At 37.0% G+C, this 51,070-nt stretch overlaps 2 protein-coding genes and 2 pseudogenes across 4 annotated transcripts; 1 reads left to right on the top strand and 3 right to left on the bottom strand.

Annotated features, from left to right (window-relative positions):
- Positions 1-4,688: 4,688 nt before the first annotated feature.
- On the bottom strand, positions 4,689-5,942 carry LOC143605876 (uncharacterized; the record flags this gene model as incomplete). The annotated part of the gene is made up of 4 exons (XM_077081838.1): positions 5,843-5,942; positions 5,493-5,786; positions 4,864-4,979; positions 4,689-4,754 (listed from the first exon to the last, which is right to left on the bottom strand). Coding segments are annotated over exons 1-4 (576 nt in total), but the record flags the coding sequence as incomplete, so codon positions are not given.
- A 28,913-nt stretch (positions 5,943-34,855) lies between these two features.
- On the bottom strand, positions 34,856-38,643 carry LOC143605877 (pentatricopeptide repeat-containing protein At1g80270, mitochondrial-like; annotated as a pseudogene). The gene is made up of 4 exons (XR_013148635.1): positions 38,543-38,643; positions 37,961-38,492; positions 36,728-37,192; positions 34,856-35,744 (listed from the first exon to the last, which is right to left on the bottom strand). The product of XR_013148635.1 is annotated as a pentatricopeptide repeat-containing protein At1g80270, mitochondrial-like (transcript).
- A 2,588-nt stretch (positions 38,644-41,231) lies between these two features.
- On the top strand, positions 41,232-44,440 carry LOC143605875 (chloroplast stem-loop binding protein of 41 kDa b, chloroplastic-like). The gene is made up of 10 exons (XM_077081837.1): positions 41,232-41,482; positions 42,210-42,344; positions 42,437-42,523; positions 42,670-42,760; positions 42,862-42,916; positions 43,005-43,065; positions 43,279-43,500; positions 43,595-43,711; positions 43,784-43,873; positions 44,175-44,440. The coding sequence occupies exons 1-10, from the start codon at positions 41,363-41,365 to the stop codon at positions 44,349-44,351; spliced, it is 1,155 nt and encodes a 384-aa protein (XP_076937952.1). The 5' UTR covers positions 41,232-41,362; the 3' UTR covers positions 44,352-44,440.
- A 514-nt stretch (positions 44,441-44,954) lies between these two features.
- Positions 44,955-49,267, bottom strand: LOC143605874 (uncharacterized; annotated as a pseudogene). The gene is made up of 7 exons (XR_013148634.1): positions 49,212-49,267; positions 48,107-48,553; positions 47,059-47,111; positions 46,874-46,934; positions 46,716-46,798; positions 46,112-46,419; positions 44,955-45,253 (listed from the first exon to the last, which is right to left on the bottom strand). The product of XR_013148634.1 is annotated as an uncharacterized LOC143605874 (transcript).
- Positions 49,268-51,070: the final 1,803 nt, after the last annotated feature.

Genomic DNA, 51,070 nt, shown 5'->3' with positions numbered 1-51,070 from the left:
AAACCTGAACTGGACCCTGAAAACCAACCTGACCCTACCCATAATGTAGGGGTCGCATACATTACGATCTTAACACCCATACCCAAAAACTGAACCCAATTAATCCATATCCCGAAAAAAACCTGTGGACATAGGGTATATTGTGTTGACATGCAAACTTGTTTAAGGGTGATTAATGACTATTGTAAGTTTGTGTAATAAGTTATCGAATGTTGGGTGATTTGAACTTAAAACGATATTATCAGAAAACAAAAACAATATTATAAAAAAAAAAACAAAATCCAGACCGATACAAAAATCAAAGTAAGTTCAACCAAAACTTCACTAATCACAGCAATTCACAAATGCAATAGAATCATTATATATAATCGTATTATTATTATATTTCTATCAAAGTTATCACTTATTTTCAAAACCGAAAAGTATTATATAAATATAAACACAGTAACTAAAGACCATTCGGTTTAGCCGGGTGATAGTCAGATAAAATATTTGGTGTTTCTATCTTGGTGTAACTGCCTGAAAGACTTTCTACAATTGCCATGTCCTTTGACGGTTCAAAAGCATCAACACTTGTAAATTGTTGTATAGACGGACGTAGAGGTTTCTCCTAAAGATCTTTAAAGCCTTCCAAAGTAACGTTTGTGTAACAGGTAGCACGAACAAGTTTATCTAGAGTTTCCAGTGCCAAGAAAGATTTTTATTCAGAGCTCTCTTTGCCTCAACCACATTTTAGTGTTGGTGGCATCAAAGGAAGTAGAGTTTTTATCTCTGAAGCTTCTAAACCTTCCAAAATAAGAGTTGCGTTATCTTAGCTTGCTTATCACTAAATCTCTTTGTTACAACTCGTCATCTGGATCCACAACTACCATAGTTGCACATGACCTAGTCGCAAAAATGTAACAATTCGGGTTTCCTCGTATTTCATTGTAACCGTTACCCGACCCATTTACGGGCCCGGGCTTTCTCATCAATAAAATTTCCCGCATTTATCGAGTTTAAAGTGATTATTATTATTATTATTAGTATTATTTATTCATAATTATAACTTTCATGAATTGGCAAGATTCACCCTAAAACTAAACTTTTAAATTATGTTGTAACTATCCTTAAACTATAAGGGCTAAAAGTGAAATTTAGATTAAATAATATTATTATCAATTATATTATAACAGGCTGGTCCAACCAACCCTTTAACTCGACCCATATACCCATTTTACAACCCGGTTCCTATTTGGTGATCAAAACGCGATTTAGTTCAAAACTTGTTTGGTAATTGGAACATTCGAGTAATATGCGACCTCACCGTCATTATCAAGTAGAAAATTCGGCCAATTCGTTAATATCTTCTAAGTATAATTCCAAACAAACCCTAAAAATCGATTTCCTATATAAACGATTGTTTTGCTTCAATTAAAATCACACACATAACTCTACACCATTGCCTTTAATACCCCTTTAATTAATTTGTATTAGTTTTGCTGTTTACTTGCTCATTCGTAACCTTATTTGGCTGGCAACTGTTGTACTCAATACATCCATATCCAGGTAATTGATTAATGCAATATGATCGCAGTAATGATATAAACGAAAGCCCTATCATCTATTATCACAACATCTATTGCAACCTCCGTCCCCCATACACGCTAGAACTGAAGCGCCGCAAAAGGTCTAATCCTTCTTTCTTCATATCCAAGTATTCTTCTTATCATTTGTATTCACATCTACTACCAAAGCAATATTAACAACCGGAGATTGGTTTAATCCACCGCCGGACCAAAACTCTCCATGAATTCTTTGGTAACCTTTTCTCCAAGCCTGGAGACGGTCATCGTATCACAGTCTTTGCAAGAATACGCCTCTTCTTTACCAGTATTTTGATATTTCTGTTCCCTTAAAATCATGTATTACCAGCGACGACGGTGGCGGAGGCGGAACATTCATTTTCGGTGATTAAAGAGTGGGATCACCGGACGGCACCAGAACACCATAGGAACGCCGCTTGATTAGTGGAAGTAAACCGACAATTAAATCGATCCCGCCAACTTTTACATTGTTTTGAAGCCATTTGAGATGATGGATGAATGTAGAGTAGGTAATCGAATAAATTATTGATTGATTGGTAATCAAGAAGTGATTGAAAACAGTTATGTTGAAGCCACCTTGGCGTCTCCACCACCGCTTCTTCACCCAATTCGTTGGTACGACCGCGGTCATCGGCTACAATCTTAACAAGCTCTCGGCGCATCATTCAGAGTTGTGCCTAAACAAGACTGGTTCGACTGGTCTTATCCTCCTCGTTGGTTGAGTATCGAAAACACAGTAGGTTTATCTGAAAGTTCTCAATCTTAACAAAAATAGAAATACGAGAGAATTTTCTGTCTTATCCGATAATCATTTGCGTGTAACCTGCGATATAGGTTTATCTGAAAGTTCTCAAACGATTCAGAGATTAATCCAGGCTGCTTATTAATCAAGAAGATTGAAACCAAGATCACAACTTGAATAATTGATTGAATTCATTATCCATGTACACAAATTAAACAACACATTTTTCTCAACACCCCAAACAGGATAGTGCTCCCAACGTCCTATAACATTAGAACCAAAGTGGCGAGTAAGTCAGACACTTATTTCTTCAAATCATAACATTAGAATCAAAATTCCCCACATGGCCGACGTTGAAACATATGAAAAGGGCATTATACTCGCCATTAAATAATAACAATAACAACAAATACAGCTTCCTACAGCCGATCAAAGTCGCCCAAAATTCCACCAACAACTAGAGGAGACCTCTAGTCGAGCCACTCGTGAGCTCGGATCGATATAAATCTCGAACGAATTAAGCCGGGCGTTGTCAAGCCCGGGCCATTTATCTGAAAAGCTCGTCGAGCCTTGTGTATTTTTTTTTAAGTTTAACCCCTTCGAGCTTCCATGCAGTAATTCCAGACTACACAATTGAACTCGAGTTGTGTTTTTAGGTCCGTTTAAAAATAACCAACAAACCAAGCTCGAATATTTGTACATTTAAACAAGCCCGAGTCGCTTAAACCACAACTATTAATCGTTTCCGGCCAAACAAGATTTCGAGTGAGGTTGTTTTTATTCGAATCAACAATACCCACCCCACACATATAAAGAAACAAATTTTATTCGAATTAAGAACAAAATAATATTCTCCCTTCCCCTAACCACAAAAAGAAACAAACTTCAAATTCAAAATCAAGAGGTATTAGTTAATCACCTAGAATGTCGCATGGTTGACAGATCAATCTGAGCAATCCAACGAACAATTGATTCCCTCACCTTTGGGGTGTTTGGGATTGCTTATTTTGGTCTACTTATAACTATAGCTTTTTGAAAAGTTAAAAAGGTGGTTGGGAATTTTATTGTGTGAGGAGAAAAGTTGATAAGACACAATGTTGTGACTTAGAGCAGTCACAATAGCTACTCTATAATATGTGTGAGAGTTCTCTAAATATTTTAGAGGGTTGTGAGTGGAGTATAGAGAAGATTTTAAAGAGATAAATTTTGAGTAAATTTGGATGAACATTGTTCATCCTCTATTATTTTTAAATGTATTTGAAAGTGGTTGTGAGTGAAGCATAGAAAATGATCATTATAAAGATGTAACAAAATATTATGTAATTGTATACGAGAGAGAAAATGTAGTGTTTTTAGTGTAAGTTATAGCGATAGAAATAGAGAATTGTCGAGAATACTCTTTAATTGTTCTCAAAAGTTAGGAGGTAAAATAAGGAATCTCAAACATCACCTTCAAGAGAGAGAATACTATTTAAAAGAAAATTAAACGGGCCTAGCCCTCTTCAACGTGGCCAATTTAAACGATACAGAATTTTATTGTTTTATTATAGCAGGTTGATCACGAAATCAATATGGTTAAGCCTTCAAACATCACATGCTTTCTTGTAATCAACCATTTATGCTACATCATAATCAGGACCATAGCTAGGTTGAGTTGAGCTAATCGGATTGGGTTCAGGCTCAAAGTTAAACAACCTAACGAGCTAAGAGGTTGAACTCAAACCTGATCGTAAAGCTATTGAGTTCAAGGCCCGTTGTAGGCAATTCGTGTATATTTATTTGGTGTGAGTTTTCCGTTCAAAGAACGAATAATATTACGCAACTAATATTTAATTCATCATACCTTTGCATGTTAACCCTTTGGTATGTAATCATTATCCTATGTGTGTGTGTATATACATACATATATAAGACTTTTAGCGTACACATGATACATAATTTTTATGTTTTCATCCAAACACTGAAAAAGTTTTCATCTGCTTAATTTAAAAATCACCATAACCAGATAAATTGTTTATGTACACAATCCCAAACACCATCTTTAAAATGGTAATAAAATGTACACTTGCGAATAAATCAATTTCTAAATTAATTATAACACCTTGTATTCACTAAGGTTTCTTAGAACTGTATCTCCAACAATAGATCCATTTTTAACAAAAACTGCAGGATAGCCAACTGGAGCTTCAATATAAGCTTCTGAACCTGTTGATCATAGAACTCTCCACTCCATATATGCTTCCATACACATTTTTCACCAAGCGGAAAATACGCTTTTACGCTCTTTTTATGTTGATCAAGCGTGGGGACCACCAAGATCTCATCACCAACTAAAACTGCTCATATGTTAACTTATGTACATGATCATCATTAGGGTAATGCAGAAATAGATGTCTAAAAAATGGAAGACCTCTATGACTTGCTTCCTGTGTTATAAACATAAAGGTTAGATTATTATTATTATTATTATTATTATTATATGTCAACTGTTATATATTTGTATAGAATATGATTTTAGCTTCTTTTTTTTATTACCTTAACGAGCTGGACGCGATAAAATTTCCATGCTTTGTATACTTTTGCAAAGCGTGCGAAATGTGAGAATGTTCTTTCGGTTGAATAGAATTGACCGTTAACCGATGGCTTGTTTCCTGGTCAAAATTATATAAACGAAATTTAGTTAATATGCTATGATTAGAACATATAAATATAAATTTGAGGATGTTAACCATTTAGAGGTGGCAAAAATAGGCGGGTCAGACGTGTTAGTAACAGATCAAAACAGGTAAAGTTTTAATCTTTTGTCTAAAAGTGAGTCGGTTGGGTTGACCCGAATCACCTTCTTTCTAAAAGTTTTAATCTTTATATAAATAGTGTGTCAAATATGATAAACAAAAATTATGGAGTATATTACCCTAATATGCAGTTTTAATCATTGTCTAAAAGTTTTAATCTATAAGTAAACAATTATGTAATTTCATCCTTCTGTCACTATTTATAAAAAAAACATGTTTTGATTTAACCCTTTTGAGCGTTAAGAGATAAAATATAACTTACTTCATGTGTTCTGAATATTGTAGTGAAGGCATTTAACTCCATCCATCTTAATAATAACTCTTCATCTCTTGTATACTTGAAAAAAGGTATACTTACTGCACAATAACCTCCAATATCGCTATGATTAAAAGCATAACCACAAAAACCACTACTTAACAAACCAACAACCGCGCGTTTTATCCCGTCATTAGCCTGCCAGCTCACCATTTGATCACCTTCCCAAAATAACATTGCCCATTTTGGGCTGTTTCTAAAACCAGCTCTCATAAAGAAAACCAATGATTCTGAGTCTTCTTCTTTTTCTTTAACATTAAGTGTTTTCTTCCATTCTTCTGTAAATTCTCTGTTTATTTGGGCCCATATCTCTGGATATCTATTATGGGCTGAAATAGGATCTTCACCTAAAAAGATTAAACCGTTAGTTTTCCGTTAAGTGCATGTGAAATGACTAAAATACCGTTAATGATAGAAACACAACAAACCTGAATAGATGCAAGCATCACAGGAAGACCTTCACCAAAATCAGCCATCCATCCTCTAACACCATCATCCACCATGTCTTTTATATTTTCTTAAACCAAGTTGCAGTATTTGGGTGCGTTAAATCCAACATTCCCACATCAAAAGCCGTGTTAGGAACCATATATGTTTCTCCATTCTTGTCTTTCACTAAAATATCCAACTTTTTCGCCTCTAAAAACAGGTTTTTCTTGCGCGTTTGGTTTACTATCCATCTGAAATATCAAGTTAATCTATTTTAAAAAATCGCCAATAATGTCATCATTTGATGTTTTGATTAATGTACTTTTTTTACTTACTGGAGCTAAACAAGGGTTGCAGTATGTCATTGTTTTAATGTTTTGATCATTAAGATCCTTAATTAGTTGTTTCCATCCGTGATACCGCGTGTCATCAACGTTCCCAATTCCACCAAAGTTGTGATCCGATTACTGTTTTCCTCTCGCCTACCCAATCCTACATAAACACCAAATATAAGCTAAACAATTTCAAAAATATTAACTATCATTCTTTTTAAATGTTTTCAGGATATGTGAATACTACCTGCAGCCAGAATGCTGATATTGGTACATCATGAGCCACCAATTTGTCCTAAACTAACCCGAACCATCGAAAACATCTGAACCGTGAAAATGAGCCGAACCATCGAAATAACCGAACCGCCGAACTGACTCGAAAAGTGAACCTACTGAAAAAAATTCCTGGATCCGCCACTGGGAACCTGTCCGACCGGGATTTGGTCCACTGACCGGTCTGGTTTTATATAGTTCGCTCGGCTCTCAGGGAATCGGCCGGTTGAACCGGTTTTCTTTGGAAAAAATAATTTTCCCAGCCAAACCCGTCATTTTTTGACCAAAGTTGTTCGGCTGATCCGACCGGTTGAACCGGTAGGCCGTCCGGTTCATTTATGAAAACATTGGTTCTAACCATAATGGGCTGCTAACCTGCTATATTGTTGGGCTTACGTGTCATGTTAACTTACGGTGATGAGTCAATTGAAAAAGGTTGATCAGTATGATCCCGATGAATGACAATGAAGATGATGGTAACAACTTAGCAGTGGTTGTAAATAAATGAGATGTTATAACCCAGTTTAAAAGCTATATAGGTTTGATGAGACTGAAGACCCGTTTATTTTTTACTAAAAAGTTGGTTTTTAACTATAAATAATATATATGTTTTAGATAAATCAGATATTAATTTTTAGTATATCCCCTACTTTATAGGATTTTATATAAAATTTATGGTGAGATTAGTTTTTAATTTAATGAGATGTTATAACCCGTTTAAGAAAAATATGGGTTTGACGAGACCCATACCTGTGAATTCGGGTCAAATGCATGAGAAGCTTCCATTTAAAAATCAAGCAAATCTTGTTACTTAAAAAAGGGGGGAGCGACCACATCGCGACACGTAGGATTTTTATGTTTTCGTTTATATATATATAAAAGGGTTCAAATAAAAATAAGAAGTTTCATAGGAATGGTATGAATCAATAGATTTTTAACATGTGGTATGACAATCTATGTTGAAAGAACATTTCTAGGAAACTATGTCGGTTATAATGGTGAAAGAGTAATTCTAGAAAACTATGTCGTTTTTGGTAATTTTAAATCTCAACCATAGATTAACATGATCCAATGGCTATGATTAATTCTTACTCTTCTTAGAAAACTACTTGTTTTTAGGATAACCATCCCCTATATATATATATATATATATATATATATATATATATATATATATATATATAGTAAGGATCCTAAGAGAACCCTTTGCAAATTGAGAACTTTGAGAACCATTTTGGACCACTAAAAACACATTTGAAAAAAATATTTAAAAAAATCATAAAACAAAAAATAACAAAAATTTTAAAAAAGTAAAAAAACCAAAATTCTTATATTTCATTCTGGTTTCATTAAAAAAAAACGTCGTATTATACACATATGTATAATTTTATTTAATCTTTAGTTACGTAATATACACATATGTACAGTGTCATTTATCTTAAATTATACACATGTGTATAAAAAAATCATGTAAATGTACATATATGTATATATTATACATATGTGTATATAATTTGGCTAAACCGAGTTTTTTTTATAAAACCGGGATGTTAAAATAAGAATTTTGGTTTTTTTACTTTTTTCATTTTTGTGTTTTTTTTTATTTTATGATTTTTTTATTTTTGGGTTTTTTGTGGTCCAAAATGGTTCTCAATTTTAAAAAAGTTCTCTCATGATCCTGATCCTATATATATATATATATATATAGGATAAGGATCCTAAGAGAACCCATTGCAAATTGAGAACTTTGAGAACCATTTTGGACCACTAAAAACACCTTTAAAAAATATTTAAAAAAATCATAAAACAAAAAATAACAAAAATTTTTAAAAAGTAAAAAAACTAAAATTCTTATATTTCTGTCCGGTTTCATTAAAAAGATAAAAAAACAAAAAAAACAAAAAAAAACGTTGTATTATACACATATGTATAATTTTATTTAATATTTAGTTACGTAATATACACATATGTACAGTATCATTTATCTTAAATTATACACATGTGTATAAAAAATCATGTAAATATACATATATGTATATATTATACATATGTGTATATAATTTGCTAAACCGAGTTTTATTTTTTTTAATGAAACCGGGATGTTAAAATAAGAATTTTGGTTTTTTTACTTTTTTCATTTTTGTATTTTTTTTTATTTTATGATTTTTTTATTTTTGGGTTTTTTTTTTGTCTAAAATGGTTCTCAAAGTTCTCAATTTCAAAAAAGTTCTCTCATTATCCTGATCCTATATATATATATACACTATATATAATATAAGAGGGGCAAATTAAGACACTACTTTTTAAGGGATTTACAAGTAATGTTGCATATGGTACAACCTTGTAGTGGGGCAAAATAGTCATTCTCACCTCACATTAAAACAGAACTCACGTTTATTTAATATAGTTACAATATTCACCCCTCAATTATAATTAAATTTAAATAATAATTACAACAATAACCCTTGATCTTTTACCTAAATCTTATTTTAATTTTCACTTTTAACTCAAATACCCCATGATTTTTAAACGTTAATAACTTTTTCATACGTGAATATTTTTTTAAAGAAATTATACCATAAAAACGAGCATACTTTTATCTTTAATTTGAGTATGATATTGTCATAGATTTATTTAGTTAAAAAAAATACACTTTTTGTATGTGTGTTTCGGTCTGGTTTTAATAGTTTTAAATTAAATTGTGAGCCAAACCTTTTGTAACATTTTTTTTGCCGTCGAAAACTAAGACAGAACCTTTGAAATTTGAAAACAACTGGCCAAAAGTTAAAGAAAAAAAACCCCGTCAAATCAAAAGATGAACGGTTTTACGGTTTCAAACCGAACAATAAACACCCATAAACTTATTACGTAGTCTGTGGTTCCCGCTGCATGGCGCGGGCACCCGTCTAGTGTGTATATATATATATATATATGCTTATTTTGAAATCACAATTAAAGCCATTTGTTGAAGCTTCATGGGCTTGGAAAATAAACATGACCCAGTTAAAACTTTGAAAATATTTTTCCTTTTATAACATTAATGAGCTTCTGCTTGGTGTGGGCCTACCCTCTTCAACACCAAAGAAATCATCAGCCAGTGCTTGCTTGTTATTTAACGTATCACTACAATTGAGTACAACCATATCATGAAAGTCCATTGAGAAGCTATGACACGTTGGAAAATCCTTGTGATTCAGTTGAATTGTCCTAAAATCATCCATCTCAAGAGTTAATACGAGAACCTAGCTAATAATGCATTTACTTTTAAAACTAATTGTATATTGGGGTTTAGATGTACTCTGCTCACAAGGTTTTTGCTTTCCGTCATTGGCCGAACGTACTCCTCGTGAACTTGCTATACCCACTATCGTCGTGACTTAATTTGATATGTATATTGTATTAGAGTATACATTCTAGTAAAATTATGTGAAGATTGTATATATTGGTGTAACAGACCGGGTGGGGGGTATTGATGATATATAGATTTGTGATTTTCTTTTGTGTTGATGATTCATGATGATAATATGAAGAAAAACAAAATAAAAACTAGTGCACCATTAATCAAACAATTTCCTGAATTTCATTCTGATTTAAGTTTCAAATACTCTTACCATACATGCAAAAATGCACTTACTCTTCTTCCATAACGTAATTTTGGCTTGTTTATTAAAAACAGACAATGGTAATGTGATACAACTTAATTGTTTATGAAATGACCTCCGCCAAGCCATAGCGCTGATATGGTACGTTGGCAATGCTACATTTGAATCAGCAGAGTTTCGAAAAAGGTGGCCAATGCCAACAAAAGAAGCTTCAACATAGCCAAGCAACCACACATACATTTCAGAGGCCGTGATGTACAATGATGACCATGGAATAAATAAAGTAAAATAAAACTAAGAAACTTTATACAGGTTTGAACATCTAAAAAGGAATGTTCATTAATCAATTGTTTCATAAAATTAAAGTGTAAAGATAGCAAAATAGACAAGTAAAGTGGGTTGAGTAACGGTTCAAAATAGGTAACTTTGTCCGGTTTTAAATAGATTATGTTGACCCATGACAAGTGCTTATCCAATTTTTAACTTTTGTGCCAACTGTATTTCAAATACTTAAGCTTGGCAACATTTTTTTTTTGAAAAATTGGTTTTTATTAGTCTCAACTATTTCAAAATGAGATAGGTTAAAATGGTAATTTCAATGCCTAAGTCAAATTTTTTGATTATCAATGTTGTGAGTTTTTTTCACCAAAATGGGGGAGGGGGAAAATTTATTTACCAAAATATGTGATTTTAAAAGTATTTACTAAAATGATTTTTTTCTACTTCTTTCATTCAAATAATATTATTTATCTTCATTTATTATTTAAATAAACTATCCTTTCACTATCTTTTACATTTTCATCTCATGAACTAGTTTACAAACGTGTTAAGTATTAACTCTTGTCTTTAATAGTTAATATTTATTAATTAGTTTTAATTAAACCAATATTTCACGAAAGTTCGGTCTCAAATCCAAAATGATAACAATAATTTTATTCTTTTTTTACGAAATCCATAGCTAAAAATATGAATAAACAATTTTTTTAAATTTCTTATTCATAATTTGTTCAAATACTTTATGTTGTAGCCGCCAATACTAAAGAAGTATCTGGAGTTTAAGCTTCCAAAAGTATTATAAAACGATTATTTACTTCTTTGAAACTAAAAAAATCGTTCATAATGAATCAAATAAACCATGGCTACAACTATTCATAAAAAATTCTTTCTTTCACAAAGATACATTCAAATATGTTGAGCTTCATGTAATTCTTTTTGACATAACCGAAACTTATTATTAAATCCGACTTAACGATTTCGAAGCCACGATTAAACTTGAATAGTGATTGAACGTGAATAAATGATTGAAACCTGCGATTGGAATATTTTGAATAACTAATGAAACAACGATATGGAGAAGAAAGCCAAAAAAACAATTGGTTTCTTGTAATTTTATTCTGACAAATATGTGAAAGAGATTGTTTATTCATATTTTTAGCTATGGTTTTCGTCAAAAAAATAATTAGAATTATTGTTATCATTTTGAAATTGAGACTCAACTGTCATGAAGTATTGGTTTAATTAAAATATATTAACTATTCAAGAACAAATATCTGCGTTAATAATTAACAGGTTTGTAAATTATTTAAAGAGGTGAAAATGTAAAAGATAGTGAAGGATAGTTTATTTAAATAATAAATGAAGATAAATGAGTTATAAAATATTATTTGAATGAAAGAAGTAGAAAAAACTCATTTTGATAAATACTTTAAAATCACCTATTTCGATAAATAAATTTCCCCTTCACCATTTTGATAGAAAACTCTTGTAGTTGTGAATCAAACATAAAAGCTAAATAATATATGATTTATATCTATTTTGTTGGGAATAATATTTTTTATCTATTTTGTTTATTGAATAAAGCATTGCTTCAAGTATTTATGTAATTTGTTTGAAGTATTTTTATTTTTTTAGTTTTTTAATGTAAGATTTTTAATTTGCTGTAATTAGTTTATTAATGAAATATTACTTGTTTTATTTTTATAAAAAAATTAGAAAAGAAAATACAAAACAATGATTGACTAATGATAACAAACAAGTTTTATCACTACATCACTTTTTACAAAACTAGTCATAACTTATCGCGACGCCACGTGTCACACAACCTCCCACAAAACTAGTGCTTGTTGATTATTGGACTGGCTACATGTTTAATTCTTTAATAATCGGCCGTTTTATTTATAAATTCAGGATGAATATTTTTATATTATAAACATGCATTTTCTATACGTATATTTAACAATAATAAACAAAAGACAGAATTAGAGATTTTGTCCTTTATATTTGTACCAAATTTCACTCGTTATCATTTATCTTCAAAATTGATATGTTTTGTCATTTATGTTTTATCCTTTACGTTTACAGCTGACGAAACGGTTGACCCGGGCGGCATGCCAAGCCCATACGGCTTATAATTATGGTTTATCGGATATACGATTCAACACTTAATAGAGAAAATAAGACAATCAATAACATACTCAAAGAAACCAAGCATATCATCATAAAATCAACTAAAAGACATAGCTGAGAAATTAAATATATCATAAATTCAACTAAAAGACAAAACTAGGGGAGATTGTTGGCATAATTTGGTAAACATGTCTTTTCATTTGGAGAAAACTATGATTTTCCTCCTTGTGTAATTTCGTCGGGTGTAACATCGTGAAAATTCCGAGTTCAAATTGTCAACTTTTCAAAGCCTAAGGACCAAAAATGCCAAAATTCCAAACCATAAGGTTTAAAATGAAAAATTCTGTTTTCTTATCCTCTCGCGCTTTGAAGGGCTTGGTCAAAAAGGTTCTAGAAGAAGTCAACAGCGATACGCGATCGCTGTTAACCAACGTCATCGCGATACACCTCTGGCACCAGTGTTGCCACGTGTCCCGACACGTGGCACGTCGCCCGCCACGTGTCAACACGTGGCACACCGTCTGCCACGTGTCAACACATGGCAGATCTATATGGTGACTGTCCAAGGCTACTTCGCGATACGCAAAGGGTACCCAGGAGGCCATCGCGTATCGCGAAAAAACACCAGATGTTGTCTATAAATAGCAAGTCCGGGATTCTAATTTCACATCCCAAACACAACTATTCACTTATCTCTCTAACATCTCACTAGCCTTTATATCATACCTCGAAGTTCGTGCCATAATTCCTCGATAAATGTGTCGCGATTCTCGGTTTCCTTGCCGACGTTTCCTCGAAGTCCGTGCCACCCTCCACCCGCATATCAACCAAGAAGGCGTTTTGTTACTTTCCAATATCATGGCGATGAGTATCGATGTGACACTCGTCAATTTCAGGTTAACTCCGTTAACTCAAACTCCGTCAATTCAAACTTAAGATCACTGGATCTATAACACACATCTCATTACATTTAAACTAAGGTTTTAAATGACGCTTGACAATCACTACATGTGTAGTCTTTCGGGAATTGCACCGAAACGCAAACGAGTTGACGCAAATCATTTGTGAATAAACGAAAAACGTCAAAACAATAATTATGTGTTAGACTTATGTGTTATGTGATAACATGGTATAAAACGCTAACTCAAGAGGCAAACGAGTTAATTTAAGCTAGAAAAGTGATAATTAGAAGTTGAGGGGCCTAGATGTAACATGTTATTATTTAATAATAACAAAACCCTAATCTCTTTCGTCCTCCCTCACAACGATCGGCCTCTCTCTTCTCCCTCCCTTGGCTGCCGTCAACAATACACACACATACATACAAGAATTGTTCAAGTTTGTTGAAGATTAATGTGCTAGAAAGGTATAAACAACTATTCTATGCATCCTTTATGTTTAATTTTGATTTTGAATGGGTTAATCTAAAACCCTAAGTCACGAAATTGATGAATAAGATGAACTAGGGTTGATTTATGCTAGATGATGATTGATTATGTGTTAGTTATTGATATTGATGATCGTATGTGATTTTGAATGGTGAAAGATTATTGAATCATTGATTGTTTGTAAACCCTAGAGGGTTATTACTGATTTTTGTGATTAATCATGCTCGTCACATGTTTTGAGATATGTCGTATGCTTAGGATGCATGTTAGACGATTGTTTGTGCTTGCTGAGTTTTGGCAGCAGTGATTGTTAAACTTGAACGATGTGTAACTTGTTGAATATAAAAGCAAACTGAGCTAATTATGAGTCTACAAGGTAGTACTCTAAGTCTAGTTTTCAGAAAGTCCAACCACGCCTATTTTGGAGGTGTTTTGGTTGGTCAAATGATTTAAATATGATTAAAGGTCAAAACTGGTACTGGACAGATTGTAAGTTATGTTTAGACAACTGTAACTAATTGTTAATATGGAAATTGGTTGAGGTTGTTAACACTACAGGGTGCTATGTTGAGTCTAGTTTCTATAAAGTCTAAGTTTGTAATTTTTGGACGAGTAAAAGTTAATCTTTATGATTTTACAAAACTGAAGTGCAAATCTGAATTGTGAGACCTGCTGTTAAGTTGTTTTATAAATATCATATCTCATGAACTACGAGACCAAATGGGTTGGTTCCACTTCTGGAAGTTAACTTGTTGAGTTAAGAACCTAACCCAATTGGTCTTGCATTAATTAGATTTTTCATTTAACGGGAATAACAAATAACATTCTGTTGCGCATGATTTTGATTGCTGTGAGTTTGCTGTAATGTTTTGATCATTGTGAGAAGTATATGTAGAATAAAAATACAATAAAATATGTTTTGGAAACCTAACACATGTATGTTTTTGTGACAATTTTTGGTGAATTAATTGAGATGCTATGATCTGTTGAATAGAGTAATCTTTCAAGTAGAATTCTGTCTTGATGAAACTAGCTGCTGAACTTTGTGAAAGTACATGAAACGTGCTAATTGCTAGATAATTGTTATGTTTTGACCAATTTGCCCTTGCGGGGAGTAATTGCTAGTAATGTACACTATTAATACTTGAAACGTAAATAATTGTTCACAACATGTAACGTATCACAAATGTGCTTGTTAAGTCACACACGAGTCACAAACGAAACACGAAACGTATTTTGTGCATAGGAATTATGTGCCGGGTCTAGAGACTCGATAATAGTTCCGACTCTTAGAAAATCTCCTTGTTGTTATAGAATGCTAGTGAGAGTTTTCTGTGACGCGCATCACTTGGGTGACTTGTTTTTGGGAATTCTTCGCAAACAATGAGTTTCACTTTCCCCTTTTAAACTTTTTAAACGCTTTTCACTTGGGGGAGATAACATACTCCGAAAACGCTTTTAGATTTTGTTAGTAGATTATATATCACTTGTAAAGGCTAAGTGGCAAATGAAATAATTGAAGTCCTTCACACATCGAACCGTTTAGTATTGTAAAATAGCGAGTCATTGTTGAGTAGTACTACTGGGTTTGACAAACCCCACCCAACGCTAAGCTCGACTGGAGGTCGAGTGGGTGTAATCTTGGCTAAACACATTACCATGGTCGGGATAGACCAGGTGGCAAGGCACATGATAAACAGTCAGCTTCGGTGTCGAACACTTAGTAATACTTGTTGTATAGGCTAGCTATCTATCGATATATAATTGATTTAACACTATCTGGTAACGCAAAACGCTAAACGCAAAACGTTAAACGCAAAACGTTAAACGCAAAACGCTGAACGCAAAACGCTAAACGCTTTATTTTATATAAACTTGTGAACTCACCAACCTCGTGTTGACACTTTTAGTATGTTATTCTCAGGTAGCCGAGGCGGGCGCGCGGTATAGGATCATGCATTGTTTTGAACGTTATTGATCATGCAAACTTGTCTTAAACTGTTATCAACTGAGTTTTAAGTCGTCCCGCGTGACGCAACTTTTGTCTAATGGTTTTTACGCTTCCGCATTTATTTACACTTAAACGTTTTCGTGGCTTCAAAAACTTTATTTATGGTTTGATTATAACTAATGATTCCGATCCTGTTAGTTCACACCCTCTGACGGTAAAACTCCGTTAGTGGATTTTTAGGGTGTGACAATCGAAAGGCGTGCCGACGAGTGTTGAAGTTTGGTGTTTATCGTTTGGAGTACAAAAAGGAAGGTGGCGAGAAGGGAAGTGTTGATCGAGAATGCAAAAGAGATCAAGCGGCGTTGGAGTGCTGCTCGAATTGTTAGGGTTTATAAACGCCAACAAGGTAGGCGTAACGCCAATAAATATAATAATAAAATATTATAAAGGCTTAAACCTTAAGTCGAGGTTATATTCGATACCTCGATAAAAATAAAAGAAAAGTAAACATAACAAAGAAAAGAATAAAATATAAGATTATAAAGATTGATATATATGTGTGTAAGTATATATTCTTTGTTATGAAATATTATTTAAGTAATAAAAAAAACTATTCTTAAATAATAAAGAAAAAGAATATGTTTCTTAAAGAAGAAGAAATGTCGGTTTTTTATAAATAAACTAAAGGTTTATAAAATTACTTTTAAACTAAAGATTTTCAAGTAAAATAGATTTATGAACTAAAGGTTCATCGAGGTAAAGTTTATAAAATAAGACTAAAGGTCTTAAGCCGGATTGTATATCCGACTAACAAATGGTTATACTCGTACTATAGGTGCGAGATAGCAAGGGAAAGACCCTCGGACGGTGTTGAAGCCGATCCCAAAGTGAAAAGGTGAATACGCCCCCAAAACTTTTACAAACTTATTTTCAAACGAGTCAACATGTTATATGAAAATTATTTACAAGGGACTACGTGTTCCTAAAAACCATTATAAATAAGAGTATAAGCCTAGCCCTCAGGCTGTAGTATACGTTTGTCTGGATCCTTACATATGTGGTGGTACGCGGTGGGCACATCGCACCACACCTGGTCGTAGGACGCTTTCCCATGGGAAGTACGACCATGTGTATACATACTGGTACTTTACTAAGTCGAACGCTGCGGTGTTTGCTGAGGTGACCTAGTGTAGAGACTCGAGTTTATAAATGTGTTGTTTAACTTTACTATTCCTAAGCCACGATGACCGAGGCATGCGTAGTCTCGAGGGGTAATAAAGTAAAAGAAAATATTTTTAGCTTCAGCGTGTTCACCAGCATTCATTGCTGACGTATTTTCTTACATTTTGCAGGTGAACAAGGATAGCGCTTGGAGTGTCGAAGTGCTATGAATATCCGATGCCTCGGATTTGTTTTGTATAAACTCAAAATATTAAAAGTGGTGGTTTGTAATTAAAAACAATTAATACTTTTTGTTATAACTTAAACGGGTATTTTATAACCCCGTCTTTTGTAATATTGCATTTTAAACCCACAAGTTTATAAAGTCTTCCGCTATTAAACATAACTCTGATTTAATTACACTTGTGGTACCAACATAGTTGTCATACGCCTAGGCTGTGGTTTGGGGTGTGACATCGGGGCACCATTAATCCTTGAAAACTAAATTGCGCATGTTGTACCCTATCTTTCTCCGGCGGGCTCAGTTTGACCATTTTCGTCAGTTGACTGTCGTTTACTTGTCAAAAAAGGTTGAATGACAATGTTACCCATAAACCTATAATTAATTATATAAAATTATATTGCAGAATCATGTAGATGATGGGGTTCGAACCCCCGACCTTCAGTTTAACAACACACAAAACCTACCATGTGAGCTAATGAGATGTTTGGTATAGGTGTATAATTTGAAATATATATTACCACTTCATCACTTCATTAAAGGTTTATCATCGTCATCATCTCCAAATTTATTAACACCTCATCATCATAATCATCATCATCACCATCATCATCATCTCAAGTTCATCACCATGTACAGATTTATTAACACCTATAAAAGAGTTTGAGCCTCATTTTTCGTCTTCGATTACGATCAAGAACAACATCATATCTTCATAACAATACCATTATGTAATTACAAAACAGTTATAACAATATTCATCAAAAAAATCCAATAATAGATCAATATTCATCCAGATCTAAATCAACATCTGATGACCGTCGTTTGAGTCAATCAAAAACCTAATTATTCTAAATAGTTAGAGCAAGTAGGGTATCGTATCACAAGGAGTATGTGGTCAATGTATTCGTGTAACAGATTTCTAATTATGAAGTGAATGATTTTTAGTGCTGATCACACAAGCAATAGTTTGAATTTAGAGAACTATGCAACGACAAGTAAATGGGTATTAAGCAGTTAACAAACAAATCACACCCGGGAATTCAAGTAAGCAACCAACAGTTATCTCATGCAACCTAACAGATTAATTATTAACAATTAACTGAAAACTGGTCAATCAGACAAAACCTTAGACATCAACAATCACTTTACACACCGCACTGGTTATTAAACAGTCCTTGCCAGTGTGACTCAGTTAAGGACAATCGTATGTTTTATCGTATTTAATCTAACCAAACAATTATATGACTAATTATCTAGCAACTGGTAACAGATCGTTCTGACCAACGTAAACCTAAACCGACCGAACACTCAGAAATACCAAACATCAATAATCATATATCAATCATCAATAATAATACACAAGTGTTCTTAATCACATGAGAAAAACTGTAAAGATTACAAACTATACATCCCCGGTGTGATTCTAGGAGATTAGCCGAGCCGTGACATCATCAAATCTTCGATACGGATGATATGGATCATGCGGGAGGTCTTGGCACAAGCTATGGTGATGGAAATCGCCTCTTGGAGCTGCTGGAATCGCCTTTGGTTCGTTAAAACGGAGCTAGGGTTGTTTATGATGAAGAATATGATTATAACCTAATTTTCTCGTTTTTTATGTCCATCGCGACACGCGATGGCCATATGACCATCCCATCACGTATCGTGACCTAAGAAAACCTCATTTTCAGATTCCTCTCGTCGAGAAACCCAAAATTCATATATTATGGCTCCCGTAACTCATTTTTTAGCTCAGGATATGCTCGTTTTACTTCAACGTCGCAATTTGTCAACCCATCTTGTTCAGTTTTAGCATTAGCTTATGATTTCTCATCCATACTCTTCCCGAATCCTTGTAACACTTCCCAAGACATCAAATCATGTTTCCGTCTTCCCGATATATCATTCCATGCTCGTACAGGTCTCGCATTTAGCATCTTTAACAATCAATTACCTGAAATACAAAAGCACGTATGAAGTACCAAATATCTAACAATATACTCAATAAAACTACATAATTAATACACTAATATATATACAAAATACCCGACCATCAACATCACTAGATCAATATTCATCCAAAAATCCAATAACAACAAATATGACACAAGAATCAGATCTGAGATTATATATATATATATATATATTAAATCTGATATATATATATATATATATATATATAACAAGATTTTTTAAATAAATTATAACGATAAGTTGGGTTTTTATTATATTTCTTGAGCTTACCTAATAAGAAGAGATCCTAAACAATGTTGAGCTCTGACATATCCAGAATCCAACTTAATAGCTTTATCATAATAACTCAATGCCTCTACAAAATGGCCTCTTTTATACTCACCATTCCCTAATTTCTTCAAGTCTTTCGGATCCGGTGACACCCTTTTCGGATTCAAATTCAAACCCGTCGAAGTTAGGGTTTCACTTTTCCCGCCATCGCCACCGTTGCCGCCGGAGCTAGCTGTCGTAAGCTCAACACATTGGGTTTGGAGCTCCGATTCGCCATCATACTCGTCTTGATAACCCTATCGGGCGGGCAAACATTACCTATTATTAATTTATTATTATTATTATTGTTATTATTGTTATGAAGATGATGATGAAGATAAAGATGATGAGATTCAGAGGAATGATGTTCTAGGGTTTATGATGATGAAGCATCAAATATCTTATTATTACGTATTACTCCCTCTGTCCCATTAAAAGTGTCCACATTTCCTTTTTTTTGTCCCGTTATAAATGTCCACTATCAAAATTTGTTAGCCAATTTCCAAGTTTACCTTTAAACATACACAACTAACATTAATAAACATTATCTATGGACCCAATTTTTAAGGGCATTATTGTCATTTGGTAAACAAAAAAAAACAATAACTTAATCTAACTTAAATTTGTGTTTTTCAAACTAAGGCATTTTGACCGGGACTGTAGGAGTATTAATTTATTATTATTATTAAAGAGGATTACCAAAATGCCCTTGTTATCCGTTAGTCAACGACGGTCAACTGATGGAAAGGGTCAATTTGAGCCCATCGGAGAAATATAAGGGTACAACATGCACAATATAGTTTTCACTGATTAATGGTGCCTCCGATGAAATTACACAAGGAGGCAAATCATAGTTTTCTCTTTCATTTAACATAAAATCACTCTACAAAAATGAAATCACTTTTAGATCATTTCGGTTTTATTGTAGTTTAATAAAGGTATAACTAAATTATTATGTGGAATGCTACAATATTATCGTTGCAAAATATAATCGTGTGTATTTTGAACTAAATTATATAGGTGTGTGTGTGCATCAGTGTATGGTGTTGCATATATATAATTGACCATAACATACATGCCACGCCTACTAATGCATCTTGTAAGGTAAGATTATATTCGTTTACTTGGATTTGCAACATTTTACACTCGAATGAAATTGATATCGAAACCTAGCTAATTAAATTTTATAAACCCACCGTCAAATTTTGTGTTTCATCCATCGATTATATAATTATATATTATTATCAACTACATTGTTGGGGATGTATAATTAGATTGTAAAAGATTGATTGTCTTGTGCTAGTTGCTTTATGAAGAAACACTAAGCGACTCCGACATATTAAGGATAATCTTAGGGTTAAGTAGATGTTTCCCACGAGGGTTAGGTCCGGCAAAGATGGTTATTCTTCTCAACCTGCAAAACAGACACCGTAAGCTCGTCACTGAGAAGTGGGGATTCCTCCTTGTGACCACCCTCCGGCGTGAGAATCAGACTAGGTTGCTCTGAATATAAGTGTATATAGAGAGAAATAGCTAGAGAGAAAATGATGATACCGTTCCAAGGTGTTGAAGTATTTATAGCCGAAGGTAGGTTTCCAAGCAGGTATGGCCAGCTGTATATAATATTCCTTTTCCACCAACTATGGGCTACGTTCGTGCCACGATGGGAGTTGGTGGGTAGGCAGCGGCTGATAGTGACATTTTGTACTGGCGCGTGCTTCTCCTCGTACTATTGTCCGTGAGCTGTCACCCTGTGATTGGTTCATGGGTTGCTTTTGTCAGATCTTGTCTATTTGTCCATACCTTGGTAGGTATAGTACAAAAGATCTTCTAGAAGCGTACGGACTGGCTCTTTTGGGCGGGAATATTCCCGCCCTGCTCATTCCTACTTCAGGTGACATTGCTGAAGTATAAGAGTTAGTGCCTTATGCGTGTAGCCTTACTGTTAGTGCGGGTAGCCTTCCTTCTTGGCTTGTACCCACAGCTGCGGGGACAGGCAGGGTACTGTACCAAGGGAGGCTTTCCTGCGGGAACAGCTCGCTTACTGCATGTAAGGTCTTCATCTCTCTGAGCATGGTGGGTCCTGCGGATCCAGTTGGTCTTTTGCGCAGATGTACCTCTTCAAGGTGAGTCTTGCGGGTCCAACTGGGCTTTGCGGGGACCTACCTCTTCAAGTCCCCCCAGTCCATTGTTCTTCTCATGAATTGTTAATAAGTGAGGGGAACTTTCGGACTTTAAGTAAGGGGCTTTAAAGAGGGGTTTTCGTTTTTTAAGGTTCTCCGTGGGGATTCTTCCCGCGGTTTTCCTAATGTCACTTGCAGAAAATTCCCGACTTTTCTGCCTGATCTTTGGGTATGATGCGGGTAGATGTGTAACCTCTTCGCAAGTCGAGAGCGTTGAGTTTCACTTGTGTAGATTCTCCACGAGGTTTTGGTAGTTTTAGACATAGTGATCAGTTATGTTAAACAACCAATTCCACCTTGAAGCTTCAAACAATCTAGTTCTCAACGTTCCCGCCATGCGGGGGTGTTATTTCTCTTTCCGTAAGCATGGCCCATAAGATCGATCTTCTTGGTTTCAATTCCCTGCAAGTGCCAAGTATGTGAAGGGTTTCGCATTGACACTGTACCCGCTCTTGTCTTATGGTTTCTTGCTTTCCAAGGTAAGGGGGTATATTCCCTCTTATTTTTGAATCTTTTTGAATCTTTTTGAAATTCGGAGAGTTGGTGAAAGGATAAGGACAGTCCAAACGGTTGAAGGGACGTTGGCGTCATCTGACGGTTTCAGGATATGCAGGAAGTTATGACGACGTGACAGCATGTGGTCAATCAAGACGCTTTTTCAGGCGCGTGGGCGCGAGTTTCATGACACGCGCCATTCCGACACCTGTTGCCAGCTTGCTTTATCCACACGTGTCGCCGTGTCATTGCGCCTGCGCTTTCTCTCTCATCCGCATTAAATTCATCGCATTCATTGCGATGAGTATATAAGGGGGAGAGGGTGTATTTCGTCCATTATCTTCACTTCACTCTCCTTTTCCTTTTAAGCGATTTCCGGCGAATACTCATCTTTTCCGGCGAGCATTCTCCTGAAACCGCTTTCTTTCCTCAAAATTAAAAAATGTCTTCTTCTCATGACCCAGAGGTTAACGTCGAGGAGTCCGGCGTTTACCCTGAGAACCCGACGTCCACGTTCGATAAGGACGATAAGAGTACTGCTGGCGAGTGTCAGTGTACTCTTTCTGTCGATGTATACCATTACATCGTCAAGAAATTCATGTTGGAGCCCTATGAGCCGGAGTTTCCGGAGGCCAACCAGACGGTGTACGATGCCCCTAAGGGCAAGATAGAGGTTTACGCTTCGTTCTTCATATATGGGAATCTAAGATTCCCATTAACGAAGTTCGTATACCGTGTTTTGGAGAAACACGGTGTTCATTTGACGGAGGTGCACCCGATGGCAATTGCTAAAGTTCGCCATTTCGAATGGGTGTGCCGTATTTTGGATATCGAGCCTCGAGTCGACCGCCTGATGACCTTCTATACCTGGAGGTGCGTCCAGGGTTGGTATACCCTTGTCACTTGGATTAAGGGTTTGAAGATCTGTGCTACTGAGCGTAGTCTTCGTTCTTGGAAGCGCGAGTTTTTCTTCATTTTCGCTTGTGTCGTTCCCATCGCGATGACGTTCAAGAATGGGAGGGCACTCCCTAACCTTCCGGCTTCCAATTACCAGGAGACGGAATGGTTCACCAAGATTTCCCAGATTCAGACTCCTGTATATCGCTTCGCGGAGTCTGGGATGGTCATGCTTGGGATGAGTCGCGTGTGGAAGGACGCCGGGTCTGGGATGCCGCAAATACCCATCGTTCTTGAATACGGTTTGAACTATCTTCCTTTTGGTACGCCCCGTCTTTTGTGTTGGTTTAGGGTTTTCTTTCTAACTTTTTTATCGTTTTTATTTCAGAAGGGAACAACTTACAGTCGCTCTTGCACCCGCGGGAGACTGGTGGTCCAGCGCGGTTGGGTACTCGTGATCTGGATGAGAACGAGTTGCCCATTTTGGAGAGGACTGCGGATAGGTTCGTAGAGGTCTACCCGCCAGGCCATGACATGTTAAGCGCCACTCGGCCAGGTAAGGAGTTCTTTAATCCTCGTCCTCTTCATGCTCAAACTTCTGCTGGAATTCCTCTGATCTTGTCATCTTCTGATGAGGGATCCGCATATGGGCCTTTTATTGTGAGGAAAAAGAAGGCGGCTGGCGTGAAGGGCAAAACGAAGGTTGCTACCTTCGTTGACCTGGGGAATCAGTCTGATTTCGAGTCTGAAAGTGAGGAGGCGGCGGGGAACCTTGGTGGTGGTGACGAGACCATTGTCTCAGAGGTTGTGACGACTGTCACTTCCGAGCCGCCAAGCGTTGCGAAGGTAACTGGCGTGAAGAGGCCAGTTTCATCGGGTCCATCTCCGCCTGTCAGGGCTTTCAAGATCAAAAAAACCCGTAAGTATATTTTTTGGGTACCTTTTCCGCATTTCCTTCCGCCTTTGTTTTTTATATCTTTGGTTTCTTTATGCAGGAGTGGACTTATCTGTTTTTGAGGAGAGCGGTGCGGGAGGAAGTTTTTCGGGACCCACGACGATAGGTTTGGTCAACCTATCCGAGGCGATGACCCAGGCGGCTGCGCCTGTTTCTGGTACTGGTTCAGTTGCTTGTACTGTTGAAGCAACTGTTCCGGTTATGACGTCGTCTGTCATGGCTGCGGTGCCGACGATGGCGTCCACTTTCGTTTCTACGTTGAGCAGTTCAACTTCTTCGCCGGCCGTCAGTGCCATATTTACTACATCATTCACCGGACCGGCGGTGACTTTTTCTGTGAGCTCATCTGCAGCGGCTACCACGGTTATGAGTTCATCTCAAATGAGTTCATCTCCGATGGTCTCTACCTCAGTGGCTTCTACAGTGTCACATTCGGCGTCAACGACTACTTCGTCCTTGGCCGGTTCTTCAGGCATGTTTAGAGTTGGGACCTCTAGACTTACCTCTGTTGATGAAGGGGTCCAATCTTTGCCTCCTTCCCATCTCCTTGACCTCTTGGATGGAAATCCTTTAGGTTCGGGTGATGGGTTTAGCGGCTATCGGCCTGTTATCGACCCTGCAGGTGCGTGGGGTTACTTTGGCCTGTTATCCATCCTTAGTCATTTTTTCTTAACTGCTTTTTGTTGTTGCAGTTTCAGATTCTAATGAGGTCTATGCTCCAAGGTGGAATATCCGCCGAGGAACGACTCTTAGGACGGCTGCAGACTGCGTCGACTGGGCGCGCCATGCCGCTCCAAGTGGTGCATTGGGGGAGGCGATGGTTAGTTACCAGGAAGGCCGGTTGTCCACCGAGCTCCGAATTCTACTCGCCCGGATGCAGCCGCGTGTCGAATTACTTTGTCGTGAAAACGACAAGTTAAGGACTGCGCGTAGCTTGGAGGGGGCTCAGGTGCGATCACTGAGGGAAGAAAATAAGAAGCTTGCCGCCGCCGTCACTGAGAGAGAAAAGGCCTTCAAGGACCTTGAGGCCGAAATGCAAGCTAGGCATGAGGCCCGCTCCAAGGCTACTCTAGCTGTTAACGAACAGCTTATGTTGGCCAAGGAAACTGCGCGCAATGCTACTGAAAGGGCCTCAAAAGCTGAAGCTGTTGCTGAGCCTCTACGCGCTGAAAATGAAGAACTGAAAGCTAAACTGGAGAAGCTTCAGCAGGCTCATGAGGCTTTGGCTCTGGAGGACGCCAAGAAGCTACAGGAGCTCTTGGATCAGAAGGGTGTTCTTGATCGCACTGAGCGTAAGCTTAAAGGCGTTGAGGAGGCTGCTGCAAAGGAGGTGTTGCTAGCCAACCTTAGCAAGAATGAGGCCGAACGCGCCCGCGATCAATCTCAAGCTACCCTTCAGGAGGCTCTGTCCAATAAGGATTGGCTTCTACGAGAAGCGTTGCCGCAGGTATGCATAGCTCCATTATTCTTTGCTTTTTGCTCATTTTGCCTTTTATACTTAGAAAAGTTTTTTTTTTTTTTTAGGTTGTGCATCGGATTTTCGCGAACACATCCTATGATGATGCCATGAGCGCAGCCCTCAACGCTTCTCATGAGGATGGAGAGAAAGCTGGTTTCTTACTTGGTCTAGGATTTGCAGAGAAAGGCATCTCGCCTTCCAAATTTCCTCTACACGATATTGATATTGAGGCTGCCTATGACCAAGCTGTGAACCAGTATGCTGCTTTCTCTCATCCGGTCATGAAAAAGGTTAATGAAGTTGCTGCTGCTGATGACGAGCTAGCTGTTCTCAAAGCTTTCCTCGAACCGCCGCAGCCGACTGATGGTGCGGGTTCAAGTGGGTTTGGAGGAACTGGTCCCGAAGCCTGAATCTTCAGAATCCTCCAAGTTGTTAGGATAGATTTGCACTCTTTGTAGGCGGGTAGATACTTAGCCATTTTGTAATGTTTGAACAGCTTTTATCATGAATATAAATGTTTTGTTAATGCCTTGCCTTGTAAACATTATATGATTTGCTCATGCATATTTTAGTTTAACTTAGCAATTTTCTAAATGTTTTGAATAAGTTAACCTTTCGACGCGTGTCAGATAATAGGTTAATGTTCTGTTTCCTCTATCATGATTGTGCGGGTAGGACCGTCACTTTCACTTAGTAGGATGACCAAACTTCATCTATATCTGACCTGCGTGAAGGTTTTCCTCATCTTCCCCTTAGAAATTTTTACTGTTTTTGTGTTTATGCGGGTTGTGCCGCTTTCCACACGCAACGACTTACTTCCTCCCTCACTTATTTATGCGGTGAATACCGGCATATCAGTGTGGTCAGTTCATAAGTATAAAGGTAAGGCTATCAACATCAATGTGATAAGGAGAATCATTTCCATTAGAAGTGGCTCTAGGCCTGTTCGTTACAAGTTTGGAATTGATCTACGTGTAGCATCTGCGTAATTGAGCTCCATTCCATGTTCTTGGGATGGGGGTGCCATCGAGCCTTTCGAGCCGGTATGCGCCCTTTCCCAGAACTTCTTTAATAATGTATGGCCCTTCCCAGACCGGGGCCAACTTTCCTGGGCGCTTCTGGTTTGAAGCCTCGTTGTTACGCAGTATGTAGTCTCCGACATTGAAGTTGCAGATTTTCACCCGCGTGTTGTAGTACTTTTGCATTTGTCGCTTGTAGTTCTCTTCACGCGCTGCGGCTAAGTCTCTGCGCTCTTCGGTTAGCATAAGGTCTAACCGTCTTTCCGCATCATTGTCTTCTGGTTGAGTTATGACTCTTGGTGAGGGTAGACCAATCTCGATTGGAACCATGGCTTCAGTGCCATAGGTGAGGCTGAACGGGGTTTCGCCCGTGCTTGCTTTTTCAGCGTTCTGTTTGCCCAAAGGACATGTGGAACTTCGTCCACCCAGCCGGATCTATGCTTCAAGAATCTTTTCTTAATGCCGTCGACGATGCTCTTGTTTGCTCTTTCCACCTCACCATTACCCTGCGGGTGTGCCACTGAGGTAAAGGTGTGGGTGATTTGAAGCTCTTTCAGCCACTTTCGTAGCTTCTGATCAGCAAAGTTGGTGCCGTTATCGCTCACCAAATTCTGTTGAAGTCCAAAACGACAAATAATAAATTCCCAAATAAATTTTTTGATATGTTTTGCGGTTGTTTGGGCTAGGGGTTTTGCTTCTATCCACTTGGTGAAGTAGTCGATGGCTACCACTAGGAACTGAACGTTCCCTGCTGCTGTGGGAAATGGGCATGTAACATCGATGGCCCACTTCTGGAATGGCCATGAAGAAGTGACTGGAACAAGTTCGTTATTCGGGCGATGCGTGTTGGGTGCGTAGAGCTGGCAGGACCTACATTTTCTGATGTAGGCCAGCGCATCCGTGTGCATCCCCGGCCAAAAGTATCCCGCGTTGTTTAGCTTAGCTACAACTGCGCGTGGACCTGCGTGTACTCCACAGATGCCTTCGTGTACTTCCCTTAGGAGGTAGTCGGCATCTTGGTCGTCAACACATCTGAGGAGTGGGCCAAGAAAATTACGCCTGTAAAGTATGTCATCAACAAGTTGATAGTTCAGTGATTTACAGCGTATCTTTCTTGCATGTGTCTTTGACTCTGGTAATACACCCGTCGCAAGGTAATTTATGATTGGCGTCATCCATGTTTCCGTGCCGGTTTGGATGACACAAATTTCCTTGTGCGGGACTGATGGTGCTCCAAGAAGTTCAACGCGGATGTCCTTTCCCAAGTGGGTGAAGGCTAACGATGCAAGCTTGCTTAACGCATCCGCAGATTTGTTTTCGCTTCGCTTGATGTGCACGACTTTGCAATCGTTGAAATCGCGCATAAGGGTTTTTGCTTGTGCGAGGGTACAGGGCCATTGTGTCGTTCACGGCCATGTACGTCCCGTTTATCTGGTTGGCTACTAGCATGGAATCCACGTGGGCTTCCAAGTTTTTCACCCCCATCTTACGCTCAATTCTTAATCCGGCCAAGAATGCTTCGTACTCCGCTTCGTTATTCGTACTTGGGAAATCCAGCCGAATAGCGTAAGTGTACTCTTGGCCTGCTGGGTTAGTTAGTTTCAACCCTGCGCCTGAACCTTCGTTGTTGGCTGCTCCATCAGTATAGAGTCGCCAGACATCGTTAATGTCTTGTGCTGGAGAGGGTTGAGCCTCTTCCTGACACTCTTTTTCCCGCGAAGCGGGGGCTTCTGCAATAAAGTCGGCCAAGACCTGGCCTTTTATGGCTGGTCTTGGCTTGTACTTTATCGCGTATTCTCCCAACTCAATTGCCCATTTGGCTAGGGCGCCCTGACAACTCGGGTTTGCCAAGAACGTTTGCAAGTTTGAAGTTGGTGAGAATGGTGATTGGGTGGCCTTGAAATATCGTCTTAGCCTGCGTGAAGCCTGTACAAGCGCTAAGACTAATTTTTCCAGGGTGGAAGTACCGAGTTTCCACGTCTGTTAAGACGCGGCTTACATAGTAGATGGGCATCTGGATGCCCTTTCGTTCTACTAGTAGGACTGCCCGGTTGCTTTGTCTGTGGCGGAGAGGTAGAGAATTAATTCCTCCCCCACTTTTGGTGCTGTGAGTGTTGGGAGTTCGACCAAGCGTGACCGAATCTCTTGAAAAACTGCTTCTGCTTCTGGTGTCCAGCGGAAGTGCGTTTTCTTCAAACAATTTCTCAATGTTGACACGAATGGGAACGACCTATCCGCATGGTTTGCCAAAAAGCGGTTGAGTGCGACTAGTCGTCCATTCAGTGTCTGGGCCTGTTTGATGGTAGTAGGTGATTCCATTTTCATAATGGCTTCAACCTTGTCAGGGTTCGCTCTGAAGCCATCTTTGGTAACGATGACTCCTAAGAACTTCCATCTTCCAACCCAAAGGAACACTTGCTCGGGTTGAGCTTCATGTTTATCTTTCTGAGCGTGTTGAAAGTTTCTTCGATGTCTTTCAACATCGCCTCTGGCTCGAGGCTTTTGTTGACCAAGTCATCCATGTAAACTTCCAAGTTCCTCCCGATTTGGGTATGAAACTCTTTGTCCATCAGGCGTTGGTATTTGGATCCGGCATTCTTTAGTCCGAATGGCATCATTTGGTAACAAAATGTGCCATCGGGCGTCCGAAATGCGGTTTTATCTTGATCGTCAACAGCCATGTGGATTTGATGGTACCCTTTATACGCATCAAGGAAGCATTTAAGGCGAAACAGTGCTAATGAATCTACCTTAAGGTCAATTTCTGGTAACGGGTAACAATCCTTGGGGCATGCTTTGTTTAGGTCTTTGAAATCTATGCACATGCGCCATTGTTTGTTGGATTTTGATACCATGACGGGATTTTGCAACCCATGTTTGATATTTACTGACGCGTACGATGCCTGCGTCAAGGAGCTCCTTGACTTGGGTTCTACACGCGTTAGCCTGCTCATCACCCATTACGCGACGCTTTTGTATGACCGGCGCAAACGCCGGGTCACACTTGAGCTTATGCTCAGCCTTACTTCGAGGTACACCAGTCATGTCAGCTGGTGTCCACGCGAAGATGTCAGCATTTTTTTGCAACAAGCGTTTGAGTAAGGTGCGTGTGGGATTAGTGATCGTTGGGCCAATGGTAACAGCCTGGTCAGGGTATTTGCCATTGAAGGCCCATTCTTCTGGCTCAGAGGTGGTTGGTTTAGCCATCTTTGGTTTGGGTTTAGATGAGACAGATGCGATGCATACCTGGGGAATGCCCGTGATCATAGCAACGCCCTCAGCTGTTGGCCATCCCATCATACCATGGACCGAAGACACCACGGCATTAAATCTTGCCATCCATCTCTCCTGAAGAGAATGTCGTATGTGTGGTGTGGCTTCCTCATTACGACGAAGTCCACGTCTTCTGTGCGGGAGTACTTCCCGTCCGTGAGAGTGACGGGGAAAGATAGGATTCCCAAGGGGGTGTTTGTGCTGCCGTCAAACCCTTCCATCGAGGCGTAAATTGTTTCTAGGCGTTCTTTGTCTTCGTCTTCTAGCTTGTCGAAGAACTGCCTATACATGACCGTTGATGAAGCGCCATTATCAGTAAGGGTGCGGGAGTTGATGTAGTGCCCCAGCTGGCTTTTAATGACCATGGGGCCTTCTTTGTTGGGCCCACCTGACACACGCGGGAAGCGCACTTCTGCTTCCTTCCACGCACTTGGCTCTGTTGTTCGTCGTTTTCTTCCTCTGATGTTGTCGTGAACCATGTGAATGCTGATGTCAACGGGCTTCCGTCCATTGCCCTTGTACCGATTGTCTTTCCTCCCTCCGTTCTTGATTGACGCCACTAGGTGTGTGAGTTTCCCATCTCTGACGAATGTTTCGACGACATCCTTCAAGGATGTGCATTCCTCCGTGGTATGGCCTTTTGTCCCGTGGAAGTCACAGGATTTGCTCTGATCAGCGTTTTGACGCTGTCGGATTATTGGAGCCTTTGGCCATGGGAGCCTCTCGGTGGCAAATATCTCGGTGACGCTTTTGGTGAGTGGCGTCCATCTGGGATTCCGGTTTGACGACTGCATGTTGTCCCTTCCGCCTAAGAGAGGGCGAGAGCTGGATGAGGTGTCAAAGTTTACCCTTGACTGCCAAATACCAAGCTTCCTCTTTTTATTTTGTCGGCGGTACGGACGTTATTTTATCTTGTTCTCTGCGTGTAGAGGTTTGTGCTATGGGGAAGATTTCTACCCAGTTGCTTCTCCGTTTCGGCAAAGCGTTTAGCTGCCGTCATGATGGCATCCCACGTGGATGGCATGCCGTCTTTACCTGTCAACGTGCGGATGAGCACTGGGTACTCAGCGCCCTGGATGAAAGCGGCGGCGAACAAGATCTTCGCTAATAGTGCCCGGACTTAGCTTCTTTGAGTTGAAGCGAGTGATGAAGTCTAGCAAAGATTCGTCTTCCTCTCGGATGCAATTGAGGATCGTCCACTGCTCTTCAGTATATTTTCTTTGTTGACTGAAGTGCTGGCTGAACTTGTGCTGGAAGTCTGCCCAATCGTAGATGTGGTGGACCGGTAGACGATCAAACCACGCTCTGGCTGCCCCGACGAGCGTCATTTGGAACATGTAACACCATGTGGGTTCCGTCCAATTACTGACGGTTGCCCCCGCTATAAATCTGTTCATGTGATCGTCCGGGTTAGATATGCCATCATAAGTGCATATGTTGGACATCTGTTTGGCACTCTTTGGAGCGATTGCTTCCGCAATGTCCCTTGCAAATTTGGACGTTCCCGCATTCGCAACCGTTGGTCTGAAAGTTTTGGAGAAGTCACGTGGGTTTCCCCCCGTGTTCTTTGGTTTGAAAGTTTCTTCAAAATTTCTTTTCGAATGGAAGTCTGCTTCTTTACGCTTCCCTTTCGCCTTATGGCGTGGGTTTACGTCACTGTCAGATTCTTCCCAATCTTCATCATCCACATACTCGCAATCATTGCTCATGTTGAGCTGTTGTCGAGTGCTTCCGAATTCGTCATTGGCCTGTTGGAGTGAACGTAAACGTTCGTCCAACTCGGCTTGGAATTCTTTCTGACGTGCTTCCGCCCAAGCTTTAACTTGTTCTGGTGTTTGTCGGGGAAGTCTCGTCTGTTGTTTCCCCAACTGGGTATCAATGAATCCCAGGGGAGGATTGTTTACTGCACTTGCCCCGGCTTGGGTAACCGGGGTAGTGTTCGTAACAATCGTGTATTCACCGGTGTTCCCCCCAGTAGCTGGGGTTGTGGTTACCGGAGTTTCTTGGTTACCCGGTGGCTTTGGCATCGGAGTAACCTTCACCATCTTTCCAGAAGTTTGAAAAAACTGAGAAAAAGATGAATAAGTTCTAGCTTAATGCACGGATGGCGCCAATGAAGAAACACTAAGCGACCCCAACAGATTAAGGATAATCTTAGGGTTAAGTAGATGTTTCCCACGAGGGTTAGGTCCGGCAATGATGGTTATTCTTCTCAACCTGCAAAACAGACACCGTAAGCTCGTCACTGAGAAGGGGGGGGGTTCCTCCTTGTGACCACCCTCCGGCGTGAGAATCAGACTAGGTTGCTCTGAATATAAGTGTATATAGAGAGAAATAGCTAGAGAGAAGATGATGATACCGTTCCAAGGTGTTGGAGTATTTATAGCCGAAGGTAGGTTTCCAAGCAGGTACGGCCAGCTGTATATAATATTCCTTTTCCACCAACTATGGGCTACGTTCGTGCCACGATGGGAGTTGGTGGGTAGGCAGCGGCTGATAGTGACATTTTGTACTGGAGCGTGCTCCTCCTCGTACTATTGTCCGTGAGCTGTCACCCTGTGATTGGTTCATGGGTTGCTTTTGTCAGATCTTGTCTATTTGTCCATACCTTGGTAGGTATAGTACAAAAGATCTTCTAGAAGCGTACGGACTGGCTCTTTTGGGCGGGAATATTCCCGCCCTGCTCATTCCTTCTTCAGGTGACATTGCTGAAGTATAAGAGTTAGTGCCTTATGCGTGTAGCCTTACTGTTAGTGCGGGTAGCCTTCCTTCTTGGCTTGTACCCACAGCTGCGAGGACAGGCAGGAACTGTACCAATGGAGGCTTTCCTGCGGGAAAAGCTGGCTTACTGCGTGTAAGGTCTTCATCTCTCTGAGCATGGTGGGTCCTGCGGATCCAGTTAGTCTTTTGCGCAGATATACCTCTTTAAGGTGAGTCTTGCGAGTCCAACTGGGCTTTGCGGGGACCTACCTCTTCACTTTACATTGTGTTTAAAGCATGTATATTATTAATAGGATGGATAAAACACATAAAAGATGAGAACCGGTAAAAATACAAATCACATGAGAAAGCTTAAAGTTAAAGGACAAGAATGCCCCCATTGTAGATACTATATTTAAGTTGTTGGGTCTTATTCCCACCATGGCTCATGCACTTACAAATAAAGGACTTATACATTGGTCCAACGGATTGAGTCCGCTTGCCATGCTCCCATATCAAACCAAGTAACCAAACCAACAAAGAAAAACAATAAAAGACTATATCCAGACTCATCGGCCATCTACATAACTGGCGGTCCTTGGATCAGTTTCAATAGTGCGCAACTCGTGTTGTTGGGACTTGAAACTGGATTTTTTTAACTCAAAAGCTTTTGAACCTTCACAAACATTAATTTTAATAGTCTTCCCAGTAATGTTGTGCGACACCAATACATGACCCTCAAGAATAAGATACGTATCCCCTTGTGAAACTATCGCTACTCGTTTACGAGGAAACATTATTCTCCAAGTCCTATTCGTTATCTGAAATGACATCGATCCGTACATTTAATAGCAATAACAATAATAATAATAGTAAAGGGAAATCAGTTAATGCCCAATTCACTAAGAAAACAAAATGTTCTTTTGACCAACTTATTTATTATTATAATTAATGTTCGCCCTCAGTTTTGTTGGTTGAAAATTTCATCGGCTAATGATTAAAAAGTCTACGGGTCGACAAGATTGAGGTGGATACATTTTGTATGCTGGTCAAATGGACATTTTGATCATTTTCCCTAATCATCACGTATCTATAATAGGCATGTAAACGAACCGAACGTTCATTAATCGTCTATGAAATTTTCGATTGGAAGTTCACTTATGTTCGTTTATTTAATCAAATTAAATGTACGAACATGAACACATTTTTTTGTTCATTTAATTAAACGAACGAACGAATATGAAAACACGTTTCGTTCGCTATGATCTCAACGTTCGTGTATGTTTATTCATTTATGTTCATTTAATTTTTAATAAATACATAAGTAAACCATAAATTCACTAATCATGATGGATATTTTGAATAAATCGTGTAAAATTTAAACAACCTATTTATATGTCTTTTTGATGCATTAGACTTGTTTGTTTGTGTTCATTAATGTTAAGTTATGTTCATTTGTGTTCGTTTATCCTTATGTTCATATGTGTTTGTGTAGTTATGTTCGTTTAAATTTGTTTGTTTATGTTTTAAACGAACAAAAAGTAAACATGTCTATTTTCCTAATGAACGAACAGGAACAAACAAAATTGTTTAACTAAGGGATAATCGCTTACAGTTGAGGATAGTCGACTGATCATCGAGCAGATCATCATCTATTCTAGAAGCCTAGCTAAACAAAACAACGAGATCGATGATGGAGGATACGAATAGTGTTTTTTAAATATTAATAATATTATATGTGGGCAGCAAAGCCGGTTTTTTAAGCCCTATATGATAAGAAAAAAACACAATATATATCTAGAATATTAAATAATAATAGTATAGGATTAATGTTACCTTTGAAAAAAAAACCAAAGAAATTATATTTAGAGCTAATCATATAAATTTGGCAGTGATTTGAAAAAATAATAATAAAGAAAGTGTTATATTATGTTATAAACAAGGAATGGTAACAAAATCTCTGGAATTTTGAAATTTAATGGAATTAAAAAAACACTAAATTAGTCTAGTTTATAAATTTAAATATCTTCATCTTTTATCTTTTACTCATTTAACATATAATTAAAAAAAATCATTAGTAATTTGGTTTATTAATTTAATAAAAATGTATGTTTATAAAGTTAGGAAAGAAGTTACAAATCAATTACCATCACAGTTCTATATCAGTCGATATACGAGATAATTTGACTTTAAAAGAAAATTCGGATTGCCTTGGAACCCCCGCCAAGCCCCCTTAGAACCCCCATAGGTTAGGAGGTTTTGCCCCTGAATACCAATATGAATATAAATTATAATAAGATCAAATAAGTGTGCACATTGTCCGTTTGACTAAATATATAATCATAAAATCAACTAAATGTCATACTTAAGAAACTAAATATATCATAATAAAGTCAACTAAAAGACCATTCAACAGCCATATATTAAGAACACCAGTTACCAACCTTTGACTAAAACATCCTTAACATCTACTAATCCAACAAATCTGAAACTGCAGTTCTCTTGAAAGCATCAACTTGAGTCAACTGATCCGCCAACGCTTTATTTGGGAAAACATTATCAGCTTTCAACCGCTCCCTAAACCCATAAGCTGGGAGCTTTAGCATTTATATACGCTCGTAAAAGACTATGATACTGTTTCAGCCTCGACACATAACCGTCTTGTCTCATCCTATGAAATATCTTTTCAGCATTATGTATGTCTCCTCTTTTTGCATACTGATCCAAAATCAACAAATAAGTGTCGAAAAACGGTTTTAGCCGGTTTTGTTCAGAAGCCCTACGCAAAATCGAATCAGCTTTTTCAATCTCGCCCGCTTGAACATAAAGTTTGACCAACGAGTCCCAAGTCAACGGCCCGATTTGACAACCACTTTCCGCCATTTGTTTGACCAGATCCTTTCCTTTCGATAACATTTTGTTTTCGGCGTAAACTTTTAACATTGTAGCATAAACTTTTGATGGAAGTCTTTTGGACTTGCTTGACCAAAGGTCAAACACTGCTTCCGCTTCTTCTATTTTCTTTACTTTTCCAAAAGCATGAATTGCTTGTATGTACTCGTCTCCTTGCGGGTTTGCCTTGCATACGTCCCACACTCGGCTAACATCAGCCACACTTTCAAGTGTCGCGTAAAGTGGAAGTAATACCGAACACGCCCTTCGGTTTTCTTTAAGGTCAGTGCCTTCAATTTCTTGTAGAATCACTTTTGCTTTTTCTTTGAGGCCTCCATATATATATTTCCTAGCTAAAATAGCCTGTTATAAACATATATACAAACTGCTTTACTTGTGACGCATAAAGTGGAAGTAACATCGAACCGCATAACCTTAAAAAATTCATTAAATCATATTTACTTATTCTAAAGTAAATAAAATAAACTCATTTACTTCTGAAACATGGAAAAACAAAGAGAACAATATCTCTTGAGACGATTCAACGTAACTTTTTACATTTTAAAAATTGTACTTTTTACAAACAAATTTCTATGTTATGTACACACAAAACAATTAAGTTAACTCATATTTTTGTTTCATTTTTAAACATTTACCTACACGTGTGTAAGTAATGTGTAGGTAAAATAATCTACACATGATTTGCACATAAGTAGGTTTTATTAATAAACCAAAAATGTTCATATTTGTTTCAATTTTAGAAAAGATTAATAAATATTGCATTTCAACCATTTTCTTATACTTAAAAAAATTTTAAGATTGCATTTCAACCATGTTTAGCTTGTTCTTTCTGTTCTCGTAAAAACCAGTGCTCGGTCTATAACAGTAGAACCCTCCCTGTGTAAATAATGTACATGTGTCAGGGCTGGCTATAAAGGAGGGCCGGGTGGTCGACGGACCCCGGCCCGACACCCAGATAGGCCCGGATTTAAAAAAAATAAAAATTATATATATATATTTTTGTGAAAAACAATATGTATATATAATGCTTAAACCAAATTGCACAACCACTAGTTTGGTTTGGCGGTAAAGGGGTGTGGCTTTCAACCAAAAGGTTGTGGGTTCGAATCTCACTTGAGACATTTTAACCTTATTTTTATTAAAAAAAAGTATTTTACACAACCAAATCATAAGACCCAAAAAATTAAGGCTTATTAAAAAATAAAATTGTTTAAACCCAATAAGGTACCCTTTTTATTAAGGCACAAAAAAGTTTTCGCCTCCGGCCCAAAATTTTTTAACCATTCTCGGAGCTGGGCCTGACATGTGTGTGTATATATTGTCACCTTTATCTTGGCATCGGGTTCTATATCTTCCGCCTTCATCATCTCAACAATTTGCTCCATCCCGTTGATATCATTATTCTGACCCTTGATGTCAATTAACACTCCATAAGTAACAAGCGTCGGCTTCACATCTTCTTTTTCCATTAATGACAACACCTCGCCGATCTTTTTCACGTTGGTTCTCCTGTATAAAAGGAGTAACTGGTTGCAAGCAAACGACGTTAACGGAAATTTCAATTCCTTCATTTTGTTGAAAACGTTTTCAGCTTTTGTTGCATTAACGGCTTGAACACAGTTAGCTAAAAGAGTTTGGTACACCATCCCGGTTTTAAATGACTCAGGAATCTTTTGGACGTAGATTTCTGCAGCATTGACACCACGTGTTTTTGCAATTAAATCTACACGAGCAGAATAATCTTTCTCGGTATATTCTAATTTTTTCCGTGACTCCAACCACTCTAACATCTGCATGAAGAAAACAATGTATGAATTATGAAACTTATAATAAAGTTCATGTACTTTATTACCAACAATTGAATATAAAAGTCTTCCTTTTTGCATGATTAAGTCACTAGAGATCTCAATATTTAACGTATTTTTTAAATGATTAAATCACTAAACATTATTAAAAGGACTTTTTTTGTTTAACACTCTAAAAGTCTCGGAATTTAATCAGCCAAGCAGCTCGTGAGCTACTTGAGATAGGCTCACTAAAAGCTCAAATCGAGCAAGCTTGAACAGACCCTAACCTAAAATGAGCTTGTTTAATAAACGAGCCTGCACTTCACTTATCGGGTTCAAGCAGACTCGCGAGCTAAATCGAGCCTGTTATTCATATAATAATTACCATTATTGATAAAATTATGATATATATATATGAATTTTTAAATATAAATATATATAAAAAAACAATAATGTAGATATATTAACTAACTAATAAAGAATAAACAAGCTGAGCTCGACAAAAGCCAAAGACCAAGCCCAATCCAAGCTCGAGCTTGAAAATGCTACTTACGAGCTGAGCTCGTCGTTTACGCCCCAGTAGATGATCACTGTTACTTTAATTATATTTTTGTAAAATTCCAAAAAAGAAATTAAAAAAATAAAACAAGTGTTGGCAAACCAACCCATCTCGACCCATGATTAAAAGCCCCTATTTAGACCCGCACTATTATAAACTTACTTCCAAAACGCAAAACAGAAAGTATTAAAAAAACAAAATGACTCAAAAACCTGCAAAGCTCTTTCAAACATCCTACGCTTCCTGAACTCGATCAACGCAACAGATACATCCGATCTGCTAATACTTTCTCCATTTTCAGCCCACTTATCAAGCGTCTTTTGAACGGGCGCAGACGGTGAATCCATAATAACCTTAAACATCACCGAAAAAGCTCGTTTCAGTTGAGGGATTTTTTCAGGTACATTAACATCATCACCCTCGTCTTCAGAAAGCTCGGGTTCCGAAACAATGACATCATCATTTTCATCTTCAAGATTCTTTTCTTGAACTTCATCTGCTGCAGAAACTTCTTCCAGCTCAGAAAATCCATCCGCCAAGTCATCGTCGTCTTCTTCTCCACTGCTTTTCGTGCCAGCTATTGAAGAATATTGGTGGTTTAAAGTGGGATAAGAATAATATCTGTTAAGCAAACGAGCCACACTTGAAGACTCAGGGATTTGAGTTTTGTCCACATGGCGAGAGCAGGATGTTTTATTTTCGGTGTAAGAAGCACGCACGGTAACAGCTGAAAACGTTCGTGACCTGCATTTACCAATGATTAATAAAGTTAGGATAACAATAAGCACACAAACATATCATCATTTTTAACCATCAAGCATAAAACACTCAGCAATACCATAACATTCATCTCATTATTGTCATTGAACAGCATATCAGAATAACCTCTTTTCATTTTGTAAAGTCAACACTTTGACTAAAAACCTTAGATTCTCATTCTCCATAACATCAAAATAGATACCTACTGATTTCTGAACAGAGGTGTAAATGATCATAGCAGCTCGTGAGCTACTCGAGATCGGCTCGTTAAAAGCTCAAATCGAGCTGAGCATAAACGACAAGCTTACTCAAAAAACAACCTCGATCCCAAGCTTCAGTTGTCGAGCTCGAGCCGACTTGTGACTCTAATTGAGCCTTAAAATTTATAACTTTTATTTAATAAACTAAATGTACATTTATAATCATTATTAGTATATACAAAATTATTTAAAAGTATGTAAATAACATATGTTATGCTATATAAAAATAAATATAATCAAAATATACACAAAAATAAGCATAAATATAAGTAAAAAAATAATAAACAATCTGCTCAGGAGCCAAGCTCGAGTTATAGAAATGAAGCTCGGAACGAGCCAAGCTTGAGCTTGATCTTTAAAAATCGACTCACGAGCCTAGGCTCGTCTGGTTTACACCCCTATAATTCTGAACAGAAATGAATTGATATCCAGTTTGTAAGCTCACAACTAATATTTATTCAAAACATTTCAAGAAAAACTTTCCTAACCCACTAATCTTTACAAGATCTGTATAAAAATCTAAACTTTATAATCGTACGGACCAATCTTATACATACGATCTCATCCCCATGTTCCTATTCACACAAAAGATTTTGTATCTTTACAATAATATGAAGAAATTTGAATATGGGTTTACAAGAAAATAGAAAATACATAACCTGAGAGCAATTGAAGAGCTGGTTCTTCGAATCGCCCACATTTTGACTGATGATTGATGAATTGAAAGCTGATAGAGAGAAAGAAAGATCAAACCCCCAAAATGATGATGTTAAACCCTAAAACCATTTACTCATTAATAAATGGTTTTATATTATTATTATTACTTAGTCATAAATGGTCCCTATGTTTTTCACTTATCAAAAGTGGTTCCTAAAGTTTCCTATTTCGTTTTTATTAATAAGTTATTAAGAGAAAAAACGTACGATAACTTGGCCTACGAGTTAAGTTAGTTTGGGCTACAAGTTAAGTTAGCCCATAAACAAAGACATAAAAGATATTGAAGGACTAGACTAGATCATGTGGTTACGGTTATAAGTGATTTGGCCTAGATGTTAGACCTAAATTTTATCAATTAGGCTTCGATTTAGACACATGAGATTTATGTTTTATTTCAGCAACTATTTGACACTTTGTGATATCAAAAATCCTTGTAAAGACCCTTATGTAATGCTTTCTTCATTTAGTAATATATCAATTTTCCTGCAATTTTTTCTTGATTTAACCTTACGTTTCCTATTTACGTCAATTCCCAATATCCATCCATAGTCCCCTGCGACCTCATAGTCACAAGTAATGGCCCATAACTCGTAGCTTTATATATGGATGGAAAAATGTCTCATTGATTACTAAGATTTTCTTCTCTCACATAACTAGTGTCATGATGTTGTATCTACAAACATTTCTTTATCACTGTATTTTTTATTTTTTTTCCCACGAACCGTGTCACTCTTTTAGTTTATTTTATCACATCATCATTGATACATAAATTATACATAATATTTAAAACCATTATTAATAACCTAAACAAATTTAAAATTAAACTAATAACAACAATAGGGTTTTTCCATTCCTTTCACATCATTAAACTGAGTGTTGTGAGATGGCACCCAAGCTACCTCATCAACATATTTTAGCCAAACCATTACAATCAAGATGGATAGGACTTTGAAGGGGGCTTTAGCCCCAAAGGGCGCTATTGTCTTAACGAGCAAAGAGACTGAAGAGTGTCAGGCCATAATCAAATTCAACCAATTACATTCAACCACTCATATTTTTATATTAGGAAAAGTTAAATAATAATCATATTGCTAGTTAAACCATTACGTGTTTTCAATGAAAAAGTTAGTGAAAACCTTCATGCCTTGATATGGTTTGACGTTTCTACCTTTTTATGTAAACCGCCACACATAGTCTTAGTCCTCTTAATATTGGGATTCTGGCCAAATAGACATGTATATTTCTATTTCAAATAAACAAATGAAAAACAAAGTATAAAAAGGAAACCTATGAATCCTAAAATCTAAAACTATAAAACCCATAAGATTAACATGATAACTTAGGACTAAAAACATATATACTAATCTACGTATCCTTATACTTGTTACAAGTAACTTAGACCAAAATTTCATAACACATACATACCGACGCATGCCACATAATACACTAGTATAAATGCGCGTATAAGAGGTTTGTTTTGAAAAGATGAAAAGAGTCATCTGAATACGAAAAAGATGAAAAAAAAATAAAAATAAAAAATGAAACAATCTTTGTGTACTTAGCCTGATTATTAATATTCATTCATTATTTAATTTTGTATTATTTTATTTCATTGGAGGGAGTATATATATAAATAATATGAGGTTTGTTTGTTTTGTAGCAAGCAAAAGAAAAGGCCAAGCAGAAAAGAAGAAAGATATGGTTGAGAGTGTAGTTCATGGACACAACCCAAAGGAAGTCATGTGGGGTCACTTGTTATCCATTGTTCATCTCAACTCAGACTCACAAACAATAAATCAATAAATATATGGATGGCTTTCACACCATCATCATCATCAATTAACACACACCCTTCTCTCATCTTCATCTTCATCTTCAATGGCTGGTGGTGGTGGTGTTGCAGCAGTGCAACATAATTTCAAACAATACCCTTCTGTCTCACTTCTTCCATCTTCTCAATCCACCTTTTGTGGCACCAAACTCATCACCTCTATTCAGGTACTGTTTTACCATTTTTAATGTTCTAAATTGTTCACAAATTCATTGTCAAGTTTTGATCTTTGAAGTTGGTGTGTTCTTGCATTGGTTAATCTTGAAAAGTTGTAAACTTTGGAAAGATTACTGGTGATTAAAAGTTAAAAAGACTGTGGGTGTTAGTCAAGATCAATCTTGAATTAGTAATTAGTTGATTATTTTGAATTTTGACTTTTGAAGTCAAAAGTCAAAATGAGTCATTTTTTATGTCAAAAGAGAAGATAAGAAGCAAACACATGGAAATGAGGATTCTGTGATTATGAATTATGATTACTGTTAAATTTGTATCATAATCAAGACCAATCTTGAATTACGAAAGTCGAAAGTAATTACTTGGAAGTTTGAACTTAAAAAGTCAAAGTGAATCTCTCTTGAAATGATCAAAAGGGGATTAATGGCATGCTTCTATTTAATTATGTTTTTAAATCGATCGGTATCATAGGACTCGTGACAAAGTAAAGTTATGATGATGACATTAACTTTCATAACAAGGGTGCTTGTGTTTTGAGAGTGATAATGTGATATCGAATTATCAGAATCAGATAACCACTCTCTAACATCAAATTCAAACACCCTCTAAATACACCTAATAGAAACATTGATAGTAACTTGATAGAATTTAAACTTAAAAGTTAAAAGTACCATGTTTGACCCAAAAAGTCAAAACAACTGAATGTGTTGTATGCTTCAGTACAAAAGGAAAGTATGTCAACCGAAAGGAGCTTTGAATGTGGTGGCATCAGGCTCCAAGAAAATTCTTGTAATGGGAGGCACACGTTTCATTGGAATCTTTCTTTCCCGACGACTTGTTGAAGAGGGCCATCAGGTTAAGTTTAACATGATTAATCTTGAAAATTCCCGTATCGTAATATCATAAAAACTGTTAATAAACTTTGATTATCGTTTCATCTTATGCAGGTAACTTTGTTCACTAGAGGAAAAGCACCCGTCACACAACCTTTGCCTGGTGAATCAGATGAAGCTTACAATGCTTTCAAATCCAAGGTATGTTAACAATTACATAATAACATAAATAAATTATCTTATAATTTAATATTGATTAAGTGATACAAATACATACTAATGAGTCTTAAAAATTCAAATTTTTAGTATCTTGTTTGTCACGTAATCATTATGTGTACATGTTGTAGATATTGCACTTGAAAGGTGATAGAAAGGATTATGATTTTGTGAGGACCAGTCTTAAAGCTGAAGGCTTTGATGTTGTCTATGATATTAATGGTGTGCAAAAATCATAAAAGTTTCAATCTTTTACTTTTAATATTTTATACTCTTTAAAATACATAATTATCATAATTTATGAAAATGATTTCTTTTTCAAGGGCGTGAGGCGGAAGAGGTGGAGCCGATAATAGATGCATTGCCAAATCTAGAACAGTAAGTTATCAACATAAACTTTGTAAAATCACATTAGTGACTTTTATTTATACATATATATTTTTTTTTACTGTTTTGCTAATTACAGGTACATATATTGCTCTTCGGCTGGTGTTTACCTTAAATCTGACCTCTTACCGCATCGTGAGGTCAGTTGTTTAGCATGTTTCTATGCTTAAATATTAGAACGGGTCAAAAGTCAACCAAAGTCCTTCAAAACTAGATTATAACTGTAACAGTAGTTTTCTTTTAACTACATTTAACTCATTAACTATTTATGGATTCAAAAAAGAACAGTACAAAAAGTGTTTGTGGGTTGACCCGACCCGACCTGTTTCGACAAAAAGAATTTTTTATTATAGGTGGATGCAGTTGATCCAAAGAGTCGACACAAGGGGAAGCTCGAGACAGAGGCCTTACTAGAGTCAAAGGGTGTTAACTACACTTCTATAAGGCCCGTTTATATTTATGGCCCGTTGAACTACAACCCGGTTGAAGAATGGTTTTTCCACAGATTGAAAGAGGGCCGGCCCATTCCAATTCCCAACTCGGGCCTGCAAGTAACCCAACTTGGTCATGTAAAGGTTAGTCAAGATTCAAGAATAGATTAAGAAGTTATTAGCTTGTTTGACTACAAAGTCAAAACGGTCTTGACGGGTCAACGTTGACCAAATGCAGGATCTTGCAAAAGCTTTCATAACGGTTTTAGGAAACGAGAAAGCAAGCAAGCAAGTTTACAACATATCGGGTGATAGATATGTTACCTTTGATGGATTAGCAAGAGCTTGTGCTAAGGTAATTTAACTTCTTTTTTTTCTATAAATACTTGATTTTATAAAACATAAAACTACAATTTATTCCTTGTAGGCTGGTGGATTCCCAGAGCCTGAGATCATTCATTATAATCCGAAGGAGTTTGATTTTGGGAAAAAGAAAGCATTCCCATTCCGTGACCAGGTATATAAGTCAGTTTCAGTAAAGTTATACGGGCGTATAGCGGCTCGTATAAAGCCTTATTTTATTTTTATACTGCCTGCATAAACCTTTTCAACATATCATACGAGTTGTATAACGTTTGTCATGTCAATAGTGTGTGTGAAACTTTTTATAATGCATATAAAGACATTTCATTAAAAAAATGGGATTATTGCTGAAATTATTTAATCATATTTGGCATGTTAAAAAGTTTGAAACTTTTAAAAACCTGTTTTGACCCGTACCAAATAAATTACATGTTTTGTGAAATTGTGTGCTGCAGCATTTCTTTGCATCTGTGGATAAAGCAAAAGAGGAGCTTGGAATCATACCAGAATATAGCTTGGTTGAAGGTTTAACCGACTCGTACAATCTGGATTTCGGTCGGGGAACGTTTAGAAAAGCAGCCGATTTCACCACAGATGATATAATTCTTGGCAAGAGCCTTGTTTTAAGCTGATTTCATTCTCGTTGATTCAAAAGATTATCGAGAAATGAATATTGTAATTGTGTTCATTTTGACAGATTTCAACAGATGAATTTTTGTTATATACATTAATTGATTTCAATCACTTTTTTATCAACTTATGCAAAATCATGTTGTATACATGCATCAAGAAAACAAACAAAATAACACTTAGATGTAAAACTAAAGAAAATAATGAATATAGTCGTGTATCTATCTTTACTCATGTATTACTTTTAGTCCGATAGGTGTACACAAGCCATGAGTTTCGTGGGTATAAAACATAGATACTCGAATATGATTCGTGTATCATGATCTACTAACTAGGCAGATGAGAACAAACTTTCTAGGAATACACGCGTATAAGAAGTAAATTCGTCTCATTTATTATTATAGACCAAAAGACAATTTAAGGATATGCAAGTTGACGAAAAAAAAATTTTATGCATTGAGTACAGATGAAAAATACTCGAACTTGCAAAACTACTCATAAGCCAGACTCGAACTTTAGAACTAAGCTCGAAACAAGCTCTAAATTAAAAATAATAACTTGTAAGGCGCTTTGGCCAACTCAGCAACTGGAATTAACATATACGCAATAGACAGTTATAACCCAAATTGTATCATTAGACATCAAAACATATAGTTTAAAGTTACCATGCAAAGAAACAATGTCATTATGATTATTATGGTTCAAGGGTTCAACAAGATGGCACGCACGTGTGCGTGTGTATGAATCTTGTTAAACGGTGCTGATATCGATTCGGCTTTTATGCAGTTGAAAAGCGGGTGTGATCCAACTTCCACAACTACACTGGATTCCTGACCAGTTAAAGTAACCCAACCGCCTTCGCAGTGTGCACACCACAACTTTCCTTCTAATGCACCTTCTTCAACTACACAACAATAAAAGTTGACATGGCAAACCACGTAAGCTAGAAAGCGGTCATCAGGTGATCACATTACCAAATTACCCGATTTAGAAAGCATATTACCAGGTCATGACATTACAAGAGGTGCACATATAAACTTGGTTTTGAACCCGAACCAGACCTGGTTAGGTTGAAATCGGTTTACAAACCGATACTTTGAAACTAGTCAAACCCAAACCCAAACCACTTAAAAGCCGGTTTCAAACTGGCCAAACCTGATCCTTTCCTCTCAAAAAACCAGGTTGGAAGACGAAACCGACTTCAACAAAAACCGGGTTTGACTTTCTTTTACCCAATCTGACCGGTTTTAATACCAGTTTGCGCCAAAAACCCAATTCGTGCACCTCTAGACATTACTGAGCATGATTACCAAAACTTGGGGTGTGCATGAAACCAAAATAACCCAGCCCAACCGAAAACGAATGGTGATTTTATGTTTTTCCAAAAACAGAATTTACAATTTGCTTTCGGTTTTGCATGTACTGATAACCCAAAAACCAACTTTTGGATTATAATTTTTAATTTTGAATGCTAAATAATTTATAAAATTTAATAAAAGGTGTAGCCCAAAATTTTTAGCCCCAAATGGTTAATAATAAATTAATCATACATTAAGAAAACAATAGAGACAAGGTTTCTTGCCCACATTATTTTGGGTTGTTTTCTGGTCGACCTTGTGTGTTGATCCGTTTATTTTTATAAATTAAAAAACATATATATTTTATATCATAACTTAAAACGGATTGAGTAATTTATACCAAAATCTAAAATATAGAAGAAATGAACATTCGGTTTTATAGTTTTAAGGATATCATTTTATACCTGTTTTCATCCAACGAAGAGGCTCAACAAAGACCGAAGTGCACTCAAGCGCATCACCATACTTGTTGTAATAGTTGCGGCTATTCCTTTTATGCCACTCAAAAGAACTCTCACCTCACCAGGAATATGTTTTATAACATTGTCCTGCAATGCAACAATTCGCCTGCATTTTTTGCAACGAAATGCCGGAGTCGGGATTATTTCTTTCTGTGATGTTCCGGTCACAATTGAAGCTTCTTTCTTGGTCAACCCAGGGTCATCAGCAAACTTAGAGCTGTCAATTTTCTCTCCTCGGTTATATAAGTCACCTAACACGTAAAATATTATTAAAAAAAAAAACTAAACTGAAATGGGCCAAACGGATCTAAAGTCACTTAGTATGTACACTTATTACACGAATAGCCACTGTGGTAGAAAATCAGATAAAGAGCATAGTACGATAACGCTTTTGGTCCTGCCCCGCCCGCACGTACTAAGAGGTGGAATAAATTAAAATTACAGTGACTATCCGTGTAACTAATTTAAAACTTTATTACGGATAAAAGGTGTAATCAGCCGGTTTTGATTCCAGCATAAAGTATATAACTTGGGTAAGAAAACACACCTAAAACCTTCAAATGGAAGCGTTTGTATATAGTGCTTGAATGGTCAACCTTGAAACCCATATCTTCAAACATGGTCAACTGCACCTCAAAGAGAACACATTTTCAGAATCCACAGAAAGTGAAAAATATAATTGTTGTGTGATATTGTTAAAACTGTTCTAAGAATCCATCATTAGGGCAAATAGATTCATTGCTTTGGCGTAACGATTCAAGTGCATCTGCAAAAAATTGTGGGAAAATATTGCATGAAAATTTGTATACAAAATTAAAGAAAACACCAAGTAATTATCCACATCAAACAAGAAATCTTAAAAAAAAATAGAAAAATGGATGTCGTCAAACCTTCTAGAGAAAGCCGTTCGGTTCTCATCAGGTAGGCTGTAATAATGGCTGCACTGCAACAAACACATGCAAATAATGGTGGTAAACCTTTAGGGCCTTAGGGCTAGAAAAAAACAGATAACTTAAATTATTCTTATTCTTTTAAATCTAGAGGTAGTAAATACAAAAATTAGAGGTGGTTAGATCGACCCATTTACTTATGAATGGGTCGATTTGGGTAATCATGTTTCTAACATGGTATATGAGTAATATCAAAAAGTCAAAACAATTAGCTAAATAGGAAACAAGTCAAAACTCACCTTAAGTGTTTTTTCAATCATAAATCCTCCTAAATCATCCTTCTTACAAAAAAAATGTATCTTCTAAAAATATGATTTTTAACGGACTGCGCAAAAAGAACAAGATTTTTAACGGACCGCGCAAAAAGAACAAGACGTTTATTCTGTTTCTTTTAGGTCATACAAATAATATTAAAACAATTAGCTATAAAGCAAAACGGAACGAAAGTCGCTTGAGTGTAATCTAAAAGCATATAACCTCCTAATTAGCGTTTCTATACAAACAAAGATAAAAGTATGATTTTCCAAAGCATAAAACCTCCTAATCATCCTTTTAGAAAAAAACCTATCCTGTAAATATACTATTTTTGACCTGCCGCACAAGAAAAACAAGAGAAATTTTGATCAAACCATACGTGAATTTAAAAAATAGCTAAATGGGAAACGGGTCAAATGGGTTGAAAGTCACCTGGAGTGTATTTTAAAGCATAAAACATCCTAATCATCCCTTATATAAATAAATATCTTGTAAAAATGTGATTTTTAGCGGATCAAACAACAAGACAAGAGAAAATTTGATTAACCTGATATGTATTTTGTCAATCAGCTAAAAAGAAAACGGGTTGAAAATCACCTGAATTGTTTTTTTTTTCAAAACTCCGAATCATCCTTTTTATAAAACATATCTTGTAAAAATATGATTTTTAATGAGCCAGGCCTCACAAGATAAACAAAGCGAACAAAAAAGATTATATGCGTGTTAAATTTACCTTCTGGATACACCCGCAAAGCAATGCACCAAAACCGAGCCCGTTTTCTACTTTCATCAATAAAATCCAAACAAACTTCCAACGAATCCAACAAATTCTCACTCTCCATATCCCTCAAGGCACAGCCATCCTGACCAGTTTCAAATCATGACCCGCATTCTCCAACACATAAAGAATCTTTTTCGGTTCATCTGAGCCATCACCCTCCAAACTTTCACCCGACCCGCCAAAGTACACGGTCCGAATCTCTTTCGTAGGAACCGAAAAACTCGATTTCCATTCCGAAAAAAACCCGATAGAAGCAGAGCTTAAAACTGATAAAATATGAGTGATTTCTTTATTGTCACCCAACAGCACTTCTGCTGCTGCATTGATGTTGCCTATGAACAGATTCTCACGCACCAAGTACAACATAATATACAAAACCCCCCAATCTCTTCGTAAACCCTAGTTATAATTTCACAAATTCATGGAAGTTAGATGCTTAAGTAACAAATGTTTATTAAATTAAAACCAAACATTACAAATATGATAAAAAAATTGGTGAGCAATAAATAATAAGGGTGTGAACGAGCTCGGCTCATTTTAACTTACGAGAGCTCGAGCTCAGCTCATGACCTTGTTTTTTCAAGCTCGGGCTCAGCACATTTATCACGTATTTACGTTTATATAAACACGTAATTTAACTTTTATATTCTTTTAATTACTTTTATATAATTTGAGAAAAACCTTAAACGAGCCAAAGCTAGTAAACATATCATATAACATACAAAGGGGTTGCGATGCAACTTGTTGCCCGTTTACCTGCCACTTTATCGTAATCATATGAAATTAACTGGAACTTCATTTCTATTCATTTCCAGTCACAGTCATTAAACTAAATAATAATAATAATAATAATAATAACAATAATAATAATAATAATAATAATAATAATAAACAATTAAAAAAACCCAATTTCTTTGTAAACCCTAAATCCTAGTTAATAATTTGAGAAAATTAATGGAAATTAGAAGCAAGATATCGACTTTATATCAGTTAAACTAAATAGATATAGTGAATTTGATCGGAAATTGGTGGGTAATTAATAGATAAGAAAACGTACCGGAGCAAGAAATAGGTGTTCCGGTGGCGGTGGTCGGAGAAAGGTGGGAGCTTGTGGTGGCTAGAAGAGCGTGCTTATCATCATCGAATAACGGTTGTTTATTCCTATAATATTCGACTCATAAAGTGTAGTATAATATTTGGAAAATAAATTAATATTAAAAAAAAACCATACCAGTTTATTTATTTCAATGTTTAGGGTGGGCGATAACGGAACTGTTAACTTAAGTCGAATCGAAAATTGATAAAACTGGAACTAAAATTAACGGAAATTTGAATTAATTGAAATCCGATTATCGACTTTTTTTATATCCTCGGTTTACCGAATTGAATGACTCATATTTTCATATATTTCTGACTTTTATACGTTTACTATTTCATGTTTTAAACATTTATTTCATGTAATCGTAACTCTATTTCATCATTTAAACATCTATATCATTTACTTATACATGTATTTAATGTATTTCTAAACAAATTTTTAGCCCTCAAGTTTGGTTTGGGTTATTAACTGAAATTAACTTACCTAAAACTGATAAATTAGCTGAATTAACTGAATCGATTAAACCGAAAACCGATTTGTTAACACAAAAGATTAACCGATGACTTTGGTTTTGGTATAGGTTTAGGTTAATAATCGAAACTAAACCGTGCACAACTCTACCACTACTTCAATAATTATTTAAAATCCAATGAAACGAGTTTCACATTTGAAGTGGCAATAACAATTCATTAGCATGTATTAGAGTATCACAACCGTGATGTGGCAACATGAGTCATATAAATGTGACTGGTACTAGCGTGGTGGTTTGGTGGCGATGCTAAAGTTACAAATAACTTTTGAATGGTGTTATTAAACTTGCGATTAAAGATGGTGGTTACTCGACAACCACGATGGCATTGGCATTAATGGTGGATGTAATGGGCTGGCAACTCTAAGACCATGTGTATTCGTAAAGCTTCACATCCAGGGGTTATGCGACACGTGGCGCCTAGTCAGAGTTATGGTTTTGTACAAAAACAGGCTGTAGTCATAACTCTCCACATCCAGGGGTTATGCGCCACGTGCGCCCCAGTCACGTTTACACTTTTTTGCACCCACCACCGGATCCAATTATTCCGACCACCACGAAACCCACCGGATCCAACTATTCCGGCCACCATGAAACCCACCACCACCATGGTGTCACTAGATTCTCCGATTTGACGCCGTCGGAGTTCGGCCACCATGAAACCCACCACCACCATTTTTCCGGCGATCCCGTTACCACCCACCACCACCACCATTTTTCTCCTTCTTCTCCGATCTGTAACTCACCCACCACCACCATTTTTTCTCCTTCTTCTCCGATCTGTAACTCACCCACCATTTTTTCCAACGATCTCGTTTATCACCCACCACCACCACCATTTTTTCCGGCGATCCCGTTAACAACAAGACCCACCCACCCAACGGTATTTTTTTTGGATGTGTGTGCCATTCTCACGTTGTATCTAAAACGCACCAAAAAAATTTCAACATAACGCGGGGGGGGGGGGGGGGGGGGCGGTGTACCCCCCGCGTTTTCACCCAAAACGCAGCCACAACGTGACCATTACACATGGTCTAAAAAGAATGAATCTTTATTAATATAGTAACATATGAAATCAAAAATAAACTTGCCATCTTTTCTCGTTGTTGTAACCCCAACTATCCAAGCACAAAAATACAATGGAGGGTCTTATCTATGCTAGATTTGGTATGGTGTAACCTCGTCATAAACTAACTCTAATCGCATAGTTACTTATGTTATTTTACTAATAATCTCAAGAAATGTTAAGACTAGTTTTATTGGTAACCTCATAGGAGGTCCATGACAC

Source organism: Bidens hawaiensis, unplaced genomic scaffold, assembly GCF_021521415.1.
Source record: "Bidens hawaiensis isolate Kalapana, Puna unplaced genomic scaffold, B.hawaiensis_p1.1 tig00071803_1, whole genome shotgun sequence".
In the NCBI taxonomy this organism is placed as follows: Eukaryota; Viridiplantae; Streptophyta; class Magnoliopsida; order Asterales; family Asteraceae; genus Bidens; species Bidens hawaiensis.
The sequence above is the reverse complement of the archived record's forward strand: the minus strand, read 5'-3'. Positions and strand labels throughout refer to the sequence as shown.

What these genes read in the sequence shown, in the direction of transcription:
- LOC143605875 (XM_077081837.1), top strand. Translation starts at nt 41,363, where the DNA reads ATGGCTGGTGGTGGTGGTGTTGCAGCAGTGCAACATAATTTCAAACAA. An exon ending in TAGCAAGAGCTTGTGCTAAG is followed by an intron (nt 43,712 to 43,783) that starts GTAATTTAACTT and finishes TATTCCTTGTAG; the next exon opens with GCTGGTGGATTCCCAGAGCC. An exon ending in CATTCCCATTCCGTGACCAG is followed by an intron (nt 43,874 to 44,174) that starts GTATATAAGTCA and finishes TGTGTGCTGCAG; the next exon opens with CATTTCTTTGCATCTGTGGA.